General features: G+C 36.8%; 1 long non-coding RNA gene across 2 annotated transcripts; it reads left to right on the top strand.

Annotated features, from left to right (window-relative positions):
* Positions 1-21,009: 21,009 nt before the first annotated feature.
* On the top strand, positions 21,010-64,952 carry LOC126941404 (uncharacterized). 2 transcript variants are annotated; one of them, XR_007721291.1, is made up of 3 exons: positions 21,010-21,163; positions 60,488-60,612; positions 63,983-64,952. It is a non-coding gene; the product is annotated as an uncharacterized LOC126941404 (long non-coding RNA). The 2 variants fall into 2 exon arrangements; XR_007721292.1 differs by lacking the exons at positions 60,488-60,612; positions 63,983-64,952 and adding exons at positions 38,978-39,085; positions 45,490-45,670.
* The last annotated feature ends 7,137 nt before the right edge of the window (positions 64,953-72,089 follow it).

Here is a 72,089-nt window from a genome sequence, read left to right as displayed (position 1 = left end):
TTATATACCAGACATTAGAGATGACTTTACTGGGGTCATGGAGAGAGGGATAACCAATGCATCTCCACGGCACACAAAGACTTTGCTACTTTTTAAAATGGCTTATATTACAGACACCTCCTGACTGCCTCTTGAGTTGTTGATTCTATGGCATTAAGAGAGAAGAGTCCAGAATGTTTCTGGTATATAACGTGAAAAATTAAGTAGTAGTGTGATTACCACTATTGATCACAATAGGAAATTCTCTCCCAAAGGATATACATCTGCCTTAGGGAGTATAATGGGAATTGTGGGATGAAGGATCACCTTTACCAGAGAAGAGCCTTGAGGTGAGGGATTACATTTCAACTGAACACGATATCAAGAGGTTTAGGTCTCCTATGGACGTGCACATGTAGTCCCTCAAACAAGGAATTGTAAGAATGATGAAGATTGTCTCTGTATGTGCCACCTTCCCTTTTGCAATCTTCCCTTAACCCATTTCCTTTGCCCAAGAGATTCCCAGGACCCAGATACGTCTCTCTCTCTCTCTCTCTCTCTCTCTCTCTCTCTCTATCAAAAGCCTGAACAATCTGCCATGCAGACACTTAAACTACATCCTCCCCATTGTCATCATCTTCTGTCTTGGGATTTTTCCATCCTGTTAAATAGTAAACAGGATGGAAAATGTTAAAAACAACCATTGACTAATCAGTTAACTGGCTTTCTAGGTTATAAGTCCTAAGTGGAGAGGGAAAAATGAAGATTCTTAATGCCAAATCTTTATTTTATTCTAATCCTTAAATTTCTCTTCTATTTTCTATCAGTACTAACAGCTTAAGTTTCTTTCGCTCATTTGTTTCGTGTGTCCCACAGTAGCAACCTAGACCTTTTAAAAAATAGATTAGGAATCTATATTTTCCACTAATTTTCTAATGTCATTACCCCTTTCAAACTTATAATCTATTTATTGCTTATCTCTCTTCTCATTTTCATTTATTTTCTAATTAACCACATCCAAGCTCTTCTTATTCAATTGCTGATCCCAAACCACACTTTTCAGTTTCAAATTTTTAAAGATGGTTAAACATCTCCTCTCATTCATTTGTTCACTTAGTAATTCATTCACTTAATATTTTGGGGGCATTGGTGTGCCAGAAACTAGAGTTGGTGCTGGGGATGTCATAACTCTGATCCTATTCTAGTGAGTGAAGGAGTTCATAAAGTGTAGAGTATTAATAATAAAAAAGAGAAAGCAAACATTGACCTGGTTTGAGATTTTTTTTAAAACCAAGAAAGAAGTCATTTTAAACTTAGGAATACATTTTAAACTTAAAAGAGGTGCATGGATATTTGAGCAATTGCAATGTCAGTTAATTCATATTGGTGAATTCCTGTGCAATCTGGCTTACATTCAAAGAGAAAGTTTTGTTCCGTTTTGTTTTGTTTCCCTGGTATAAGTATATAAAGGGAAGAAAGAGAAAGCAGCAACTGTAAATTTCCTGTCTCATTAAAAAAAAAAAAAAAAAAAAAAAAATCCAGTATCCTGCACTAACATCATTAGATTGGTGGACTGAAGTTTAGGATTCCAAACAAAAAATCTCCACCATTGGCAAGGTGTGGTGGCTCACAGCTGTAATCCTAGCACTTTGGGAAGCCGGGGTGGGCGGATCACGAGGTCAGGAGTTCAAGACTGGCCTGGCCAATGTGGTGAAACCCCGTCTCTACTAAAAATGCAAAATTTAGATGGGCATGATGGCGTGTGCCTGTAATCCCAGCTACTCAGGAGGCTGAGGCAGGAGAATTGCTTGAACTCGGACCCGGGAGGCGGAGGTTGCAATAAGCCAAGATCGCGCCACTGCACTCCAGCCTGGGCAAAATAATAATAATCAACATCATCATCACCATCATCATCATCATCATCTCTACCCTTGATACTTTTATGGCTTGGATTGAATTCTGGATGACAGCAAGTTCCCAAGGTCCCAGGCAGCATTTGAAACCTCTCCCTAGAGCCCTAGAGTGTAATACAGGACACCGATCTAAAGTCTTAGCCTGTCTTATGCCTGGTCTCCTGCTGACAGTAACAGCATGCCTCTGGGAGCCACTGAACTACATCTATAGAAGAAACCAGGGAGTCATTCTGAAGGGCAAGGCCAGCAAACTCACAGAAACTATTGAGGAGCCCGGTAGGGAATGATTGCAAGCTGATAGTGAGTGTGCTTTTCCAGGCATGTAGAAAGGTTTTAGTACTGCAGGTGCAATTACCACTTAGCAAAGAATCAGCACCCTCTTACTGAAATTAGAACACAAAATGAGTCAGGCTAGTGGACAAATTGCGGTATATGGCCCCGCTGTGTTAGTGACCTATATTCACTCTCCAAACTTAGTATGAAGCTCTGTTTTCTGGAGGTAGCAATTTAGTGGGAGGTGGCAAGGAAGATAATGCATTCAAGGGAAGAATAGGGAGCATTCAGCTTTATGATATCTCTTCAGATGTCAAAAAGCCATTTTGGGATACAGTACAATCAACTTCCATCTTTTAACTTTATATTATAATTGGGAGAAGTCAAGTGTGCAAGGATGTGAGTGAGGAATTGGAGACCCCATTAAGATTACAGGAAAGGCATGGCAAAGCAACACATTTAGAACTTTAAATGCCATTAAAAATGGGTGTGAAGAGCATCTAAATGTTCAACACAGAAAATGAAAATGTCTAGTATCAAGAATGCATTTTATGAATAATATGATGTTAAGTTTTTAATGGTTACACTTACAAAGCGCTTATAATTCCTGGAAATTTTTACTTTTCTTAGTCCTTATCTGAATTCCCTTATAAATGGAAATAAGCAGAAAAATTGATTACAAGAGAATTATAAAATGAACTGTAGCTAGGAAAAATGATTAAAATTTTTTTGTCAATTGACTTGTTTACTTGTCTAGACCTTACATATATGCTTCTTCTATGTATAACATTTTGATTTTATTCATTTTTATTTTGTGGGGATAGGAGGTCTTATAACTAGTATGAACATAGCTACAAAATAAATGTAAAGAGAAGATAAAGGGTGGGCATGGTTGCTCACGCCTGTAATCCCAGCACTTTAGGAGGTGGAGGCAGACGGATCACCTGAGGTCAGGAGTTCAAGACCAGCCTGGCCTACATGGTGAAACCCCATCTCTACTAAAACTACAAAAATTAGCCGAGTGTGGCAGCAGGTGGCTGTAAGCCCAGTTACTCAGGAGGCTGAGGCAGAATTGCTTGAACCTGGGAGGCAGAGGTTGCAGTGAGTCGAGAGTTCACCATTGTACTTCAGCCTGGGCAACAAGAGTGAGACTCCACCTCAAAAAAAAGAGGAGGTCAAAACACTGAAAAGTAAGGATACTCAAGTTCATGTGTAACTAGAAGTATTTTTGTAAAAGATTTAAAAAAATTTTTAATAATTTTAAAAAAATTATTTACTACTATAGGGAAAAAATAAAGTATAAACTTCACCTCATTAAAAAAAACTGGCAGCCTAAGCACCATAGTGAGACCCCGTTTCTTAAAAAAAAAAAACCAAAAAACAAAAATATATATATCTATCGCCAGGTGCACACCTGGTAGCAGTCCCAGCTACCCAGGCAGCTGAGGTAGGAGAATCACTTGGGCCCAGCAGTTCAAGGCTGCATTGAGCTATGACTAAACTACTGAACTCCATCTTGGGTGACAGAGTGAAACCTTGTCTCTTAAAAATTAATAATAATCATAATTTATATTAACAGACATGATGATTTTTTGAAACTAGTCTATTTTTCAGAGCATGGAATAAGATTAAATTTTACCTGTTAAACTCATTCAATTCAATACAATAAATAGTCACTAAGCACCATTAAAAAACATTTTAAAGGCCCTTTAGAAATATTCTAGTCTTTCTGATACTAAAAATTGAAAAACTCTTTTGGGAACAAGGAAATGGTGAGAAATGTGAGCAAGAGGTGTATTCAAGGGGCTATTACAGCAATTAAAAGGGTTCATTTTTATATCACATCTTTAATAATAATGTGCTCAGTTTTCACTTTAGAAATCTAGTCCTTAGGATGTTCACATCCACCAAGAAGTCCCAGTTTCAAGAAGTAAAACAAGGCAGACACTGTAAAATCCTCCAGGCTTTAAGGAGCAGGGGCACCAAGAACAAATATATGTGTATATATACACACATACAATTTGGCTATGTATGACATATGAGATCAGCTAGAGTTGCAAAATTTGCATCCTAATTTAGGGATCTTAAAGAGGGCAAAATCTGTGAGAAAATTAAAGAAATAACTAGAGTTATCTCTTTTAGGATACAAGTAGTGAGAGCTGGAAGAACTAAAAGAGAACAGAAGCTTGAATGGTATGGTATGGGGTGTGTGTGTGTGTGTGTGTGTGTGAGAGAGAGAGAGAGATGCTCTTTTTGTTGTTTCTTTACATTTGTGGTTGAAGAGTGGGCATGTATATACATAGAGAAGATGGAGACCATGGAGGAGGAGATATTGAAAATAAAAATAAAAATGCAAATAATTAAAGTCATACAATCCTGGAGGACAAAGATGTAATGCTATCAAGACCAGGGGTTGAAACATTCATGTTGTCTTGGGGGTGGAACAGTCTGCAGGCAGAGGTTGATCTTTCCTCAGACTAAGGGAGTCATCCTTCCTGCGCTCCTGGGAAGGGGTGGTAAGTGGGTTAAGGCAGTTTGCAGGATGGGGAGGGGCCTGAAAGGAAATAGGCATAAATACAAGGGAAGATTTGGAGTAGAGAGGAATGAGTTGATGAGGTTCATGTGTGATAATCTAAATTCTCTTTTTTCAAGAAGTCAGGGATGTTGAAACTGCCTCTTATTGTGGACTGTAATAAAGAATCAATTTCCTTTTTTTTCTTTGAGATGGAGTTTCACTCTGTCCCCCAGGCTGGAGTGCAGTGGTATGATATCTCGGTTCACTGCAACTTCTACCTCCCAGGTTCAAGTGATTCTTGTGCCTCAGCCTCCTGAGTATATGGGATTATAGGCACCTGCCACCCTGCTAGGCTAATTTTTTTAATAGAGAGGGTGTTTCACCATGTTGGCCACACTGTTCTCAAACTCCTGTCCTCAAGTGCTCCGCCTACCTTGTCCTCCCAAAATGTTGGCATTACAGGCATGAGCCACCATGACTGATCTAAAGGATCGATTTTGATCTAACTAACTCATTGGCAATATAGGAGACTTAAGCGAGAGAGAGAGAGAGGCTAGTTAAATAAACACTAGATTTGTCTTCATTATTATTTATAACACTACTCTCTTCTTTGGTACATTTCATAAACTACATTGAGTTTCAAAGTCTTCCTCAACCTTCTAATATCTTTCATGTCCCCATAATTTATTTCAGACAATACATCAGTACTTTAAGTGGAAAAAATATATTTGAGTTAATTTTTCAATGAAACATGTTCAAGGTATAAGAGAAAAGAGAAGAAACTAATGTTTATTGCCTTTTTTCAGTAGGAGAGATGAGATTATGGACTAAATTACAATGACAAAATATGATGAGAAAAAACATTAACTTGTTGGAGAATGCTTATTTTTAATAGGATATTTTAATAAATTGAAAAATAATTTCTTAAAGGTATATTGTTCAACTAACCCAAAAGTCACACGAATATATTTTACTCATAAGAACTTGCCTGTCGGCCGGGCACGGTGGCTCACGCCTGTAATCCCAGCACTTTGGGAGGCCGAGGCGGGCGGATCACGAGGTCAGGAGATCAAGACCATCCTGGCTAACACGGAGAAACCCCGTCTCTACTAAAAAATACAAAAAACTAGCCGGGCGAGGTGGCGGGCGCCTGTAATCCCAGCTACTCGGGAGGCTGAGGCAGGAGAATGGCATGAACCCAGGAGGCAGAGCTTGCAGTGAGCCGAGATCCCGCCACTGCACTCCAGCCTGGGCGACAGAGCGAGACTCCGTCTCAAAAAAAAAAAAAAAAAAAAGCTATGCTTTACCTCAAGAGAAGCAGACCCAGTAGTCTTTCAGAGGCCACCAGCTTGTAAGCTGTAACTGGGCCTAAGGCCAATTGACTAGGGGCTTTCATTAGTCCTGTACTGGGAACACCCATGTTTAGACATAGTGGTGTGTAGTCACGAGACCCCTGACTATATACTTGGTCTTAGTTTCCTAGGGGTCTTGTAACAAAGTACCACAAACTGAGTGACTGACAACAACAGAAATGTATTGTCTCATAGTGTTGGAGGCTAAAAGTCTGAGATCAAGGTGCTGGCAGGGTTGCTTCCTTCTGAGGGATCTGGGGGTGAGATCTGTTTTAGGCCTCTGTCCTCGGCTTGTAGATGGCCATTTCTCTACACCTGCTCACATCACCTTTCCTTTGTGCGGGTTCCTGTGTCCAGTTCTCCTTTCTATAAAGTCGCCAGTCACACAGGATTAGAGCCCACCCTAATGACTCCTCTTTAATGTTTTCAACCTCAGTTAAAGACCTTATTTCCAAGTAAGGTTACATTCTAAAGTCAAGGCTTGAACATATTAATTTAGGGTGTGGAAAATGAAATTCAATCCACAGCTTGATATTATAAGAAACACTGGCTTATGTCTATTATTCCAAGTTATCAAAGTGGCTTGAGAGGGGAAACAAAAACGCTGACATATAGAAGAGAAAGTGAGAAAGATTTTGAGATAAATCCATATTTACTGATCTATAATAAGACACTTGAAGCAGAAGATAAATCAGGAAACGGCAACACAGGCACCTTATTTGGAAATGTAAAGATAGCCAAAAGAAGAACTAAACCTGGACGCCATTAAAAGTGGTTTCCTCTGAAGTCTTGGGCCTGAGTTCTTGAGATAAGGGCACATATCAATTATTTTCATTGGAGATCTTGTTGGGTTATTTCACTTTTTAAAAGTATATATATATTATATACATACTTTTATATATATACACACTATATGTAAAAGTATATACATAATATATACTTTTATGTATATTATATATAATATATATACTTTTATATATACTATACATTATACATATATTATGTATTATATACTTTTATATATATACTTAATATAAATATAAATGTATATATAGTAATTTAAAAATTAAACCAAACTTTTAAATCCCTGATGATTTTGAGATCAATTGGCAATATTAAAAAAAATAAGAATAGTCTTGGAAGATCAAGTAAGATGACTTCCCCTGATAAAAACTTCTATGATGTCCCTAGGCAGGTAGTTGGCAATTGATAGTGAAAGATGGGATATCAATAGGACCAGGGAATAAAACTGCCTTTTTTTCACTGACAAAAGTAGTTCCTTGGTAGGTAAGTCTTGTGAGACAGAGTATAAAAATGAAAATATAGTTTCAAGATCAGAGGATAGAGAATGAGGCTGGGAGTATCCTAGATTTTTTTCTCAGATACATTACTCACTTGTTTTGTGATTTTGAACAAAATGCTTAACCTTTACATCTCATTGCAAAAATTTTTCATTGTCTGTATGAGAGAAATACTCCTACCTTCTTTGATGTATAATCTGTTTTCTTCTCAACCATTTTATTTTTAAGTAGTCTATATAATATATATACACACACACATTTATATATATACATATATGTGTGTATATTTTTATATATGTATACACACATATTTTGCTATCAGATGTAATAACATTTTATTGCCATACTAAAATAAATTTTCTTTCCAAAGACTTCTAAAGATCAGAAAAACTCACCCTGCTTCTGACTCGACATGGCAAGGTTCCTGTGTTGTGAGTTGTGAATAAAAGGTGAAAACTCATGGCCCACTAGCAGGAATTAAAGAGCAACCTACTGGTTCTGGATATGAAAGTGTGGCGTAGGAAACAATGTGCAATGACTCTAATTCTAACTGCTAATCAGTTTGAGTGAGTTCCATGTTGATGATGAAGAAAAACAAAACAAACAAATAAACAAATGTGCCCATGCTCAATGAGATTCTACAAAGCCTATTCCTGCAGAGAATTCAGAAATTGAATTTGGAGAAACTCTTTTCAAGTTTTAATGAGCCACCTGCCTCCAGCTATAAAACCCAAAAAGGAAGGAGAGGGAATCTGCTAAACAGGCGATTTGTAGCATTGTATAGCAGGGTCTTTCTGGTGAGGTTATTTATTTATTTTTATAATGTCACTGGCTTTTCAGGGAACAGGAAGTTATGTCTTGAGTCAGTTAATATTTGATCATTGTTTTAAGTGTTATCACTTACTTTTTATTGAGTCTTCAACTTAAATATAAAAAATAGAGTGAAACTTATATTTTTATAAAATAGTCATTAAATATTTACTAAATCTTAGTCACCATGGTAGGTGTTGTAGACACCCCCCTCAAAAAAAAGGCAGTTAAGATACAGTGGAAGGTCTTTTCAGGCAGAGAAAACCATCACTATGAATCATTGAAGAGAAAAAAGAAACACAAGGCTTAAATACATTATCCACTTTATGAACATACGGATTGCAAATTTTGTTTTGTACTGTTTTGTTTTGCTATATGTAGGAGGAGCATTCTGACCAAACTGCCATGGGACCTTTGGAAAGGGAAAAAGAGAAAGCAGGATGTCTATTTCCTCGACGTAAAGAGTGAGCTCGTCTTCCAGGATACAGCTATACTAGTCTTTTGCCATCCTGGTATTATTCAGCTTTCTTAATTCTCTCCATTCTCAGCATAATAGTAAGCCAACCTGTCTCTCATTAATAAGAGAAGGCAACTATCAATGTTAAAAAAAATAGAGAGAAGCCTCATTAATTTGGGGAAAAATTAAAGAAAGCAAGCTAAGGTGACTTTTTATGAATTCAATTTTTAGTGGAGTTTTATGACTTTAAAGTACCTCCCAGTAAAAGTAACTTATTCTTTGCTTTGGCCTACAGCTACCACCGATGCTCCTGATAACCTCTTCTCACCAAATTAGGGAGTAAGTTCATCTCAGGAATTTTTCTTTTTGTTATTGTATTGTTTTTGTTTGTTCTGGACAAAAGAGTGACATGGAAAGATGACTCTGCAAAAGATGAGAAGAAACTGATAGCAGTGAAACTCTCAGGTAATTAGATATTTAGGCAATCTGAGCAAGTTAAGTAATTATAGCCTGATCAAATAGGAGCAAATATAGTACACATCATAGGCGAAAACTCATCAGAACCACGTTTGATTTATCCTGTTGCATTTTCTAAAGCACCTAGAAAATACATGCCCCATAAGTAGAAGTGTTACTAACACAGGCTGGTTGAGTAAATGAATCCACACCCATGAGAAGAAAAATGCTTGCATACATGACTGAAGGCGTCAAAATGTATAGGACATGGCGGAGGAGCAGCAGTGAGACAATGATAAAAACCAGTTTTAAGTCTGGGTGGCTGTCAGTGTTGGAAGAAGTCATACATCAGAGAAACTATACATTCATTATCAAGACCTGTTCTCATCAATTTTACAATTTGTTGATCATCCTAGATAAGATATCCCATTCTGGGCACTCAAGACCATAGTGCATAAAGAGCCTGCTGCATAGATGAGGTACCTGAAGGATGTATGTAGTTAAATTTGGCAATGTATAGGCACAATCATGAGATTTCCTGGGGAAAGAATGAAGACAGAAGACAGGAGTGAAAGGAAGGAAACGGAAGTAAGAGGATGGGAAGAAATGGAAAGGGCAGAAACTTGAAGAACAATGTCTGTGATGGGTAAGAGTTATATGACTAGTGACTATGTTGGATATTGTCAAAAAAACTTCTTCTCTAACACATCTTAATTATTTTTAAAAATCCCAGGACTTTGGGAGCCCAAGGCAGGAGGATCACTTAAGCCCAGGAGTTGGAGACCAGCCTTGACAACACAGGAAGGCCCCATCTCTACAACAACAACAAAAACCTAGCCAGACACAGGTTGTGGTTCCAGCTACTCAGAAGGATTCCATGAGCCTGGTAGATGGAGGCTGCAGTGAGCCTTGATTGCAAAACAGCACTTTAGCCAGGGGGACAGAGCGAGATCTTGACACACACACACACATACACACAGACACACACATTTAATTAATTAATTTTGAGACAGAGTCTCAGTCTGTCGCCCACGCTGGAGTGCAGTGGCACCATTTTGGCTCACTACAACCTCTGCTGCCTGGGTTCAAGCAATTCTCCTGCCTCAGCCTCCTGAGCCGCTGGGATTACAGGTGCCCACCACCGCACCCGGCTAATTTTGTAACTCTAGTAGAGATGGGGTTTCACCATCTTGGCCAGGCTGGTCTGGAACTCCTGACCTCGTGATTCACCCGCCTCAGCCTCCCAAAGTGCCGGAATTACAGGTGTGAGCCACCGTGCCCGGCAATAATAAATATTTTTAAAAATAAAAGACTGTTTCTCCCATGTGAAACTACAAAATTGGAATGCTTTCCTTTCCTTTCTCCTAAGAAACATCTCTCATTCTCTTGCTTTGAATAAATAAAAGGGAAATATTTGAACTAATGAGAAGATGATTGATCATTTTAAAGGAAAATTAATGAAATTTCAATTATCAGGCAGAATGATTTTTTAAAAGTAGCATCGACCAACAATGATCTGTTCCTGAAAATTATTGAGCTGTTATGGCATATGCACTTCTTTTACAACAAGATTTTTAAAAATTATTTTTAACTTTTAAGTTCAAGGGTACATGTGCAGGTTCGTTACATAGGTAAACTTGTGTCATGAGGGTTTGTTGTACACATTATTTTATCGCCCAGGTATTAAGCCTAGTACCCATTAGCTATTGTTCCTGATCCTCTCCCTCCTCCCAATCTCCACCCTCCAAAAGGCTCCAGTGTATGTTGTTACACTCTATGTGTCCATTTGTTCTCATCAGTTAGCTCCCACTTATAAGTGAGAGCATGTACTATGTGCTTTTCTCTTTCTGTGTTAGTTTGCTAAGGATAATGGCATCCAGCTCCATCCATGTCCCTGCAAAAGACATGCTCTTGTTCTTATTTATGGTTATGTAGTATTCTATGCTGTATATGTACCCCATTTTCTTTATCCAGTCTATCATTGATGGGCATTTAGGTTGATTCCATGTCTTTGCTATTGTGAATAGTGCTGCAATGAACATACACATGCATATGTCTTTAAAATAGAATACTTTATATTCCTTTGGGTATATACCCAGTAATGTGATTGCTGGGTCAAATAATATTTCTGTCTTTAGGTCTTTGAGGTATCACCACACTGTCTTGCACAATGGGTAGGCACGGGCAAAGATTTAATGAAGATGCCAAAAGCAATTGCAACAAAAATTGACAAATGGGGCATAATTAAATTAAAGAGCTTCTGTACAGCAGAAGAAACTATCAACAGTGTGAACAGTCAACCTATGGAATAGAAGAAAGGTTTTGCAAACTGTGTATCTGATAAAGGTCTAATATTCAAAGTCTATAAGGAACTTAAATTTACAAGAAATAACCCCATTAAATAGTGGGTAAAGGACATGAACAGATACTTTTCAGAAGAAAACATACATGTGGCCAACAATTATATATATATATAAAAAGCTCAACATCACTGATCATAGAGAAATGCAAATCAAAACCACAATGAGATACCATCTCATACCAGTCAGAATGGTTATTATCAAAAAGTCAGAAAATCACAGATGTTGGCAAGGTTGTGGAGAAAAGGGAACACTTATACACTGTTGGTGGGAGTATAAATTAGTTCATAACTTACTTTCCTATACATTATATTTGAAACCTAAGCTATTATTTGGCAATACAAATCTTAGATCTCTCTAAAAGTCTAAGCCACTTTATTTTTTTAACAGAAGGGTAAAATATTATCAATTTATTTTGGTTTAGGAGATTATTGGAATTAGAGTATTCAAGATTTTATAAATTATTACATAATGAAGAGAGAATATTTTATAAGATACATAATTTTCATATTATTTTCATATATTATGTATATACATAAAGATCAGCAGTTAAAAATATTAAGTAAACAGAATGGGGAGCAAATCTTCAAGGAACTTATATATTAAAAGGTAAAACCATCTGGGAAGTGCTGTGCCCTCGTTAGTAAAGACCAGCCATTATCACATGATAGTGCCCACACACATATGAAATAATAAATACCTGTGGGAGACCAAATCCTAGTTACCACCAAGGTAGATGATAGGAAAGTGCATTCTGTTTTTAAAAGTAGCTCAGGCACTGGCTCTTCTGTCTGATCCCATCTCCCCATAATCCTGAGGTCTGCTTGGTCACTACCGCTCTTCTGCCTTTTAGACTTCCATATCAAAATGTTCATTTTTTATTATAATCAAGGAATTAACTTCACTGATAAGACAGATCTAATCAAGGATTAGATTTTCTACAGAGTGTCTAATCCTGGGACATGCATACTGTGTACATAATTTAAAAGGAAGAAATATAATGTGAAGCTCTAGTGTCTCATTCTTTGAACAAACAAAACAAAGCTAAATAAGGATCTTAGAACATTAGAGGAAAAAATGTGAGAGACTGGATAATGAATACTTACCTCCTCACCTCTGCCAACATATTTTGTAGCTGAGGTCTCAAAAGGCAAAGAGGCTTGCTAAAGCCACCAAGCTAGATAATGGCAAAACCAGCTTGGCATGCTTTGCGGGGGGGTGTGTTTTGGGGGACAGGCATATTTTAAGGCTGGTGAAATATGTAAGGGAAAGGAATCAAGATGTACAAGCTACAGAGCACAACTTTCAAATTATAAAAATAAAGAAAATCCAAATACTTATTTTTTCAATGCTTTAAGTCTTTTGATCTTAAGCTCACTACTATTTCAACTCAATCCTCATACTGTAAAAATATAATCAAAGAAGTATGAATTTCCGTGAGATTTATAGTACTGCTCTGCCATTAGAATCCTAAACTGTGTAGAAAAAAGCATAGTGGAATAGCCCATATTTTTTTTGAAAGAAACAGATCAAAGAAAGGATAAACTCTACACTCTCTTTACTTGCTTCTTATCTCACATGTGTTTTATGCTTTTTTTTTTTTTTTTTTTTTTTCGGTGTGGGAACACTCAGCAGATAGAATCAGTATCCCTGTGACACATTGTTCATTTGCATATTGAGGAAGGAGATTTGGAACTGGAGACAAGCCATAGGGGCAAACAAGCCATTAGAGCACCAGGATTCCATTTTCAGGTAAAGGACCTTGCTAATGAAGAGAACTACATGGGATGCCAACAATAACTTAAACAGAGTCTTCCAAAAATCCACTCTAAATTTAACTTTCTATATAAAGCCTTCTTCAAAATTTTCCATAACCTATTAAAACATCTTAATGAATATCATATTGAGATGGAAGGAGGTCATTACACTGTGTGGAAAATTTGCATTAACAGCGAAAAAGGTATTGGTCTCTTACTCCTTAGTAACTGCGAGTGATTTCTTATAAATTTTTTTCCCAGTTTTAAGGTGACCTTGCTCTTTTTCTTCCTAATTTATAGTCCCAAGAGGAGGATAGTCCAAAAAATGGTTATAAAAAAATGCTGGTTTTATCAATGTGCTTATTGTAGAACTAGGATTCAAAAAGAGACAAACTCCTTTTACTCTGTAGAGTGTTCCAAATGGGGTGATATTGACTTTGGGGGATTATTCTGTTTCAACAAAAACTACAACCATTATGTGTGACATTTGGGGAGTGCTTACAGTGTGCCAGGCTCTGTTCTAAGCGCTGTGCATAAATTAACCCACTTATAACTTGAACAACTCTGTGAGGTCAATGCTAATATTGTCCCCGTGCTACATGTATTGGTCAATTCTCGTGATGCTATGAAGAAATACCTGAGACTGGGTAATTTATAAAGAAGAGAGGTTTAACTGACTCACAGGTCAGCATGGCTGGGGAGGCTTTAGGAAACTACAATCATGGTGGAAGGCACCACATCACACATCACACGGCAGTGGAACAGAGAATGAGCGCCAGCAGGGGAAATGCCAGACGCTTATACAACCATCAGATCTCGTGGGAACTCACTCACTCTCACGAGAACAGCACAGGAGAAACCGTCCCCATGATCCAGTTACCTCCCACTAGGTCCCTCCCATGACATGTAGGAATTATGAAGATTATAATTCAGCATGAGATTTGGGTGAGGACACAGCCAAACCATATCACTACACATGAGGAAACTGGGGCAAAGGGAGATCAAATAACTTGCCCATGGTCACATGACTACTGTCTGGTAAAGCAGGATTAAAACTGAGGCAATTTGACTGTTTTCATAAGAACAAGCTAGAATTTAGCTTCTCTTACTGAACAAAACGTAGGTTCCATTGTCCAAGTTGCCATTTACTCCCAGGTAACCGTGAGACATCTGTGAAGAATTTAGCAGCTCAATGGAGTTTATGAATTCTCAAGTACTGAATATTAGAGTTTAAATGTACTCTAGGAATAAGTTTGAAGACCTCATTTTGTAGCTGAAGATTCTGAGAACAGTTATGAAGTTAGCATATAAAAGAACTAAAAGTAACATGGAGAAGTAGAAGTTGTACTCAGGTCGTCTAAATGCTTTTAGTCATTTTCCTTTGAGCATGCTTTGAAGCTTAGAACACTACAAGAGAAGGCTTGAAGCATTCGTATGTTATCACATGTTTGGAAAACTCACTTTTACTGATACAAATAGTTTCAATAAATGTAAAGCACTGTACACCAGGCAATAGGTTATGTATTTTTATTTACAGTGACTAACTTATTATAATTTTTTAATCATTTTACAGGTGACATAGCTACAACATAAATATTACAGAATGGTTTCTGATCTCGTTTAAATCAGAGACTGGCTTTTCTACTTCTCGGCAACCTGCTGTAATGGACGCTGCACTGTCCACTGAGATCCCCCTTCTGCCTCTAACATTTCCCTCTGAGAGCTGCCTAAGCTAAATGGAGTTTTTTTTTTTTTTTTTGAGACAGAGTCTCGCTCTGTCGCCCAGACTGGAGTGCAGTGGCGCGATCTCAGCTCACTGCAAGCTCCGCCTCCCAGATTCACCCCATTCTCCTGCCTCAGCCTCCGGAGTAGAAGAGACTACAGGCGCCCGCCACCATGCCCGGCTAATTTTTTGTATTTTTAGTAGAGACGGGGTTTCATCATGTTAGCCAGGATGGTCTCAATCTCCTGACCTCGTGATCCACCTGCCTCGGCCTCTCAAAGTGCTGGGATTACAGGCGTGAGCCACCGCGCCCGGCACTAAATGGAGCTTTTACATCCAAGGCCATGTCCCCTTCCCAAGGGCAGCTCCTATTCAATGTATATACGGGCCAATTTTCAAGGGTTATCTCAACCTCAGGTACTCAGTGTGATGGCGGGGTTGGCAAAGGCCAGACAGTGACTACATGACCGTCCAACTTCTTGCTTGCTTATCTTGCTGCTTTTACTTTCCTTCACAGGTGTTAATCCCAGAAGCCTTCCCCAGCCAACATCCTGCAGGCTCACCTCTACCTCAGAGTCTGCTTTCATTGAAACTGGACATGTAACATTTAACTATGTGTTTCTTGGAACTAAGAAATCCTTACCAAGCTCTAAGGACAGATCTATTTATAGGTGCAGTGAACATAACTACAAATGCATATAAAGGTATATTTATAAATACATATCTCTCTCTGCTCATCCATCCCTGGCCCCCATGGACACAGACGCTCATGATCTGAATATCGTTCCTTGGAAGAGATGTACTTGGCAATGGCATTTCATGCTTGTTGTTCTCAGATTGCAATTTGACATTGCTGGCCCCCATGTTTTAATACTTCAGCTGTATTTTGAATTGAAGTTGTGAGGGAGCTAGTTCAGTTTGAAAACATCATGTGCACAATGTTAGTTTCCTGGGGCTGCCATAACAATATATCACACATTGTGTGGCTTAAGACAATGGAAGTGTTCTGGAAACTGGAAGCCTGAAATCAAGGTGTTGAGAGGGGCATGTTCCCTCTGAAGACTCTCAGGAAGAATCCTTCCAGCTTTGGTGGCCCCAGGTGTTCCTAGACTTGTGGCAGCAAAATTCCAATATCTGCCTCCATCTTTGCATTGGCTTCCTTCTATATCTCTGTGTCTTCTTCTCTCCTTAAAAGGATACTAGTCGTTGGATTTAGGGCCCAGGCTAAATCAAGGATGGTTTCAACTCAAGATTGTTAACTAATAATGCCTGTAAAGACCCTACTTCCAAATAAGATCACATTCTGAGGTTCTAAGTAGACATGGATTTCGGGGGACACTACTTAATTCACTACATGAACAAATAAGTTATTCACTACAGCAGCCTCTCACTCTTCTCCAGTAATCCCAGCCTCCCGCACTCCCTAACTGTTCCTGTTGAGAGCATGCTCAGTTTTCCACACAGGCTTCTCCTCCAATACTATCAGAATTTGGGATTTACTTCTCATTAATTTTTGTATCCCTAAAACCCAGTTCACAGAGGTGTATTAGCCAGGGCTCTATGTGAGAACCAAACCAATAGGATGATCAAGTAGGACATAAAGAGATTTATTTCAAGAAATTGGCTTACACAACTGTGGTGGCTGGCAAGTCTGAAATTTGCAGGGCAAGTTGGTAGGCTGGAAACTCCCAGGCAGCAGTTGGCACTGTGGCGCACAGCTGTGAGTTCTTCCTTAGGGAAACCTCAGTTTTGCTCTTAAGACCTTGAACTGATTGGATAGGATTCACCCAGATTATTAATCTTCTTTTTTGTTTAAAAAAAAAAAAAGTCAACTGATTGTAGATTTTAACGACTTGTACAAAATATCTTCATAGCAACATCCAGGTTAGTGTCTGATTAAATGGGTACCATAGTCTGGCCAAGCTGACTCACAAAACTACCTACCACAGGTGGGGTAGTGTGGTATGGTCTTACCTACTCTATCTGACCCAAGGAGGCTTTATTTGGCAATATTAGAAATTGATCACTTTTCCTTCTAGGCTCTCATGGACATAGTATAAAATTACTTTACTCATTGAAATTTTTAAAAAATAAATATTTTTACTGTTCGAACCTTGAAACTGTGATCTTTTATAGAGCAGATTAACATAAGAATATTCTACAGAGGACAATCCTCAAAACATAAGTTGGGATATACGATATCTTTCTTTATGTTAACCAAAGTTAGGCACATACAAAGAAATCAATTCCTCATTCGACAACTTACCTGAGGTCCCAAACTGATGAACAGGAGAGCCTGGATTTGAACTCATGCCTACTTAATGGTAGAGCTAGAGCTTACTTTGATTTAAGTTCACTAAGCCATTAAGTAGACAGGCCAGGGCTGGATTTCAGTGTTCCTGATTGTCCAATGTTACTTCTCATTTATCACACTAAAGGTGTTTATAATTATGAAATGGAGACAAAAGGGCAGAGTGCCTCCTCTGAAAGAGGATAGACATTATAACCTCCAAGTTATGCTCAGCTTAAAAATGCTATTTTAATTTTAAGCCTATGTTCTTCAAATACAGTCTATTTAGGTTTATATAGGCTGGTGTGTCTCATGTGATAAATGATAATAGCAGGACAGAAAAATTATGTTCTATGAGAAAATCTAATTACAAACTTAGTTTAAGTAAACTAAATATCAGTCTTATGATGACTGGTAAATATTTACATGAATAATTCAATAAGATACTCATTCTTCTTTTCTAATAAAGCTCAATTTCAAGATAATTTTCTTAGAAGATTTTTAGGGTTCTCTAAAGAAAAAGAATAAGTAGGGTATGTTTCTATATATATGTAATATAGATATAGATAGATTTAGTATAGATATATAGATACTGACATATGAGAGGGGGATTTATTAAGAGAATTGGCTTCCATGGTTATGGAGACCGGGAAGTCCCATAGTCAGCCATCTTTAAGCTGGAGAACCAGAAAAGTGGGTAGTGTGGCTCAGTCCAAGTCTGAAGCCCTCAGAACCAGGGAAGCTGACTGTGAAACTCTCAGTCCAAGGCCAAAGGCCTGAAAACCTAAGGAGCCACTGGGGCAAGTCCAGGAGTCTGAAGGCTGGAGAACATGGAGTTCTGATATCCAAGAAGATAGAGATAGACTATCGGGAGAAGTCTAGATAGACTAGCGGGAGAAGATAGACTCATCCACAGAGGAAAGAGATCAAGTGAGCCAATTCGCCTTTCCCCTGCCTTTTGGTTCTATGCTGGTGCTAGGCTGATTGGGTGGTTCATGCCCTCTCTGGGTAAGGACAGAACTTCCTTATGTAGTCCACTCATTCACTCTTCCCTGGAAACACCCTCACAGACCTACCCCAAAACAATGGTATACCAGCTATCAGGGTTTCCTTTAACCCAGTCAAGGTGATACCTAAAATTAACCATCACAGAAGTGAAATAAAACTATGTCTTAGAAACTAAAACACCAGAGCACCATCACTCAGGTCCTAAATATTTATACATGTGAACATATTTTTACTTGGCATAAAATTTAAAAACTTGAAATACTTCAGCAGGCTTGAACAAGAAAAACTTATTAACAAATCTCAGGCTACTGTAATGTATCTTTCATGGTCAGGTAGCTTTATGAAGCAAATTGAAGTCAACTCTTATCAGCTTGGACATATTTTCATAATTCTTATTTTGTGCCTAATATTCCTTGTTACTCTCCATACTTCTAAAGTTTGACAGCAGTTACTTGAATAATCGTATTAATTATTATCACAAAAAATATTGCCTACAATTTAGTGTAATTACTCAACTCTCTAGTTCTCTGTGAAGCCAATGGGATTTTATTTTATTTTTTAATTATTTATTTATTTTGAGACAGAGTCTCACTGTGTTCCCCAGGCTAGAGTGCAGTGGCACAATCATGGCTCATTGTAGTCTCAACTTCCCGGGCTCAAGAGATCCTATCACTTCAGCTTTTCACGTAGCTAGGAATACAGGTGGGCACCACCATGCCCAGCTAATTTTGCGTGTATGTGTATTTTTTTTGTAGAGATCAGGTTTCACCATGTTTCCCAGGCTGGTCTTGAACTCCTGGACTCAAGCAATCCACTCCCCTTGGCCTTCCAGTGTGCTGGATTATAGGCAGTAGCCACTGTGACCGGCCCAGCAATGGGAATTTCAAGGATCAGCAGGAACAGATTATATCATTCAGAAGTTCTCCCATTCCTTGTGTTCTTCTCTAGTGTACAAGAACTTAACTAATTTTCGTATTTGAAATTGGTCTCCATTGGTGAACAGTCATGTATGTCTAAGAATATTTAATAGCATTTGCTTTCCTGGCACACTTAAGCATTCCACTGAGTCTTATTTTTTTCCCAGAGGTTAACAGCGCCCCCGCCCCCACCCGCCTGCCTTTACAAAATGCTGATTTCTGCTGTGGCAACATAACAGGATAATTATGAATAGGAATGTATATGCACATTATAACAGGGCGTGACAAATTCAGAGATAAAGCATAGAGCTTATCTGAGAGAAGAGCATCAGCAAGGGTAATGCATATTTTTCTGTAAGTTCATTTGAATAACGAGGGATTTGGTGCACTTGTGGAATGAATCGTGTTCTCCGCAAATTAGTATGTTGAAACCCTAATCCACAATGTGACTGGATTTGGAGATAGGGCCTTTACAAAACTAATTAAGATTAAATGAGGTCAGAAGGGTAGGGCCTTCATCCAATAGGAATGGTGTCCTTATAAGAAGAGGAAGAGACACCAGGGCCATGGTTGTGCACAGAGGAAAGGTCATGTGAGGACATGGCAAGAAGGCAACTCCCTGTGAGCCAAGGAGCAGCGTCGCAGGAGAAATCAACCCTTCCCACACACTGATTTTGGATTTTCAGTCTCCAGAATTATCAAAAATACATCTCTATTGTTTAAGCCACACAGCCTACGATATTTTGCTATGGAAGCCTTGGAAAACAACAGTGTATTGTTATTTCAACAGTTTTACGGGTGCACTCAACTGAGTTTGGGGGTTGGAACTGTGGGTGATCTAATAATATCACTGTACTATACTACTAAATCATAAAACCTAGCACGAGCCTAAGTCACCTCCTCACATGTGTAACACCCATACCTTGGAAAGTGAGCCAAACAGGTATCACACGTTGAAATTCACTTCCAAGAAACAACTGGCTCTTTGTTTCAGTTTTACTTCTGGGAAAGATTTGTTGGTACTCCTTCCTGCATAGCAGTCCAGATGATACCCAAGAGGAAAGAAGTATATGATTACTAAATAGTGACCTAGGTTAAGGAGCACCTGTCTGTCTCGCCAATGCAAAGATACATGATCCAACATAGCTGATTGATGTATGCAAAAGTCAGGGCCATTCCTACAATGGGCAAGTCTGAACACAACTTGCGAGCGTTCCTTGTCACCTCTAGCATTTTTACACAATTGAAATCCAGCTAAATTTGACAAGATTTTTTAAAATGCACTTTTTAAACTTGAGAATACTTTTATATTTACAGAAGCTGCTCTGACCACGTGTGTAGCAGAGTAAGCCCCAGTTGTCCATGTCATAATTTGTTGCATCAGGCACCTTTTATTGGCATCTTTCCATTCTCTATCTCACTTCCTTATGCTCCTCCCAGTATTCCCTGAGATCATCACTTACATAAACTGCTTGTACTCGAATACTTGTCTCACGGTCATCTGAGGGAAACTAGACTGAGAGAATCACTTAGGGGTGCTGTGAGGATTAAATTAAGTACTACATGAAAAGCATCTGCACCAGTGCTTGATGGTTAATAGTAGCAGCTCAATAAATGTTAATGATCATAATATCATCGACCCCAAGCCCTATGGAGCTGATTTAGACTCTTTCTGCTCCTCTAGCCTACATTATATACTAAAATCAGAACTTACACATCTCTTTTTCCCTTGCTCATATCTTAATAATAGCCCTCAAGAATTATCCACTGTAACTGGGCCAAGAGCACATAATGATAAACCAAGGAGCAAAAATGTGTCAAAGGACTCAACGTGTTTCCCCAGAGTTCTGGGACTAAATGCGTGTTTCCCCAGAGTTCTGGGACTAAATGCGCATGAACAGCTCACACTGCGCTCACTCCTCTGATGTGGCTCCAGTTCATGAACTTGACAGGGTTCTCCATCAACTTGTGGGGTTGTTTACCCTCCTGAGGAGTTGAAAAGGCAACGTTGTTGAGCTGGGATTTTCAGCATTATAAACTCCGAAAACGCAAGTAAGAAATTATGATTATTCATAATAATTTAACTGTCTAGTCGATTGGTGTAGAAAGAAAGAGCTAAGAGTCCTAAATTTTAGTCTTGGCTCATATTACTGTGTTTATCTTGGGTAAGTCATTGGATTTCCTTTGAGTCTCAGGTTACTCATGTTAAGATAATAGATAATGAATGCATTTAGCTTTTCTCAAAGCTCTGAAAGCCTATGATTTTTAAAAGACAATAAATGCTGGGAAGCCAAGGTGGGCGTATTGCCTGAGCTCAGGAGTTTGAGACCGGCCTAGGCAACACGGTGAAACCCCACCTCTACTAAAATACTAAAAAAAAAAAAAAAAAAAAAAAAAAAAAAAAAAAATTAGCTGGGCGTGGTGGTGTGCGTCTGTAATCCCAGCTACTCGGGAGGCTGAGGCGTGAGAATTGCTTGAACCGGGAGGCAGAGGTTCCAGTGAGCCGAGATTGTGCCACTGCACTCCAGCCTGGGTGACAGAGCGAGACGCCATCTCAAAAAAGTCAATAAATGAATTTTCATGATACACTAACCTGCATGTGCTGGCCCAGAGTCAAAGCGTGAGACCACTTTGCAAAAACTGAAGTACTAACTTGCAGATATGAAGTTTGGATTTTATGGAACTCCCACAATTAGGAACTTCATAGGATTCAATATAAATAAAATTTTCTAGATCATGGTACTTTTCATTTGAAAGGTAATTTTAAAAAGTCTGGTAGTTCAGTTCAGAGGCATAGACTGAGCCATTGGCCCAAGCAATGAGTCACTTGCACAGAGTCCCGAGAGCTGCAGAAAGAGCTGCTATATGCAATGATACAAAATATAATACGTTGTGTGGGTTATTTGTCCAAAAAATCAATAAATTGCTCTTTTTCATGTTTGTGCATGAAAATACAAAAAGGGAAACTGACTTGAAATAAAAATGAAACACTCGCCTATTTTTGTTGACATAGATAATTAAAGAACAGAATTGACTCAAGCATATAAAATGAGAAGTAAATTGGTTTTTAAAGATTTTTTTCCGGCCGGGCGCAGTGGCTCACGCCTGTAATCCCTGCACTTTGGGAGGCTGAGGCGGGCGGATGACGAGGTCAGTAGATCGAGACCATCCTGGCTAACACGGTGAAACCCCGTCTCTACTAAAATACAAAAAATTAGCCGGGCGCGGTGGCGGGCGCCTGTAGTCCCAGCTACTCGGGAGGCTGAGGCAGGAGAATGGCGCGAACCCGGGAGGCGGAGCTTGCAGTGAGCAGAGATGGTGCCACTGCACTCCAGCCTGGGTGACAGAGTAAAGACTCCGCCTCAAAAAAAAAAAAAAAAAAGATTTTTTTCCAACATTTGAAAACACAACATATGGCTTTTCATATGCCCTCCCCTCAACTGTGCAAAATTACTAGGTGCCTTTTCTGATCACCTAAGCCTGAAGCCTTAGAGCTAGCTATGCCAACTTCAGGGCCTTCAGAGGACATATGCACATAAGACTAAGGAAAGAAGGGGGCTTCTTATCGAAGGGAGAGTGCACACACCCTCCCCCAACACGGCCACCAACAAGCCTGGCACATTTCACCCACATCTGGCATTTTTTGTTCTCTGCCTTAGACATTCTACTTATTTTTTTCAACTTTTCCTTCCAGATCTATTCAGTCACCAAAGCTTGTAGCTTTTTATTTCCTGTCTCTCTCTTTCATGCTTTCCTTTCTGTTTTATAGCAATCACTGTAATTATGCCCATATCCCTCAGATTTCCACAACATTCATGTATATGGAATTTTGTTTTTACTAATTTTTCTCTTTGATCAATCCAAGAATGTGTCATCAAATTAATGTTGAAATAACCCTTCAACCATAAGCTCCTGCTAAAAAAATGTGCTAAATTTTCCCATTTCCAACAGGCTGAGCATAGACTTGTTACTGGAGTATTAAGGTTAGTTGTACCCAGGAAGGAAACTGCCCCCAACCCCTCCTTACACTGTACCTTCCAACCAATTAAACTAGTCTTTCCTTCAGGAACATTAAGCTTCTCATCATTGTGGTTTGGCTTATGTTATTAGGCTTTATTTATAATGCTCTTATAGTTCCTCTATGTCACTTATTGAGCTCTTCCCAGCCTACAAGCTCTCTCATATAAAGTATCTTTTTCCAATAAATTTTCCCTTTCTAACATGGCTCAAACTAAATGTTCTCTTATATGATATTCTGCATCATATAGAACCTTTAACTATCATTAATTATCAACAGTAATAATAATATAAATAGTAAATATCGGCTGCATTTATTTTGTATTGTGAATTATTTTTTGAATATGTCTTATATCCTTGTTTCCACACTTACATTATGGTCTCTGAGACTAGATTCTGTTATATTTTCAGATTAGAGAAAAATTTTAACTCAATTTTTATCAACCTGGCTAATATGTATACTAACTCTCTTTGCTAGCACTATTAGCAGGCACTAGTAGACACAAATTGTTGGAATTTGTGTCCTAGCAGATTGGTTATCTCATAGATATATGTTAGTGAGATACAGATATTTATCAGAAATTTTCAATAAAATATATTCTAAATCACTTTATATATATTTAGAGATTAATAAATTCTACTTATTAAAGGAAATAATATATATACTTACTGAATAATTGCATAGTAAATTTTTGTTATAATAAATAAACCTATTTCCTATTTTGGTAATGGGAATGTTTTAAAATTTACTGTGGTGATGATTGTACAACTCTGTAAATGTACTAAAAATACACACTTAAAACCTGGTGAATTTTATGCATCTAAATTATTCCTCAATAAAACTGTTAAAAATTATATTGTCATGCACACAATTTTGCTTCTTAAAGATATTTGTTTAAATTATTTTTAAAATCCAGCAGCCAATATCAACCATCTGAATTCCAGTTTATCATCACTCCATGAAATGTTTATCTGAATTACAGAATATCATATTCACTGCCAATATTATATTTTCCTTTGCATTTCCACAAGATTAAAGTATGCAAGAAATTTTCTATAGAGTTCACAAATTATCATTTATCATATTCTTTGCCATGGCCATATTGAAAGGAACTGTGAAGAAAATTAGACCAAACTCATGTATATGTTTACACGTACATACATACATGCACGTAATTCAACGTGTAGGTTCCATTTGCTTAACTAGGCTTTCATTTGAATCTGCTGTGAAAACACCATGGCAATTTCAGACAGAGCAAGGACAAATCTAGGCCAAAGCCCTCCTTTAACAAACAGCTGTATTGCATAGCAGGCTCATTCGGAATGCCATCCAATTAACACTGAATATTTCTCTCAGTCAATACATCGTTAACTTAATTCCTTTCAAATTGAACTTCCTCTGTTCCAATATTGGCACATTAGGAGTTATTATCATTCTGCTTCTGCTGAATGGTTCTGGTGCAGGACTGTTCAGAACACCCCACTGGTCACCCTCCTATACCCAAAGTATAGTGTCACTAACAGTGCCTCCTGCACCTTAGCAAATGTCAATGTATTCTAAAATAGCACACCATAACTCTCCATGGTTATTATGATAATATGCTGGAAGTAAACCTTTTAATCTAACTAAATAAAACAAATATACTTGTACACACCGTCTGCTTTCATCAATACTCTACATGAACAGAATCTGACTGCTCTAGTCAAGTAGTTTTCTGGGTCTCAGAGTCCTTTTCTATGCCTTTGGTGCTTACAACTTGCAGTTTTATAATCACATAGTTCATTTAACTCTCCTTTCCCCTTCATAAAATTGTAAGTTTCAGTGCTTGACTGAAGGTGGTGCAATGAAAATGCAAAAGATGAGTTCAAAAGTTGGGTTTTCTTCTCTGATAACACAGACTTGAAACCTCAGGCTCATGACTCTGGATTCTGTTCTCCTCCCCTTTACAATCTGATCAGCAGCCTTTGCTTGCATATTTTCTTCCCAGACTAATTTGACACTGGCTGAGGGTGAATTGGCCTGGAGGGAGTGGTGAAAGAAATAAACAAAGAATAAAATCCAAAAGGAAATGAGGTTTATCTATTCAGTTCCATTTTCACTGATTTTCCTCTCAGTGTTGGACATTTAGATTAGGTCTTCATACCTGGAAGTAGCAGGGGAATAATGATTCTAGCTCAGTTTATGTTTTTTTAATTTTTGATTATTATGGATACATAATAGTAATACATATTTATGGAGTACTTGCGATATTTTGATACAAGCATCCAATCTGCATTGTATTTTGCATTGCATGTGTTTTCAAAATATCACAGTAACAGAGGTATTGGTTACCTCAAACATTTATCGTTTCTTTGTGTTAGGAAAATTCAAATTCTACTTATTTCAGTTATTTTCAAATATACAATAATTATTCTGCTTAACAGGGGTCTGAAGAATCTATTACGGCTTACAGTTAGTGTTTCCCAACATTATACCACCAGAACAGAGGTTGACTTAGGCTTCAAAGAACTTGATTATAAGTGTTTAATTATACCTTAGATAATAAATAATATTTGATGTTTTAAATTCACAGCCATTGTTAATGAAGCGCTGCCAACATTTCAGCAAAAAAAGTGTGTTCGTAGAAAAATAAGCAACATATGTAAGTTACCAATAATATCCATAAGAGCAGCATTATATAATCTAGGTATAGAGAACTTTCAGTATACCACGTATCATTTTCCAAATTACAAGATATAGTAATGAAGCACAACAAAATGATCTTTTGAAATTATTAGATATACTGAAGATTGTCTGTCAAATTAGAAAACATGTAAAAGAAATGGATGCTTCCTTTTCTTCAATAAAGAACAAATATTTTATACTGCTATATTATTTAGCTATGTGACATTGTTTTAAAAGAAAAAACATTCTACAAATTGCAATGGTGTTCACATAAAAAGAATCACGGAAAATTGCATAGTTTGATTACCTAAAGAAATCAAGTATGAATGACAAAATGAATATACTTGTATTTAATTGGGATATTGTAAAGGTTAATGAAATCAAACAACCTTGAAGGGATATAGGTGATGATTAATATACCACACTGAATTTTTGGATTAATATTAAAAGAAAAGAACCTGATTCATTTCTGTTTTCTCCAATATTCAAACCAAGTGCAACTCCGGGGAATTATTAGAGAGACAAATTAAAACAACAGATGGACTCGCAGTTGCCAGCATAAGAATGTCTTCACAAAGCCTCCTGACAATTTCAGAAATTCTAAGGTGGTCTATTTACTTTCAAATCAAGAGTGCTGCATTTTCTCCTCTTACCAGGCTGTCAATCTCTGAGTTCCCCTTCCCACAAAATAATTTCAAAACACCATGAAAGTATTTTATTGGGACAGAAGAAAAATATGTAGGCGATTACTGTCTCCCAGAATGTGAATCTTCACTGTATTACGTAAAAGCAATTATTTTTAAGAAATACAATTTCAACATGGATTTTAAAGAGCGCATAATCAATTTACTACTCTATCCCACATAACTAAAATACTCTGTTCATTTTTTATGTATCACTGAGTTAAATTAGTCAATCGAAGAATAGCTATGTTAACACCTGGTTTTGTATAAGTTTTGTCCCTAGAGTTTCAGGTCTACAGATGGGTAATGTTGTTTTCGATACTATTGAAGATATTTTGGATAAATAAATATTTTGATCACTCACTAGTCTAATCCTTACAAGAAAATTTATTCTTTTTTTGATAGAAGGTTTATGCAGATATCCAAAATATATAATGGGAACACTCGTGGATAAAAATGTCTAATTGTATAGCATTTAATTGCACCGATCATACTGAAAGGTCCATGTAAAGAAGACTATATGTTTATAAAATAAATTATCACATTGGGCTCTAAGGATTTCTGCTTCCAGTAATTGAGGAGGGGCTTTTGCAGATGAACCTTCCTTCTGAGAACAACCAGAAAGGATAGAATTTTAAAAAATGTCTCTGAAAGCATTACAGGGGTAAAAAGAGGCTTAAGGGATAACAATCCCAGAAACAAAACATACACAAAGAACTCAACATTTATTACTACTTTTCCCTTTGAGGTGTTTGCTGATTCTCAAGAGGCGACAGACTTTGAGAAGCTGAGCAGAGCTTTCGGCAATGCTATGTGTCTGGGAGTACACAAAATTTTTAGTATGGCCCACAGAGAAGAAGGGACTCTGAAAAAGGGTCTAGACTCTCAATTAGAACTGATGGAAGATGAGATCTTAAGGCATGGGTAAGCAAATGGATCAGCCTGGACAGAGACTGAAATCCAACTTTAAACCACATCACTTCTTGACTGGATTAAGGAGATGTATTCTTAGCCTAAATAGTTACCAGAAGCAAAACAAAATTCCCTCTAGATAAATCTAACATTATCTCTACATTTTTTTATTAGTTATGTGAGGCACTCAATAAAACTTTTAGTGTATTCCATAAGACATGCTAACAGAATAAATAAAAAAGGAAAAACTCAATAGTAAGAATATAGAAAACATCTTTATATTCATGTTGCCAGATATTAATTTTTAAATAACTATTATTAGTATGCTCAAAATAGAGATGACGTAATAAAAATGTTATCAGAGAACTGGAAACACTAAAAAAATCAAATGGACATTCTACAAGTATAAAATATAACCTAAATGAAAAATTTATATATGGGTTTAACAGCAAATTAGTCAAAAAACCAGAAGAGCGAATTAGTGAACTGGACAATAAGTAAAGAGAAGATAGAAATGAAACACACGGAGAAAAAAACGATGAGATGTAAAGGACACAGTGAAAAGATATAAAATGTGTTTGTTTAGACTCGGGGAAGAGGTGTGAAAGAGAATGGGGAAGATGCAACAGCACAAACTATCTATGATCTTAGAAATCAAGATAAGGATTACTTTGGGAGAATAGGAACTGAAAGAGAGAATGAGAAAGGCTTAGAGTTTGGGCATATTCTTTTTCTTGATCTGGGTGCTTGATCAACGGTGTGAAAATTAATTGTGCTGCATACTAAAGATATATGTGTTTTTCTCTATGTATTTTTCATTTCAATTCGAAGTAAAAAATGTATAGCAACAACAATAATAATAAACTCTACAAATTTCCAAGCATAATGAACGCAATGAAAATACCCTTGTGCACAGCACATTAGAATTCCTGAAAACAAAACTCAGCTATATGATGCTTCAAAGATACACATCTTTAATAAAAGGATGAAGAAAGGTTGATTGTAAAAGGATTGAAAAAAGATAAATCAGGATCACCTTACCAAGAGAATGCTTATATAACTATTCAAATATGTAAAGTAGACATCAAGGCATAAAGCAATACTGGATATAAAGAAGGACATTTCATAATGATAAAAGAACCAATCCACCAGAAAGATGTAACACTTTTACATTTGTATGCAATCCAAAAGGTAGCTTCAACATATGGGAAGAGATATTTTAACAATCCCTCTTTATGGCTGATAAAACAAGCAGACCAAAAAATAAGTTAGACTATAGAAAATCTGCACAGCACAAGTAAATATTCAAACTGAATGTCAATTATGACATGCAAAACAAGACAGAAAACACATATTTGCAAGTACTGACAAAATACTCACCAAAATTGAACCAGTCAAAATGTACCCAGTCATTTTATAAATGAGAAAGTTGAACTAATTATCTCTGAGAGCAAGTGAAATGAAGCAATTGGCTCAAGGTTATAATGAAAGTGAGTGAGCACAGATCTGAACCAGAGCACAGATCTGGATGCAGGTCGACATTGCTGCAGCCACTTCAACTTAAATAAGTGAGACACAGAGCATATTCTAATAAAGACTTTGCAACTTCATGTCTGGTTGCCTATACAAGAGGCTGCTCTGAAGATTGTGCCACAGATATAAAAATAAAACTCTACTGACTGTCACTTTCTATTCTAACTAATGGTAAAATAGTGTCAGAATATGGGCAAATTCAGTGCCATAAATACATTGAGGGAAGCTTTCAATTTCTATTTGACAACATGATTAGGGTGTAATGATCCCAAACACAGGTTATCATAAGTGATTGTAACTTTCTCAATCCTACTCTAGTCCTCTAGAAATTTGATAGTAACAAGGAGGTCTACAGATATTTTTGCTCTGTGCATACTGGAAAAGAGTGTGGCTCTTCCCTAAATTTCTGTAGAAATAGGAACAGGCATAGAAAAAACAGTCTATATTTTTGGTTAGTGCTCTCTATATAAAATATTAATATTAGCAATGGCTGTAAGATTGAACATTCTATGAAATTAGTATATTAGCTAACTTTATTATTATTACTATTTGAGACAAAATCTTGCTCTATCACCCAAGCTAGAGTGCAGTGGCACAATTTTGGCTCACTGTGACTTGTCTTCTGGGTTCAAGCAATTCTCGTGCCTTAGCCTCCCAAGTAGTTGGGATTATAGGCACATGCCACCATGCTCGGATAATTTTTGTATTTTTGGGGTTTCACCATGTTGGACAGGCTGGACTTGAACTCCTGACCTCAGGTGATCTGCCCACCTCAGCCTCCCAAAGTGCTGGGATTACAGGCTTGAGCCACCACGCCCGGCCTTAGCCAACATTTTTTTGGATGCTCACTATGTGTCAGGCACTGTGCTATATAATTTACATATATTACATTTAGCCTTCAAAAGAAAATTTTAAGGAGGGTATCATTCTCCCTTTTTAACTGATGAAAAATCTAGAATTCTGGGGTTAACTTGTCCAAAGTCAACAAACTGAGTTGGTTTCATATAATGCCTATCTATCTCCAATGTCTACTCTCAGTCTATTTCTACACTGAAACCTAATACAGAAAGTAAATATTCCAGGAAACACTACTATAAAAATAGGGAATAGTGTGAAATACAGAAGGGCCACAGCAGATGATATGGAACCAGGGTATTGATAGGAGAAACACTAAACAAAACCAGAGCAAGCGTGAGTCTGAGAGAAACTGACATTCCTTAGATGAACACAACCTGCATTATTCACAGTTTAGAATGAATGTGTATGTGTGGTGGGGGGTAGTTGATATGTATATGTATATGAGAAAGATTATGTATCTTTAAAAATTATCTGTTTAACTGTAACTTATTTCACAGTTTGCTTCTCGTCTTCAATTAATCCTTTTATTATTTAATCCTCCTAGATCAGTGACTCTCAAACTTCAGCATGCATCAAAATCATCCAGCTAGAGGGCTTATTAAACATTAATTCCTGGGTCCCACAATCAGAGATTCACCCATTATATTTGGGTGAGATCCAAAATTTTTCATTTCCAACGAGTTTCCAACTGATGTTGATGATTGTAGTCCAGAGCCATGTTTTGAGAACCATCTCTTGAGATACTGCTACAGAATAGATAGAAAATTCCAACTAGGGATAAACCAGTAAAGCAAGTGGTTAGTAAAAGTAAGACTTAATGTTTACTGAGTCCTTTTTTGGTAAATTTTCAGGCACTTTGTCAATTACTTTCCATTGATGATCTCATTTAACCTTCACAACAATCCCTGAGGCAGATAATATTGGTTCCCATTTTACAGATGAGGAAATGCAAGATGAAAACAGGTAACTTGCCCAGGATCACCCTGTGAGACCCATTTGAACTCAGGTAGCCCCACCCCAAAAGGAGTCCAAATCTATGCTTCCATGATTCGCACATGGTAGTGTGAGATCATACAAAGGGATCATACAAAAAGTTTTATAAACATTCAGATTTCTGGGTTCCACATTCAGAGATTAAGACTCAATATCTTTATAATGAAGCTCAGCAATCTGCATTTCTAACTAGCAATGCATTTTTAGACATTGAATTAAGCTTTAAATTATTCTGGTTACAGAGCAGGCAGTACAGGTAAGTAGCAGAATCCATTTCATCATGTTGTAGAACAAAAGCCTTATTCTTGTATTTGAGTTTTTGTTTTCTGTTTTTTTTTTTTTTTTTTTTTTTTTTTTTTTTTTTTGAGATGGAGTCTGGCTCTGTCGCCCAGGCTGGAGTGCAGTGATGTGATCTTGGCTTAGTGCAAGCTCCGCCTCCCGGGTTCACGCGATTCTTCTGCCTCAGCCTCCTGAGTAGCTGGGACTACAGGTGCCCGCCACCACGCCCGGCTAATTTTTTTGTATTTTTAATAGAGACGTGGTTTCATTGTGGTCTCGATCTCCTGACCTCGTGATCTGCCCGTCTCGGTGTCCCAAAGTGCTGGGATTACAGGCTTGAGCCACCACGCCCGGCCGTATTTGGGTATTATGCAGACTTTATAGAACTTTTTCATCAATTTAGAGCATAAAAAACACTAGATTGTTTAGTTTATTATTTGACCACCAATCTAATAATTCCATAAAATTTTTAAATGCATGGACCATTATCTATGATCTCTGCATCAGTTCACATTGATTACACACATAGTCAATTGCCCATCTCAGCTTAGCAGTGTTTCCTCAACATTGAAGTATGTCAGAACCCCACAAGAGTTCCATTGGTGGGTTTTGTTTGCTTGTTTTAACGAACTTTGAAAGTTCTGATTCGGTAGGACTGGGGTGAGTTTAAATAGCCATGTTTGTCAAGATATTTTAGGTGACATATCATAAGCCAGACATGGAAACCACTGTTCCAGATCATTTTCTGATTCGTTATTTCCATCTGTAAAGATCTGAGCTACCGAGAGTGAATTTGATTCTGTTCACTTGTTTTTGAGTATGTATTCTGCTTCAGTTGTTTCACTGTGATGCCTCAGGGAGTCACAGATGGTGGTCCTGCCAGTCATATCAGCACAGCCAAAAATGAGAGTGGGAGGTGGGGGACATGGAGCTGAGTAGCAGAGGGGATCTCAGTCTTCTGACCTGTGATTCTGATACTCAGTTGGAAAAGTCACAAGTCATTACCTCACTGATTTTCTCAGGCAGTCAAATAATTTCACCTAGAAAATCTGTCCAACTGGTTTGTATAAGTAGCAGAAGGAAGAGTGTGAAGACAGTTGATAGAGCTGAGAAAAGACCAACCATTCATTCACCTAATATGTGCTGCACATCTACTCAGTGCTAGACACTGTTCCCAGCACTGATGACCTGCAGGAAACCAGAAGACAAAGCCCCTGCTCTCATGGTTTCAACTAATTAGGGGGTGTTAGAAATAAACAAGTAAGGAAATGAGCGCACATGACTGTAATAGTGATAAGCATCAGACAGAAAATAAATCAGAGTAACCTGAAAGTGAATGACTGGGGCCACGATGAGGCTACTTAAGTAAAGTGGTGACAGAAAAACACTTTCATAAGGTATCATTTGAGCAAAATTTTAAATGATAAAAAGTCATTAGCCATGTGAAGAAAAAGGATTACAGATAAAGGAGAGAGCATCTGTAACTTTCTGAGACTGGAACAGCCTGGAGTGCAACAGGAAAGAACGATGAATAGGTCGAAGAGGAAGGCGGGTCGGATGCTGAGAGCTTTGGCAACTGACATGAGGTCATAGACAAAAATGAAGACTTAAATAAAATAAAGGGAAATCATATTCCAAGACAGAACAAACATCATACAGATGAAAACTTTCTTCCAAGAAGTACAAAGACATGTTTTGTAACTTGGCAAAATAATTCTAAAATTGATAGGGAAAATAAAAGGCAACAAATAAAAAAGAAGATCCATGGTAGGAAACTTGCCCCTCGCTGGACACAGTGGCTTGTGTCTGTAATCCCTGCACTTTGGGAGGTCAAGGAGGGAGCATTGCTTGAGCCCTGGAGCTTGAGACCAACCTGGGCAACATGGTGAAAGCCTGACACCACAAAACGTGCAAAAATGAGCCAGGCATGGTGGCGCTTACCTGTAGTCCCGGCTACTTGGGAGGCTGAGGTGGGAGGATTACCTGAGCCCAGGATGTTCAGAATGTCCAGGCTGCAGTGAGCTATGATTATGCCACTGTACTTCAGCCTGGGCCGCAGAGTGAGACCCTGTCAAAATGCTGCTGCTGCTGCTGCTGCTGCTGCTGCTGCTGCTGCTACTACTACTACTACTACTACTGAGAATAATAATAATAATAAAAGAGAGAGAAAGAGAAGAGAAAGAAAACTTGCCCTTCTATATTTTAAAATATAAAGCCTCAATAATTTTAAAAGTATGGTACTGAAACATGAATTATTTGTCATCCATCATATTGAGCTATCAGCAGAGCAGAATAAGTCAAAATTAAAGGCAAATAGATACAGAACTTTAGAATTTGATAAAGATGGCTTTTCAAATCAGTAGGGGACAGATATATATCAATAAATTCTGATGGGACAACTGGAAAACCATCTGGAACACAAAAGTTGGACTCGTATCTCGTCCATAGGCTGGAGCAAATTAATTTCAAATACAAAATGTGTGTATGTTGTATGTTAATATGGAAATGCAAAATGGTACAGCTATTTTAGAAAGCCACTTGGCAGTCTCTTACGAAGATAAACATATACTTACCATGTGACCCAGATATTACATTTCTATTCTCTAGAGAAATGAAAACATATGTCCATACAAAAAACATGAATTTCTATATTGGCTTTATTTATATTCACCAAAAACTGGAAGCAACCAAAATGGTGAGTGGATAAACAAACCGTAATGTGGCCATACTATGAAACACTATACAAAAACAAAGAGACCAATTACTGCTACATGTTTTAATATGGATAAATCTCAAATGCATTATGCTAAGTGAAAAAGGTTCACAAGTCTCCTTATTATATGATTCATTTTCTATGACATCCTGGAAAAGGCAAAACTATTGAGCATAGAAAACAGATCAGGGATTGCCCAGGGATGGAGGTGGGTAGAAGAAATTCATTACGATTTTTTGTTTGCCAAAAATTATTCATAAATTGCACGTGCAAATAGGGAGAATTTAACTGTATGTAAATTATACCCCAATAAATATGACTTAAAATGTAATATGGTTATTAAGTCACAAAAATATTAGAAGAAAACTTGGAAGAATTGTTTCATGACTTCTGAGTGAAAATACCTTTTTAATAATCATATAAAACTTAAGAGTTCTAAGAGAAGACACTGGTATACTTTACTACCTAAAAAAAATGCAAGGGAAAAATATTGTTTAAAGGTCAAAAGACAAATAACACATGTGAAAAAAATATATATATATTTGAGATGGAGTCTCGCTCTGTCGCCCAGGCTGGAGCGCAGTGGTGCTGTCTCGGCTCACTGCAAGCTCCGCCTCCTGGGTTCACGCCATTCTCCCGCCTCAGCCTCCCGAGTAAATGGGACTACAGGTGCCCGCCACCTCGCCCGGCTAATTTTGTTTTTGAATTTTTAGTAGAGATGGGGTTTGACCGTGTTAGCCAGGATGGTCTCGATCTCCTGACCTCATAATCCGCCTGCCTCGACCTCCCAAAGTGCTGGGATTACAGGCGTGAGCCACTGAGCCCAGCCGAAAAGAAATTTTTAACTCCTATCACAGAAAAAAATGTTATTCTTCCTAACACAGAACAAAGTCTACAAATTGTTTTAAAAGCAGTCCAATAGAAAAGTTGATAAATAATATACACAGATATTTCACAAAAATATGAATTAAAATTATACAATTGAAAAGATAACCTCAGGAAAAATAAGGAGAATGGAAATTAAAACTTCATTCTGATTGAAATTTTCACTTACAGAAATTGACAAAAAATACAAAATACAGCCTGTGAGTAAGGTTCTGAAGAACTATGAACGCACACATTTCATGTAGGAGAGACAACTAGTACAACGCTATGGAGAGTAATTTTTAATATGTCAGAATTGCAAATCAATCCTAATATACATGTGACTAGGCAATCTAACTTACCTTCTAGGAATTTTTAAAACAAATATACATTTGTGAGATGAAGTATATATAAGGCATTGAGACAATGTTTGTAATGACAGCAACTAGTATTTATTTAGTAATTATAATATAGTCCCATGTTAAGTATGACAGCTTTAACTCATTAAGTTCTTGTAACTTCTCTATTGGGTAGGTGCTATTATTGCATTTTACAAATGAGGAAACAGAAAAGTTAATTAACTTGTCCTAGACTTACTTAGTAAATGATTGGTTGGAATTAACAACCACGTGCTCCAGCTCCCCCAGGTCCCTTATCTTAACACCTACACTTCATTGCACAGCAATTGAAAACCACATACATTTCCATCAGTAAAAGGCTAGTTAATATAGTACATACATACAGTGAAATAGTATACGACTGTAAGAAAGGATGAGGAACACTTTATGTACAAGTATAGAAAGACATTTAAAATATACCTGACAGTGAAAAATGAAAGCGCATAACCATTGGACATATTATGTTACTATCTGCAGAAAAGGAAACAGAGAGAAGGCTGTATCTGCATTTTTTAACATGCATTAAAATATTCCTCAAGGGAATATAATAAACTTATAACAATTGTTACCTTTAGGGAGGAGGTGGAGGGAAGTTGTATAAACAGGCAGGCTTCTGCTGCCTGGGTTATACGGCAGGAAACTTTTCATTATATACCTTTGCATGTTTTTTAGATTGAGTTAAATAATGTAAATGGTGTGACTATTGTACAACTGAATAAAAGAAATATAAAAAATTAAGATCTATGTATCAAAAGACATTATGAAATTGAATGAAAATTACAACAGAAGATGCATCTCTTATAATCAACAATGGATTACTTTCCAGAATAAAGACATAATTTTTTTTAATTCTAGGAGAAAAAGATCAAATAACATGATGGAAATATGACGAGGCATTTCATAGAAGAAACATAAAGTAATGAAACATTGGAAAAGTGCCTCAGTTTTCCTGGCAATTAGGGAAATGCGACTAAAACTAAAATGGCATGCCCTTCTGGTTGCATACATTTTAAAAGAAACTAAAATAGCAGTCAAAAATGTCAGCGAGAATGTAGAGAAACAGGGAATAACACACCCTGTTAGTAGGAATCTAAATCGATACTTAGAAGAGAGATTCCCAAATATCTAGTAAGGTTGAAGATGCACTTCCCATGTTGCATATATACCTAGGAATACTCTTACAAACTAAACAAGGAAACGTCCAAGAATGGACAGAGTAGGATTGTTTACAACCACAAAAAAATCTAAATGTCCATCAATAGGGGTGAGAATAAACTGATATATACATATCCAATAGAAGATTATATGATTGTGAAAATAACTGATAGCTACAAGTATCGACCTCATGTCACCCATATAATATTCAGCAAAAAAGTTAATTGCAGCAGGATACAAGGAGTATATGATATCTACAAATATTCAGTTGTAGATATATACATATATGTAGATATCTAAAGAGATGTATGGGCCCGATAAACTTCTAGTTCAGGTTTGTGACCATCTCTGATGTGAAAGGAAAAGAACGGAATTAGGGTAGTGTGTCTGGGAGCTACAACTCTATTAGTAATATTTTTTTAAGTTCGGAAAAACGGACATGGTTTTTTATATTACCCTTTATATAGTTTTGCGTGTCTGAAACAATGTAAAAATAAGATAAAAAATAAAAAATAATTTGTGTTATCCTTCAGAGGGATTGTTGCTTCAAGATGTAAGTTAATTTAATAATCATACCTGCAGTAGGGGTGAACAGTGAGAGTTAAATTCACTAATAAAAAAATCTTAAAGTGAAACTCAGTACATTCTAAATATACAAAGTATACTAGCATTATAAATGCTCAATAAATATTGTCATTTTTATCATTATTAATGTATTCAGAATATTATTACCAAAATAGGGTAAACATAAATAAAAAGTCTGATTTTAGCAAATGGATTGCTCTAAGAGCTGAGGATAAAGCAGTTCTGTGTCTTTTAGGAAACTTTAGTTCTTTAAATGTTTCCAATTAAGCATGTGATTTAAGAAAATAATAATGTGCTACAGCAACTATTTGTATTTGTTCTGGCTGGTAATCCAAAACCCTTTGCTCTGTGGAGAGAATTGGTCCCCTGTGATGTGAATCTTGGCTGAGTCTTGTCTCCTTGGAAGCCAAAAATCATCAGAAACTTTCTCTTTCTTCACCTTGGCACTTGTAATGGACACATGATCCAAGTTCAGTCCATTGGAACCTTCCACTCAGGACTCCTAAACTTGGAGTATAGGCACAGTGGCTCACACCTGTAATCCTAGCATTTTGGGAGGCTAAGGCAGGCAGCTCACCTGAGGCCAGGTCAGGCTGGCCAACATGGTGAAACCCCATCTCTACTAAAAATACAAATGTTAGCCAGGCATGGTGACAGGCGCCTGTAATCCCAGCTATTCAGGAGGCCAAGGTAGGAGAATTGCTTGAACCCAGGAGGCGGAGGTTGCAGTGAACTGAGATCGTGCGCCACTGCACTCCAGCCTGGGTGATGGAGTGAGACTTTGTTGCAATTAAAATTAAAAAAATATATATATATGCAATAAAATTCATAAAAAGGTAACATATTTTACACCAATTTCAAACCAATACCCTATAACTACTATTGTCTATTGGTGGATTCATTGACTTAACTATGTAAATATTAGGAAGCCAAAGATTAATTACATACTTGTCCTACCATGAAGGAATTAAAAGTCTAATCAGGAATAAGGACATATAAATACAAATAGAGCAATGGTGGCAGCAGTAACCCCCACCACGATTATAGCCCAGTGTAAGAAGGGCTCTAATAGAGGCATATATCGGAGTTGTACAGAAGCATAAAGAAGAAATCAAGTCCGTCTGGCTGCAAGGGAGAGGAAGGAGGCAGAGAAACCTCCAGGAGAGCACTGGACATTGGGTAGGAATTTACTACACAGTCAAAACAAGAAAGTCATTTAGGAAGAGGAATACTAGAAGCAGGCAGCCATGAAAATGTAGCACATTTAAGAAAATATGAGTAGTTTTCCCAGCAGTCAGCACAGTGCTTTTACATGGAAGGTATTCAAATGTTAGGTTGACACAGGACCCAGTGAATAGATGCATTAATACAGCTAAGCTTTAGGCAAATTTTTGGTAATAGTGTAAGTCAATAATTTACCACATGATTTGTTAGTCTATGAGGTTGAATCAGTCTAATTCACTTACCAGCTTAGTTTTTGAGACAATTCATAACTCATTTGTTTTCAGTTGTCTAAGGAATCTATTAATAACACTCTTACTTATGAATGTTTTATTGCCAATTAAAATATAAGTCTATAATCTTAAGTTTAAAACATACTTCTCTTGAAATTAATAGAAAATAAGTAGTTAAAATACCATAAATATTAGATTATTTGGCACAATCATTGTAAAAGGTGAGTAATTATGAATTTAATAAGTATCATGATATTATATTAAGAGGTAATTAACACTGAAAAACAAAGTAATTATTTTTGGAGAGACTAATGAGAAATAAGATTAGATAAAGTTTTTAATATTTCTTTGACAAATTTGGATAGAAATAAACATGGGAAATGCCTAAACAATTTTTAAATGCTCTCAATGGTTTATCCTTTGTTTTGTTTATAAAAGTCTTTTAAAATTAAACACACATAAATTTTATAAAGTAACAAAATTAAAATATGGCTTACATTTTTTTCTAATGTGTCTTAAATGAATAATCAGTTGACTCACTGAATATTTTTATATAGCCAGTTCTTGTAGCACTTCAACTCTGTGGAAACTGCTAAAGTAAACTTTTAAATTCATTAGATTGATCCTTAAATTTAAGCCCAATTACTAAAGTATTTATAGTTTCTTATTTTTCTACTATCGGATTATTGCTACACCTTAGTGAGCATGTATGTGTCCCTATTTTGTTTATAATTTAACATTAGTCTTCTATTTCCAGAATCAAGAAGATCCAATGATGTCTCGTGAGTAAACATAGTATAATATGCGGCAAAATAGTTACTCAACATATTCAAGTGCATTTATGTGGTCATCATAATGCAATGAGGTAAACCTTGTCAAACTTTCCACCTATTATCCTCATATCTGAATTTTCACACTTCCCCTTACAATTGAAGTCTTTCTTTCAGTTTAAGACACACTCTTTCTCATCACTTTACTTCTTCAATTTCTTAATGTTTTTAATTAGATTTTAAATCCCATCCCTTCTTATGTTTTTGCAAATATGCAACTTCAGGCATCAACTGGATTTCAGTGGCAGTCTGCTGTAATGAGACTTGCACTGTTTCATGATGTGGCTTGTGGACTTGGAGGTTGCTCTAATTCACAGGATTGAAAAGAAGTGTTGAGCTCTCTCTCTCTCTCTGCTCCAATAGTAGCTACGGTTTATGGGCATGTGTGATTTTATTTGCTCTATAATACTTATGAGCAAACACACTTCCCTACTGATAAAATTCATTTTTCTTTACTACTATGACTTTGTATCTTCCTTACCCTAGTCTTATTTTTCAATACATCTGCCCTTGTTATGCCAAGGGTACTTCTTTTATGTGGTATTTTCAACATACTGATTGAACACTCTCCTGCTTGAGTGAGATTAAAGGTATCACCAAATAATATTTTCATCTTGATAATGGGGCCTTAGGAGCAGTGGCAGCATAGGGTGGGAGTGCATCGACTTTCAGGCCACCTTGCCTGCTACAGAAACTCACCTGCAGAAGTTGCAATAGAAATTACAGTTGTCAAATACCACTGTTCTACTTTTCTCCTATTTTACACTTTACAACAGTTCACACCATGTCTCCTGCCTCTACATCTTTGCTCTTTGGAATGCCTTTCCCACCTTTCTTGGTTTGGCCACCTCTTATTCATCTTTCTTAAACAGCTCCAGTTTGGCCTAAGTGGGTCTTTTTTTATTTTACTTTATTTTATTTTTATTTATTTATTTTTTTTTGAGACGGAGTCTCGCTCTGTCGCCCAGGCTGGAGTGCAGTGGCCGGATCTCAGCTCACTGCAAGCTCCGCCTCCCAGGTTTACGCCATTCTCCTGCCTCAGCCTCCCTAGTAGCTGGGACTACACGCGCCCACCACCTCGCCCGGCTAGTTTTTTGTATTTTTTAGTAGAGACGGGGTTTCACCGTGTTAGCCAGGATGGTCTCGATCTTTTCTTTTACTCTCTACAACTATGTTTCTTAACCTTTACCAACGATCTATTTTTATCTGTCTCACAAGACAGTAAGCTGGTTGAGAGTAAGATATAGGTCTCCTGTCTTCCATGATTATTTTAGGACTTGATACCTAGTAGATGCTCAATAAATGTTTGAAAATAATTTGTTTGCTTAGTTTAACTATCTTTATTTCACTTTGTTTGTCTACAGCACTTGACATTGACCACTATGCCTTTTGTTTTAGCAAGAGTCTTTCTCCTGTGGCCTCTTGAATACTCATCTTTGTTTATCCCATTTCTATCTGCCTAAAAACACCTCTGTGATTTCTTAACATCCATCTAATGATCCTCTTTATTTTCTCGCTTTTCCCCTTACTCTCCTCCTTTTCTCCCCTTTGGCCCACTTTCCTTCCCTTCCTCTTTACCTTCCTCTCACAGTAAGTTTTATTCACTGAGCACTTCAACTTTATCTTGTAGGATGTTTGACTCCTTGTCTTTACATCTGCAAATTGAGTTCTGTGCTTCCTTCTCATTGCAAGACATTCTCACACGCAGAGTCCTCAAGATCAGCAAGACTAAAATGACTCGTTAAAACATCTGTAGCAGTTTTTTAGCTGGGCGCTATTGAATAATAGAATCTCTGTCCATTCACATGCTCAATTTACGTATCTAAGATTCATCTTTGGGTGGGGAATTTAAGACAAGCCTACCAGTCGAGTTGATTCTGTCTCACAGATGTCACTCAAACTCATTTACTCAATTTCTATGGCCTCTACCTTAGTTCAGGCTTCCACTTGCTTTTGCCCAGATTATGGTAGCAGCTGCTACCTAATCTCTCTGCCTCTAGAATCCTGTTCCATCCCACCTTCTCACATGAAAACTAGAATTGTCTCTGCTAAGGAATGTTTGATCAATATTTTATGTTCTTTTTAATTAAAGTTATCTGATATCTACTCTGGTGCTATTACCACACTCAACTATTGAAAATTCCTTAGAATTGTGACATAACCTCATGTCACTGTATCTTAGCTCTATCTGCAATATCCTTCCAATATACATGTAAAATATATGTAAACAGTGCCTAGCCCACAGTATTCATTCAGACAGTGTTTAGGATGATGATGGTAATAATAATCATATATTTCCCGCAACTATCTCTGACTTCCTAAAGAAGTAATTGCCATTCCTCTACATTTCTATAGTGTTTTTAAATAACTGTGTTATAGTTGTGAAAGGAAAATAAAAACTGGGGACCACAATTCATTCTGCAAAAAGGAAAAAAAAATAAGCTGAAAGCTGAAACATGCAAGAAGCTGCCTTTTATTTTATTCCTAAGCAGATAGCTACAGATGAAAGGTTAAATATCTTCACAGGTAGCTACTCTATGTTCACCTTATCTTATGTAAAGTGCTGATTAAGGAGTGAAAGAAAACATAACTCTACCTTCCCTTTTTCTCTTGCAACATGTGGATTCAGTAATGTGACCACACCCTCCCTTTTTCCCTTTAAATATTAAAGATTTCAAAGTCATCTTTGGAGAAGGGCACAGACCACAGGCTTTTTCTGTGATTCCATTTTTGTTTTTGTTTTTTCTCCCAGGCATTGTCTTTAACCTTGGCAAAATAAACATCTAAATTGATTAAGACCCGATGCAGACACTTTTTGGTTTACATAGCAGTTACTGCATTATTTTACATTCAATTGTTTTATTTCTTACTTAAATTGTAATATTTCTAGAGAGTTGTTAAATTGTTGGGGATTTTCTGTCTTTTCTGAGCTTGAAGAAATACTTATTAATAAATACTTAAATAATTAATAAATGAATCGGTTAACTAACTCAATTTGATAAACAAACAAACAAACAAACAAGAAAGCAGCTTTAAATTTGTAGTTTCTTCCCAAGGTTGAACAAAAATAGTTGAGTGAAGAACTAAACTGAAGCTCTAAATCTAAGGCTAATATTCAATGTTTAAGCTATTAATAAGTGTATTATGGTAATCTCCTCAGAAAACAATACAATGTATGATTCCTAGTAGCCATTTAAAAATTATGAAGGTGGATTATTTTCAGGTTTATACCTTTCATCACATTTCAGTTTTATACCTTATATACCTTTCATAATTTATTTGTGCAACCTAAACCAGGTTAGTGAGGACCATAGCAAACATTTGTGTTATACACACAATGTGCCAGGTAGTTCTAAGTGTTTCACCTACATGAATTCATTTACCCCCACATTTCCTGAAATTGTTATTATCTTCTGGCTTCTACAGTTGCCTTGGAGAAGACTGTTCTCAGTTTACGTTGTCTTTCTATCGTAGATAATCTGGCATATCTGTCTTGTTTTCTAGATCTTCTCTTTGTCTTTGGTGTTCTGCATTTCACCATAATGTGATTAGATACAGGTTTATTTGTATTATGTTAGGGATGTTATAATAGCTAAAAGGAAGAATTTACATGTTTCATTAAATCTCTATGTTTTGATCATCACGTCTTTGGGTGTTAGCCTCCCTGAATTATTTTTTTTCTCTGAAATTTCTTTTGGATATAAATTGAACCTTCTTTTTTTTTCTCATTCCTCTTAATATATTTCCTAACATTTTATTCTTTATGCTGAATTCTAATTATATAACATCAGTGTTTTGATTCACCATTTCTCTCATCAAATGTGTATATGTTGATGTTCAGTCTGTTCACTAGGTTTTTAGTTTCAGTTTTTATATTTTTAATTTTTAGAGGTTCCATTGTGTCCTTTAAAATTGACTTTTATCATTGTGTTTTTCTCACGTTTTCAACACATTCTTTCAGATTATTAATATAAAACATACTTATTTTATTTTCTAGCTCAACAGTTCATAAACAGTGGTGGCTCTTCTCCTCAGAGGCTGTTTAGAACTGTGCAGGGGCACTTTTGATTGTCCCAGGATCTGGGGGTGAGGGTGGGGTGGGTTGTTATTGGCCTTTAGTGCCAGAGTAGAGCAGGAACACTAAACACTCTGCAACACAAAAGTTAATCCTGCACAACAAAATAAATTCTCCTGCTCCAAATGGAAAGAGTGTTATTAAGAAAAACAGATTTAGTCAGAAATTATAGTTCTTTTATCTGTAGGTCCTCTTGGGTCTCTTAACCCTTGGACATGGTGAGTCGTTTCTTTATTTTGACATTTTAATTGTGAGCTCATCTTCAAAAATTGACGCTGTCTCTCCAGACTGATTTCATCTTTATTTATGTTAGGTGTCCCAGGAGTATTAATAGATTAGGACCATATTTTATATTAATTTGTAAGCCCATGTCACACATGGATCACATGGATTTGAATACAACCCTGTGTGATGGTGGGAAGGTCTGTGGCTATGAGATCTTAAGGGAGAGGTTTTTGTTACCCGCTCAGAACAGAAACAAGGATATTTCCTATTTCTCCACATCCTCTCCAGCACCTGTTGTTTCCTGACTTTTTAATGATTGCCATTCTAACTGGTGTGAGATGGTATCTCATTGTGGTTTTGATTTGCAGCACACCAACATGGCACAAGTATGCATATGTAACAAACACGTTATGCACATGTACCCTAGAAATTAAAGTATAATAATAATAATATTAATAAATAATAATAATAAAAAGAAACAAGGATATTTCAATGTCCTTTCTCTTGGGTAGGAAAAATTTTGACTGGCCCATCTTTTTACTGATGGTAGCCTTTTGAGGGTCCTGATTTTATGTCTGCAGATATCAATTACAACTTACCGCCCTGAATGGAACAGAGACCCTATCTGTGCTATTCATATGGGCATGAAGCCCACCCTCCTCAATTATCAAGACTGGCAATCCCTCTCTGCCCCCAAGGGCAGCCACAGTAAACCGTTGTTATAACCCTGAGTTTCAGATGTTCCCTATGTTTTTTACTCCAAATTCAGCAAAGTATTAAGAAAGGAAGATGGTGATATTTTATCCAGCACTTTAAGTTTTTGTTTTCAGTTTTTCCAAAAGGTAACATCAGGTTAACTAGTTTTCCATATTGCCCTGTTCTCCACATTCTGAAACATGATCTTTTTCTGTTCTTACATTAGAGCAAAACACACACACACACACACACACGCACACACAGAAATGCCGCATATAGTAGTTACGGCATATGCTAGCCATTTCAACATTAAATATTTAAACTTTAATAAAGCTTTGAAGTTCAGATGACATAGCCTAAAGTTGGCTTCATTTACAACAACACTTAATATTTATGGCCATTTTTAATCTAATGGTTAAAACTGTGTTACAGTAGATTTCTCAGAGCTTGATAGTAGTACAGCTAATTGAAGTTACAGAGCTAATGCACTGACCCATTCACAAGATGATTACCCAAGATTTATGGCTGTCCATAGAGCAGCAAAAACATGCTGATTTACTTAAGAAATTTGTAACACATGGAAATGCGAAATGGTTCAATAGGAAACCATTACTGCTGTCTTCATTTCTTGCCTCTTTGCATGGTAATACACAAAACTGATCAATGCACATTTCCTCATCTACTTTTAAAAAATAACAGCTTTTCAAATTCTTGTTAACAACGCACTCTCCTTTGCCTTTTCAATTTCTGAATATGCCAAAGAACCATAGAATTTCAGAGGCAAACTGTTATTTATTTTCCAAGTTTGATTTTTTGTCCTACACAGAACAGTCACACTCAAGAGAGAGGAAAATAAGCAGAAATTGCGGTTTAATTCATTGAGTCTAACATAAGCAGAAGTTACAAGGAGAGAACATCAAGCTGCAAATTAGGACACAGTTTTGGTAATGAATTGTAAACCCACAGTTGAAATGTAAAGCCATTCCTTGATTGTCAACTAAGTTCCACTTTCTCATAAAGCTCTGATAAATATAAGTGCCACAGCATGTGTGAAATTCTGTGGATCATTACAGAAAAAGTGACTAAATGATGACACTTTTAGTTGTTGCTGACTATTAAACATATTAACAATGCAAAGTGTACAACAGGCTCTTCCATAGCCATGGTTTTGCTTTCCAAGGTTTCGGTTACCTGTAGTCAACCAGGATCAGAAAATAGGTGACTATAGTACAGTAAGAATAAAACAGGTGAAAATTGATGACTACAGTACAGTAAGAATAAAATAGGTGAAAAACAGTGAATAAAGTACAATAAGATGTTTTGAGAGAGCCCACATTCACATAGCCTTCATTATAATATATTGGTCTAATTGTTATATTTTATTCTTAGTTGCTGTTGCTGATCTCTTACTATGCCTAATTTACAAATTAAATTTTATCACAGGTATGCATATATAGGAAAACACATAGTATATATGGGGTTCGAGACTATCTGAGGATTCAGGCATCCACTGAGGGGCTTGACACATAACTTCCACTAATAAGGGGGAACTACTGTATATAAGTCGTGTAAGTATATCTTTATTTATTTATTTATTTATTTATTTATTTATTTAAGACAGAGTCTTGCTGTGTCCCCCAGGCTGGAATACAGTGGCAAGATCTCGGCTCACTGTAACCCCCACCTCTCATGTTCAAGGGATTCTTGTGCCTCAGCCTCCCAAGTAGCTGGGATTACAGGTGTGTGCCTCCATGCTTGGCTAATTTTTTTTTTTTTTGTCTTTTTTAGTAGACAGTGAGTTTCACTGTGTTCACCAACTGGTCTCAAACTCCTGACCTCAGGTGATCTGCCTGCTTCAGCCTCCCAAAGTGCTGGGGTTACCACCGTGAGCCACTGCACCCACCAGATTAAGATGATTGATCGATAGATAGATAGATAGATAGATAGATAGATAGAAAGATAGATAGATAGATAAGCAGACTATATACACATATATACATATACATATTTAAATAAGTTTAAAATAAACTTATTTATTTTATAAGTGTAAATAAGTTTAAATAAATGTTTATATATGTTTATATATATATGACTTAATCCGATAACATATACTTACACAAATACATATTTGCCACATAATAACCATATTAATGGAGATTAGTAATATAAGGTAATCTCATAAGAAGAAATCGAGTTGGTGCTGCTGAAGAACCAGGGGTTTCTGGGTTCCTATCCTGGTCCAGTGGCCGAAAGTACAAGAAACACAAAAGATTCACAGAAGCTGAGAGAATGGCAGCATCTCCCCCTGGCATGGCACAGGCAGTTCTATGACCTGTTGAATACAAAGGTGACTCCAAGGACCCAACTTAACTCCCTGAATGTCTAATCAGCATCGGCCAACGCAAGCAAAAATCTAGTGATGGAAATGCAGTTCTTTTATTTCTTTAAAGTAAAGACCAAAATTGCATTGCTAAATAAAGCCAAGGAAACCTGTTTTCCAATGCTATATACGTTAAGAATTCTCTGGTTGCTGCCTTTGTAATGAAGTTGGCTTTCATATCAATTACCAATGCTTGGGCTATCAGGTTCAAATATAATTAAAGTTAAAATCAAACTTTGATCCTCCAGCATTTAGTGCAGTTTCCAAGACCTGAATTTCAGGCATTAGTGTGAAACTGAAGTGTAGTGTTAATTACTTGTATATTTCATGGTTAAAAGGGATCAGTGTTGAGTTCCACTTTAATCACTGAGGGCCTATTTGACACTCAGATAAAAGAGAGTTGAGAATTTCCCATGGTGAATTTAAAACTGATTTTATAACCCCACCTGTTTGAATACTTAGTCCACAAGTACTTTCTACTTGGTTGGGTTTTGTGGTCTACTCTCAGTGTCAATTTTCATAAAGAATTGCATGTTGTAATGTTTCAGTTGCTCCAGTTTTTATTGACATCCGCTGAAATAAAAATGATTCCTTTGTTGCAATATCATAAAACTCAAGAATTATAACTATAATTTTTGTAAAATTTGTGTTTTGAATAATAGTGAGTTCTATGTGGAAGAATTATATAAAACATGCATGCAATTCTGTAAAGCAGTCCTTAGGGTAGAATTTCAGATCTGTTTGACTGGGATATGGAAAGAAAATGCACTGACCCATCACCAAGCAAAGGACATAGCAAATGTGTGTGTGTGTGCACACTCCTGGTGTATGTACGTATATGTCATCGTGTGAAAATAAGCTATTTATTTTTGAAATAATAATCCAAGGCAATATGGGGCCATTTCAATTAGATGCACTTATGGCTCTAAATTAGATTGATTAGGGGCATTACTGCAAAGAAGGAGGAATACTTTTGCATCGGTGAGTGTATCTAACCAAAGAACTGTCAGAGAAGGTAGTGACCATCTCGAGTGAATAATTAATTAGATTTAATTCAGAAACATGCACTTTAAAAAGAAAGTAGCAACTCTGCATTATTAATATTATAAATATACTCTAAAAGCTATATGATCCATTTTATTTTAATCTTATTTTTATGTGTTTGGTAAAGAAATAAGTCAACTTCTAACTGATTAATAATAAGGCTCCAGAATCTTTCACCATTATCAATTTGTTCAATTTGCCATGCGGCTTACTCTTTTCTGCCTAATCACAGGGACCTTCTATTAACAGAAAGCTGCAAATCCTGAGTGCCAACCTGAATTTATTACGCTACAATTTTAAACATTGCTTCATGGTCATAAAATTGACATTTAAGTATTACTCTTAGGCATCTTCAGTTGCTTATATTTATCATTATCATTAGACTTTCCAGTTATTTAGACCTTAATAATTTTGCAAAAAAGAATTTTAAAAACTACATAAATATATATATTCTCTCTTCCATATTTGAGGGACTGACAACATTTGGATAAATTCTTAATATGATTCACAATTCCCTGGACCCTACTGGTCCAATCCTCGTAGTACCAATCTTCTTCGAATGTAATAAGTGTTCAGTAAATATCAGTGAATGACTGATTGACTGCAAGGTATATTAAAAAGAGAATAGTGTCAAATAGACCTAGTCTTACATATTTTAGCTATATGACTTCAGGCCAATTATTTAACCTCTCTGGGCTTCCAATCCACCCTCTATTAATAATACTTACCTGACAGCACTGCTGTGAAAATAAAATAAGACAACATAAATAAAGCAAATAGAGCATTGCTCAGATATAGTAAGGGTTCAATAAATATTAATTTCTTTCATCAGATAGTTTTGCAGTGTTGCACATGCTGATAAGTGAGCAGCTGCATCTCAGTCAGAATGGTATTTCTAGAACGGTTTAGCCTCACCTCATTAATAAATATGTGTGTTATAAAAATAACTATTGTGTGTAACATCACAATAAAAATAGTAGGTTGGTATGTAATGAAAAAATGCATTGAACCATCACTAATATGACTTGCTTGATACCAAATTGAAATGAAAAAAAAGAATGTCTTAGACTTGGATTGTTAGTAATTTTTGCATAAATATTTTGTCTAAAATAGGGTGACAGCAATTGGTTACAAACAACAGAACTGATATAAGCTGGCTAAAACAAACAAAAAAGACTATGATTACAACACTCTTTTAGGAAACATGTGAGCCACTAGAGGCCCTGGATCTTTTAGGAAACAAGCCATTCAAGCCTCCTCTTAGTCTCCTTCAGCCTCCTCTCCCCTCTATATTCCTTCTCATACTTCACATCCTAGCTTTTCCCCTTTGACTAACTCATTCCTTAGGCATGCCTGCTCCAGTCCCAACTGTCTATAACTTCCATTTTCATATATCCAACAGTGGTTGCCTAGAAAGGCTGTCAATTACAGATTTTGCAGGGAGCAATTTTCCTGGTTCACTGGACACAAACAGGGCTCCCTCTGCAGCATCTGATCATTCAGGCTTCTAAAAGGATGGCTCTCAGAAAGTTGAAAAGCATAGATTCAAATCAAAGCCGAGGCGGAACATGGCAGACACGTTTAAAAGTTATACCTTGAGTCAGTCTAAAGACATTGATTGTATTGAAACCATAGAGTCTGTATTCTAGATACTATTCTAGAGTATCTAGTGTCTAGTGGTCATTGAATTTTCTCAGTTATGCTGTGAGGAAACTCGTGTTTGAAACCTTTGTTTCAGATGATGGAATGGAAGCAATGAAAGATTAAGCAATGTCCCAAGACCACACAGTCGGGAAGTGGCAGGGCTGGACTCTAACGCTAGTCGTCTAGTTGCAGATCCATGCTTTGAACACCATGCTATTCTGCACCTCCATGAAATGGCTTTTACCTCTCAAACAATTTTGATTTTAGTGCTCTGGTCACTACCATAAAACACAAATTTTCTAGGATTTTCTGGCTTAGAAGGAATGCAAGGACAGAACTGTGTTTTCCTGACAGCCCAGATCCCTGTGAGAAACAACTGCTAACTCAAAGACAGCTAGTTGGAGTCAAAGAATAATTGCCTGTTCCATGGGTTATCAACAGAAATGAGGTCCAATCTGTGCATTGCCAATGGTTAGGTGTGAAAATGTAGAAGGAATGAATCCTTTTACTCATTCATTCACCAATAAATTTACCTTTAAGAAGGTCATTTTCTCTATGAATCATACATGGAAGAAGCCAGTTTTTTTCCCTGCAAAGCTGTAATACAGCCCACAGATTTCCACTCTTCAGAAAGGTGAAAGGAACATTACCTATCAATCTCATGAAAATTATGCGTCAATTACCTAATATTAGCATGAGAATGCAGAGGTATCATGCTGTTGGACATAATTTGTCTAGCCAAGGTTTATCTAGTAATGAAGACAAAGTCCTGGTGTGAAGCATGTAGTTCTCTTGCCTACTTTATTCAAAATGTATTTATCCGTGATACGACTTAAAATAGTACTTTTAAATAAGAAAAGACCTTCAGAATATAGCAAACATCAAATCAATTTTAGCATAAAGTTAAAATATAATTTTCAGTGTTTCAGATAATTAAATTGATAGGATATTATTAGAATAAGTCTACTGTGTAAAACAAAGGGGATGTTTATATCTGCTAATGGCTTCTCCATAAGTCATGTGTAACACAATTCAAAATGTATTTGAGCAATCTTTGAGAGGTATATAACAAAACTCCCATCTAACAGATGTGCCTGTGACAGTAAAAGAAAAATAAATGTCCAAATATTCATGGGCATGTTTGCCCGTCTTCCAAACCCACTGTGCAATTGCTGTATGCTAGAAAATCAAGCACCTGCAAAGTGGAATAATTGATTGACTGTGACTAAGGGCTGTGCCAAAGTTTCTGAAGCCTTCTTGAGGCTCCATAACAAAACACATATAACAATGGTTGGTCACAAAGCTAACGCTGACAATTAAGTTTCATGAACTAACTGAGATTTGCAACCTTCTGGTTTCAATTTTACAGTTCAGTTCTGCCAGATGGAGTAGGGAGAAAATAACATACATAATTAAAATCAATGAAGTTACACCAACCCCAAACACCAAAAAATAAAATAAAAGGAAGAAAGCAAGAAAAAAGTATACCAATCATATGTTTTCCCACATCTGTAAGCAAAGTTAAAAATCAGAGTTAAAAATCTCCAAGTCAGAGCCGGGCGCGGTGGCTCAAGCCTGTAATCCCAGCACTTTGGGAGGCTGAGACGGGCGGATCACAAGGTCAGGAGATCGAGACCATCCTGGCTAACACGGTGAAACCCCATCTCTACTAAAAAATACAAAAAAATAGCCGGGCAAGGTGGCGGGCGCCTGTGGTCCCAGTTACTCGGGAGGCTGAGGCAGGAGAATGGCGTAAACCCGGGAGGCGGAGCTTGCAGTGAGCTGAGATCCGGCCACTGCACTCCAGCCTGGGCGACAGAGCCAGACTCAGTCTCAAAAAAAAAAAAAAAAAAAAAAAAAAAAAAAAAAATCTCCAAGTCAGGACTTGGAAGCCTTTAAGAATAAATCTAAATTGTGATGCAAAAAGCTTCAAATAAAACACTCAGAACAGAATAATACATAAGAATATATGTATAAATCTCTACTGAGGAAAGAGTCATATATAATATGGATGAAGAAAAAAATGCAGTAGTAATGTGGCTGTTTAAAATAATTAATAATAAGTAAGAGTGTGCTACGAGAGCAAGAATAGACATACTGGCCAGTAGAAAGAAGAGAAAATGAGTAGCACAGTAGTGGCATATAGTGAGCCTTTAATAATTTTTAGTTATTTGTTGGATTTATTGATGCCATAAAAGACCCTACTTGGCATGAGCATTTAATCCTTGATAAGGCATCACAAATGAGTAGTTAACAGACAACTAGATAGCTACTGGGGACTAGGGAAAATCAGGTTATCACAATATTTTCTGACATATGTAAGATAATAAATTAAGCTGAGGGTGAGAGAAATAAACATATAAATGAATACATCTTACCACTACATGGAATATGACATTATTATTTTTTTCTGTTTTAAAGTTAAAAAGGGGAATATACATCTTATTCAGCTTGCTGATTGCACATGCAGTGTTTTTGTCTCCCCCTGACACTCCACTGAAATTACAAAATAATTATATATGTAAAACTCTAACAATCAGGCAAGTATCCATGCTTGATGGCAATTTTAAGGAATTTAGGGAAAATATGGAAGTAAAAAAACAGGTGACATATCAACAACAGAGCTAAGGGAATCACAAACTGACATCCAAAACAAATGATTATGAAAACAGAGACCCAGGAACAATCCCAAGATAAGAGGGCATATGCTACTTTTGTTTGTAAACACTGCAGAAACCAAACATTGAGAAAAAGATGACACTAGGAGAGAAATTTACAAGCTAAAAAAAGAACAAGTGGAATGAAACTAACAAAACAAAACTGAGATGTGAAGCAAATGAAAACGTGTAACATTAGATAATTAATACCTTCGGTAAGAGTCAAGAAACCACACACACACACATTATGTGTATATATTGTATACATAACCAACCTATATATACCTATCAATATATACTTTTAAAACTATTAGCATTTTAAAAATTAGAAACACTTAAAGAAATAATTTGAAAAGTCTTAATTCCTATTTAGAAAACCCAAAACATTTAAGTCTAGTGAAATAAAAATTCTGCCAAACTATTCTTTTAGAACACATTCCCAAAAATATAGATATAGAAATGTCTGTAAGACTTCCAGAAGGAAAGAATAGTAAGGGACAGAACATTCATGGAAATAACAGAAACCTAAATTTCTGGGCAGATGGAAAGTATGTCTTCAGACATGCAATACCCATTTATTAAGGAAGATAAACAAACAAAAAAAAAAAAAAAAAGAAAAGAAAATTTAGACCTAGACACAATGACACGCTTTCTCTCTCTCAAACAAACACACATGCATGTAGGTTCAATTTCACAATTCAAAGGAAGAGAAAAATCGTTACAACCTCAAGATGGTAGAATAACAAGGGGTTACTTACAAAGCTGTAGGATTCAGATTGGTTTGATGCTTCAGCAATTTCAAAGGTAAATGTCAATTGATAGATATCAATAAGGTTAGGCTAGGTTGTGTAGCATGAACAAGGGTAAAATAAATTAGTAGCTTAACAGTTTGCTTTTGCTCATACTACATGTGCAAAAGAGGCCGGTGCTTGGGGATGGTGTTCCAACACTATGGAACTCGGTGGCTCAGGCTAACAGCCACTGCACCTTGGTGCATGCATGAACATTCACTTGCAGAAGTTGCAAGACAATGTAGCAGGAAAAACTGATGCTTTCAGCTTCCACCTGAAAATGACGTACATCACCTTTGCTCACATTTGCTGGCCAAAGCAAATCACACTGCCATATCTAGCTTTAAAGAGGGTGGGAAGGTGCAGTCTTACCATGCGTCTACAGTGCAGAAAGCTGAATATATTTGATTAGCTGAGCATCTGGTGAACACATGTTTTTGTCAGTTTCACTCTAGCACCTTCTCACTAAGGAAGACAACCAAAAAGTCACATCCTGTCAAAGTATCAAGCCAAAGTCTAGAATCTCTAGGTAACATCTAGTATATTCTTCAGTGAGAATGATAATAATTTCCATGTCTATTGGCATACCTAATGTATTTAACACACGGTAGATCTTTAAAAGACAACCAAAAAGTCACATCCTGTCAAAGTATCATGCCAAAGTCTAGAATCTCTAGGTAACACCTAGTAGATTCTTCAGTGAGAATGATAATAATTTCCATGTCTATTGGCATACCTAATGTATTTAACACACGGTAGATCTTTAAAAACAAACAAACAAAAAAACAAAACAAAACAAAAAAACTCCCAGCCGGGTGCAGTAGCTCACGCCTGTAATCCCAGAACTTTGGGAGGCCAAGGCCGGCGGATCATGAGGTCAGGAGATTGAGACCATCCTGGCTAAAAGTTGAAACAACATCTCTATTAAAACTACAACAAACTATCACAAGAACAGAAAACCAAACACCGCATGTTCCCACCCATAAGTGGGAACTGAACACTTGGACTCGGGAAGGGGAACATCACACAGCGGGGCCTATCATGGGGAGGGGGGAGGGTGGAGGGGGACGGGGGAGGGGGGAGGGGGGAGGGGTTGCATTGGGAGTTATACCTGATGTAAATGACGAGTTGATGGGTGCTGACGAGTTGATGGGTGCAGCACACCAACATGGCACAAGTATACATATGTAACAAACCTGCACGTTATGCACATGTACCCTAGAACTTAAAGTATAATAATAATAAAAAAACAAAAACAAAAAACAAAAAACAAACAAAAAAAAACTACAACGAAAAATTAGCAGAGCGTGGTGGCGGCGCCTGTACTCCCAGCTACTCAGGAGGCTGGGGCAGGAGAATGGCGCGAACCCGGGAGGCAGAGCTTGCAGTGAGCCGAGATCCCACTGTTGCACTCCAGCCTGGGTGACAGAGTGAAACTGCGTCTCAAAAAATGAAAGCGGGGTGGGGGTATGGGGGGGCGCGCCCAAGATGGCCAAATAGGAACAGCTCCAGCCTCCAGCTCCCAGTGTGAGTGACACAGAAGACGGGTGATTTCTGCATTTTCAACTGAGTTAGTACCGGGTTCATCTCACTGGCGCATGTCAGTCAGTGCTGGTCAGTGGGTGCAGCCCAAACAGCAAGAGCTGAAGCAGGGTGAGGTATAGCCTCACCTGGGAAGTGCAAGGGGGAAGGGAATTCCTTTTCCTAGCCAAGGGAAACTGAGACACACAACACCTGGAAATTCTGGTAACTCCCACCCTAATACTGTGTTGGAAGTTCTGGCTAGGGCAATCAGGCAAGAGAAAGAAATCAAGGGTATTCAGTTAGGAAAAGAAGAAGTCAAATTATCCCTGTTTGCAGATGACATGATTGTATATTTAGAAAATCCCATTGTCTCAGCCCAAAATCTCCTTAAGCTGATAAGCAACTTCAGCAAAGTCTCAGGATACAAAATCAATGTGCAAAAATCACAAGCATTCTTATACACCAGTAACAGACAAACAGAGCCAAATCATGAATGAACTCCCATTCACAAGAGCTTCAAAGAGAATAAAATACCTAGGAATCCAACTTACAAGGGATGTCAAGGACCTCTTCAAGGAGAACTACAAACCACTGCTCAGTGAAATCAAAGAGGACACCAACAAATGGAAGAACATACCATGCTCATGGATAGGAAGAATCAATATCGTGAAAATGGCCATACTGCCCAAGGTAATTTATAGATTCAATGCCATCCCCATTAAGCTACCAATGACTTTCTTCACAGAATTGGAAAAAACTGCTTTAAAGTTCATATGGAACCAAAAAAGAGCCCGCATTGCCAAGACAATCCTAAGCCAAAAGAACAAAGCTGGAGGCATCACACTCCCTGACTTCAAACTATACTACAAGGCTACAGTAACCAAAACAGCATGGTACTGGTACCAAAACAGAGATACAGACCAATGGAACAGAACAGAGCCCTTAGAAATAATACCATACATCTACAACCATCTGATCTTTGACAAACCTGACAAAAACAAGAAATGGTTAAAAAATCAGGAAACAACAGGTGCTGGAAAGGATGTGGAGAAATAAGAACACTTTTACACTGTTGGTGGGATTGTAAACTAGTTCAATCATTGTGGAAAACAGTGTGGCGATTCCTCAAGGATCTAGAACTAGAAATACGATTTGACTCAGCCATTCCATTACTGGGGATATACCCGAAGGATTATAAGTCATGCTGTTATAAAGACACATGCACACGTATGTTTATTGCAGCACTATTCATAATAGCAAAGACTTGGAATCAACCCAAATGTCCATCAGTGACAGACTGGATTAAGAAAATGTGGCACATATACAACATGGAATACTATGCAACCATAAAAAAGGATGAGTTCGTGTCCTTTGTAGGGACATGGAGGCAGGTGGAAACCATCATTCTCAGCAAACTATCGCAAGAAAAGAAAACCAAATACCGCATGTTCTTACTCATAGGTGGGAATTGAACAATGAGATCACTTGGACACAGGAAGGGGAGCATCACACACCGGGTCCTATTGTGGAGAGGGGGGAGGGGGGAGGGTTATCATTAGGAGATATACCTAATGTAAATGATGAGTTGATGGGTGCAGCACACCAGCAAGGCACATGTATACATATGTAACAGACCTGCACATTGTGCACATGTACCCTAGAACTTAAAGTATAATAAAAAAAAAAAATAAATAAATAAATAAATAAATAATAGAACTCCAAGTGGTCACACAGTGTGACAGAATTAAAGTAAAGCCACAGTGTTTCATCCCTATAATCACTATTCTGTGAGTTTATCTTGCATCTACTGTTGAAATGCAGGATAGTGTAGTACCACAGACGGTAGAAACAGAAATTGCACCCAAGATAGCATGAAGAAATCCAAACTGTTACAAACTCATTCTTCAAAGAGATCCAAGCAGGAGAGTTCATGTATATAGGGGCAAACTAGTACATCCAGGGAATTTTCCCACTTGACTTACATGTAGAATACAATGTCTACTAAAGAATAAGCAACAAAATTGTGCTAATTTGAAGCTTACAAATATACTAAAACTCAACAGTAATTGTTGTAATTGTTTAGAAATAAGATCAACACAATACTTTTGGTGAGAAGAGTATTTTATCACTGACATTGTCATCAGCTCATAGTGGTAATTTTAAAAAAGTTTTATGAGCAGAGTGTATAAGAAATGGTATAACAAGATTTGCATTTTTTTAAATGATCTTTTTGTCTACATACTGGTGTACAGCAAGGGAGAATGAGGCAGACAGACCAATGGAACAGAAAACTCAGAAATAAAACCACAAACCTTCAACCATCTGCTCTCCAACAAGACCAATGAAAACAAGCAATGAGGAAAGGACTCCCTATTCAATAAACGGTGCTGGGATAACTGGCCATTCATATGCAGAAGAATGATACTGACCCCTACATTTTGCCATATACAAAAATTAACTCAAGATGGATTAAAGATTTAAATGTAAGACCTCAAACTATAAAAATTCGAAAAGAAAACCTAGGAAACCTGGGAAATTTGACATCAGTCTTGGCAAATAATATTTGAGTAAGTCCCCAAAAACAATTGCAACAAAAACAATACTTGACAAGTGGTGTCTAGTTAAACTAAAAAGCTTCTACAGAGCAAAAGAAACTATGAACAATCCGAAAACCACAGAATGGGAGAAAACATTCACAAATTATGCATCTGACAAAGGTCTAATATCCAGAATCCATAAAGAACTTAAACAAATCAACAAGCTAAAATCAAATAACTCCACTGGAAAAAAAAAAAAAAAATGGGCAAAGGACAGACATAAACAGACAATTCTCAAAAGAAAAGACATGAAGGCTGGCAACACACATGAAAAATGCACATCATCACTAATCATCAGAGAAATGCAAATCAAAACCACAATGAGACACAATCTCATATCAGTCAGAATGGCCATGATTGAAATGTCAAAAAAACAACAGATGCTGACAAGTCTTGGGAGAGAAGAAGATGCTTATACACTGTTGGTGGGAATGTAAATTAGTTTAGCCACGTGGAAAGCAGTTTTGAGATTTCTCAAAAACACAGCTACCATTCGACCCAGGAATCCCAATCCTTGGCATATAACCAAAGGAAAACAGATAATTATAACAAAAATGCACTTGTATCTTCATCGCCACACTATTCACAATAGCAAACACATAGAAGTGGACTAGATAAAGAAAATGTGGCACATATACACCATGAAACAGTATGCAGCCATAAAAAAGAATGAAATCATATCCTTTGCAGTGAAATAAATAAAGCTGGAGGCCATAATCCTAAGCAAATTAACAGAGGAACAGACAACCAAATACTGCATATTCTCACTTTTAAGTAGGAGCTAATCATTGAGCACACATGGACACAAACCTAAACTACTTTATTTAATTGTCTTTCCCTCAGGTGCGAAAAACTATTTAAAAGCTGAGAAAAATATTTAAATGACTCAGGTGTGTAAAAATAATTGCCATGAGAAGGCAAGAAAAATAATAATTTGAAACATTAAAAAATTGCAGAAGCCTCCTTTTTTAAAGGAAATTGGACAAAGATTCAAATTATAAACTAAGTAAAAATTCAAATAAATTTTAGAGAACTTTCAAACAGTATTTTGGAATAGACCAAGAGCTAAAATAAAGGGACACTAACTCTTTATAAATGGGCCCAAATTTGAATTAAGAGACAGTTAAAAATTGAAATATACAATTATCAATTAGAAAATATCTGATAGGTGGTAGATGTTTCCTGAGAGCCTTAAAAAGTTAACGGACTAGAAATCAATACAAACTAAGTCCTTTTTGATCAAAGAACCAAAAGCTTCCCTCCATAAAGTACCTGTGTACATATTGCAAACAGAAGAGCCAGGGGAAGAATCAAAGTTCAATTTGGGGTAAAATGTAAAAGGACAACCTGACAAAGTCTGCCAAAGTTGTCACCAGGAGGAAGGCGTTAGTATTCCAATACATCCTATTCTTTCTTTACTCCCAATAATAAAGTATAAATGGACAACATTACAGATTTATTAACTGCATGACTGAAAATATCTACCATTAAGCCCACTAGGACTGCCCATCAGAGCAAAGTTTTAAAGATACTTGAAAAATAAGAAGGAAGACTAATTGACTTGTAATTAAAGCATAAAAAGAGAGAGAAGATGAAAGAGAGAAACTGTGTCCTGAAGTAAAAATGACTGGCTGTGGCACATTGTGTGTGTGTGTGTGTGTGGGCTGGAGGGGGGCGGGAACTAAGAAAAAGTGGATCTTGATGGTAAATTATCAACTTTAAAAAGCTTGAGGTCAAATGGACTTTATTTGCTTTATTTGCTAAAGCTACTCAAGTAATAGAAATTTCTACCAATTGTTAAGTTCTTTCCCAAATCTCAATCTGTAACTTTTTTCAGGATCCTTTTTAGACAAATACTTATTTCTCTACCATGACATAATTTCTATAGATTTAATAGATAGAAGCTACATTACAAATGGAACTTTCAGATAAAGCATATTGCAGAGAGATTATTTTAGAAGTTCTTATAAATTTTCTCACATATATCTAAAGTAAAACTAGACTTCTAAATGCCTACACCATTTGTGAATCAAGAAATTATCAAAGAATGAGCTATGGTCCCAGTATCTCTATGGACAAAAGAATTTGTAAACATAGGTAGTTTAATTATAGCAGGGTCATTGATAGTTCATGGTGGCCATTATTGTAGTGTCCCTCCAAAATTCATATCCACCCAGAACTTCAGGATGTCACCTTATTTGGAAATAGCGTCATTGCATATGTAATTAGTTAAGTTGAGGTTATACTGGATTTGGGTCCACCCTAAATCTGATAATTGACTCCTTATAAAAAGAGGAGAGGATATGCAGTGATGCAGAGAGGGGAACGCCATGTGCAAATGAAGGAGGAGATTGCAGTGATGCAGCTATAAGCCAAGGCATGCCAAGGACTGAAAGCAACCACCGAAAGCCAGGTAACAGGTGTGGAATACTCGGTCAGAACCACTGGAAAGAACCAGCTTGGCTAACACGATTTTGGACTTCTAGACCCTAGAACCATGAGAGAATAAATGTCTTTGTCTTAAGCCTCTGTTTGTGGTAGTTTGTTGCCACAGCCCTAGGAAACTAATACAATCATACATCTTTCTTTCCGTATGTGTATAAACATTTAGGCTACGTTCAACAGCAGGCCAAGGCTGAGACTCAGCCTCAGAGCAATTATAGATCTCAAATAAATTAGTCACACCACCTTCAGATCTTGTATAAGGATCATTAAATCTCATGTTACTACATAGAGTGAATATCTATTGCTAAAGGAAAACACCAACAGTTTTCTACTAGTTGATTAACTTCTTATGAATTGGTGTTGTATTCTTCTTAAGACCATCCAGTTGTATAACACCCTTAAAGGAGCAACTTTATAACATTTTTCCAGTATAGAATACTGGTTTTTAGTTCATGCGTGTTCTGGGAATGGCAATGAACTGTTTTTTGGAATGCTCTTACACCATATCCTGCCTGGACGTTTTTTGTTCATGGTTCTAAGCTTAAAAATAAAAAAGATACGAGGATGGTATGCAGTATCTAGTCTCTTGTAAGTTCCAAAAACAAAAACAAAAACAAAAACAAAAACGGAAGCCAAAAACGTTCAAATGGCAAATGTGGTCCATTCTAGGGCATGTCAGATTACTAACAGGGTAAATATATATAGTAACGACAGTACATTTTTAGAATAATGCATTATTTGAGATAGCATAGAAATAAAGAGGTCTTTTAACCTTCACAGACACTCTTTAAAAATGAAAAACAAATGTGAAGTATTTTTTTCTATCTTCAGTAATTGCTGTTGTTAAATTAAGACTCACAATAAAAGGTACAATACAAGGTAGCATACTGCAGAGCAGATACTATGAAAATATCATTAAAATACATTATGTATACCTTAGAAAGACTATAGAAATGTTACAGTAGTTTGCTCCACTAAACAGTCTGCTTTGACTTTTTACAGACCAATAATAACAAAAAATTTATCAACATTTCCATGGAGAAATTAACATCTTCTGTTTTGGGCACAAAAATGTGGCTTTGTGAATTCTTAGGAAAAGCCCTGGAATAATTGAGCTATAAGATCCATGAAGACAAGACTTGGCACCAACCATAATGGTTATTAGGTAGCACCAGAAAAAAACAAACGAAAAACCTCTCAAATTTACTAGCCAAAATCCTCCATGAAGGAAACCATCACAGTAGTGGTAAATTGGCTGTAATATTAAATAAACATGGGTGGGAAAACATTTTTTGAATAGCAGAGGATGGGTAATTCTTGCCTTCTCTGTAGCTAATATAATTTTTTTTTTTTTGAAAGGAAGTTTTGCTCTGTCGCCCAGGCTGGAGTGGAGTGCAGCGGTGTGATCTCTGCTCACTGCAACCTGCGCCTCCCGGGTTCAAGCAATTCTCCTGGCTCAGCCTCCTGAGCAGCTGGGATTACAGGTGCGCACCACCACGCCCAGCTAATTTATGTGCTTTTAGTGAAGGCAGGTTTTTACCATATTGGCCAGGCTGGTCTTGAAATACTGACCTCAAATGATGCACCCACCTCGGCCTCCCAAAGTGCTGGGATTACAGGTGAGAGCCACAGCGCCCAGCCCTGTAAATAATACACTTATGGGAAAATAATAAAAGTGAGATGAACAGGAACCCTGCCCTTAAGGAATCTCTGAGCATCTATCTACAAATAGATTTCATACAATTGGTTCTTTTTGTGGACTATAAATATGTACTAAAAATAGTATGCATACTTTGTGGATGGTTTGAATCATTTTCCTTTCAAAAAAGTCACAGCATCCACAGAGCTATAAATAAATACATACACACACACACACACACACACACACACACATACACACACATACATGAAGTTTGTCTTTCCTGTCTGGGACATTGCAACTTTTCTATCCAGTCAAATGGGAACATAGTTAACTGGAATAGTTATTATTATTATTATTTTGAGACGAAGTCTCACTCTTATCCCCCAGGCTAGAGTGCAATGGCACGATCTCGGCTCACTGCAACCTCTGCCTCCCAGGTTCAAGCTATTCTTCTGCCTCAGCCTCCCGAGTAGCTGGGATTACAGGCACCTGCCACCACACCCAGCTAATTTTTGTATTTTTAGTAGAGATGGGGTTTCACCATGTTGGCCAGGCTGGTCTTGAACTCCTGACCTCAGGTGATCTGCCTGCCTTGGCACCCCAAAGTGCTGGGATTATAGGCGTGAGCCATTGCTCCCGGCCGGAATAGTTATTCTTGAATTATTCTAGGGTTTGCTGTTCTTCAGAAACTTCACTCACCTAGTCACTTCGAACTTTTGAACAAATAGAAGGAATCTTAGCGGAACTAGAAAGCTCTATTTTAACAAAGATCTTTAACTGAAGTTGTACAGGTAAGATGATCTAGTAAATCTGCCAGGAAATGCCAAGATCTTCAAACAGGCCAGTGGCAGTACGAAGTAGATAACTTCTGCTCAAAACCTTTGGAATAAGAGTATCTGTGAGTTTCATGCTAGTGTGTATGACCTTTTTACCAGACTTTTCCTCTTTATTGATTAAGCATTTGCACTTCTGACTTAGCCTACTAATCCAATGACTTGAGTTTTCTCAGAGACAATCATCACCTTAACTCTATACTTCAGTTCTCCCAGCAGGTTTAGTGCAACCAATTAAAAGAATTAATATAAAATATGGCACATCTATCTCATCAATGATGAGACACTTTTAGACAATACACAAATGAAAGAATAATGACACAATTTTAGACAATACATAAATGAAAGAAAGATTTTTGTTTTCCCTTGCACTGGAAAAAATACAAACTGTAAAAATAACTATCACAATATACCTGAAGTGCCCGAGGTTTCTTCCCTTCCCTTATGTGGGCTCATGCTTTTCAGTGCCAAGCCAGATGGAAGGCTAATTATTCTACAGGGCGACTGGTTAGATTTTCCTACAACTTAAGACCCTCTAATGCCCTCAGTGAATATCGTCTTCATTCAAAATGTCCAAAGGAATAAAACCCTTGAGGAGTTAAACAAACAAACAAACAAACGAACGAAAACCCTCATATCTGATGAAACAAGACTCGTAGGGAAATCAATCCCAGTAATAAATTTGAAGAAATGGAGGTGGTCTTCAAAAACTGTGACACTGAATTGTGATGGTGTGGTTAATAATACAGCACAAGCCCCATGGGCACAATAAACTAGTTAAATATTCTTAGTTCAAGAAGTATGGGTAATAGAAAAGTATTGCATTATCTTTGGGCCAATGAGTATGTACTTCATCATTTCTAAACTTTATGTTAATCTGTATTAACATCAAAAAGGGGATAAAATGGTGTTTGTGTTTGTGAGGCAGGAGTATACTCAGTGGAAACTACAAAGCTTAAGAGACATTGGCTAGAAATTAACAAAGATTAAAAAACGAATACATTTAGAGAACAACACAAGAAGCCAGAACCAGAACCAAAAAATATATTAAGAAAATAAAAACAAAAGGAAAATTCAATAAAATGTGCCTTCACTTATTTTTTCTATATACTTTGTATAACAATAAGAGTGATGGATTCAAGTACCTAATTAAAATTGGTTTCATTTATATCAATTTCTATCAAATACTTTTGCTCACTGAATTGTTTTAATTTCTACATGAGTTCTTTTGTGTGGTTGAGATCAAACTTTATTAGATTTTGAACAAGAATTAAAGGGAGCAGATAAACAAGAAGCATATTAAAGAAGACAAATGACATAACACTATAAAAATAAGATCACACATACAGTTTTTTGATGCTTTGTTGATTCTTAATGCCTATGGTCCTGGAGGTAAGTTTTGCTTTTAGGAGAGCATTACTCCAAAAGTTGGTTCAAATAAGAGAAGCTGACATGTAACTAACCTTAGAGCTACAGGGGAGAACAACAACGCCTAACTGCAGCATGAGATTTAAAATCCTAGTTGTTCTTGGAGTATTTAGACAATTGAATCCTCAGAATATATTTCACCAAGATAAGATGATGCTGCATTTAAAAATCACTTTAAATGACATGAAAATTTTACCTGATTTTAAACTGGTGAGATAAGCATTTAAAAAGTGAACAATCTCTTAGGAAAATATGCTTTGTTATTAAACTCTCCCCAGATTTATCTGTAGGCTACTTACATCATCTGTTGATGCCAAATACTCTGGGTCTTATCAACTTCCTCAGAAACCCATGCCCTAAAATTTAACCCACAGTCCTAGAAACGGTTGAATCCTAATTCTACCTTGGAAAATAAACATATGCATAAAATTTAATTCATTTGTTTTTTCTCTCTCTCTTTTTGGAGTATTTGAAACTATCTATGCCATTCAGGGTGTTTAGAAGACAATGCCCCATGCTGGTCATGGTCAATATTCAAAATGTCCCTTTTGCTCTCAGAAAAGCTATGGAGGGAAACCAAGGGTCTTTCAAAGTCTAATGTTCTCTTGTAGGGTTTATCACCCACAAAGCAGACTATAAAGTAACAACTTGCTAATGGGAAGATAAATTTTAGCTGAAGGAGAAATTGAAGTGCAGAACAAAGGACCCAAATCTATCACAGGGAAACATATTAGGGACATGAAGAAAACCTTGGACAACTTGTTTTGGAAAATGTTCAGGGAATGTCATTAGAAAACATTTTCAACAAACTAAGGTTAGAAAGGATGGCGGAGAGCCATTACTTCAACTCACTTGGCAAACTAATGACTTTGGAAAAGACAGTTCTTTAATTTTGAAACAACTGCAATAAAGAACTCGATCCAAATTGACATATTGATCAATCTATTCCAGAACTGATGCTTCAGGAAGATGCCCTGAATGTCACTGGTGTGAATCACAATGAGGTATTTAAAACACAGCAGTTCATTGGGATTTATTTTACAAAAATAACATTGAAGATGAGTAAGAATTACTGTTTCAATTTGAAGAATAAACCCCTGTCAACCAAAGCATGGCAACAGTATGTTTTTTTCAAAAAAAATCCATCTTGACTATGTAATTTTCCACCCAAAATATGACAGATGGCTTTACTTAAATAAATGACTGCACTATGTAAGATCATAGTTGGAATGCTATTTCTCCTGGTGCAACTACACAGTTCTGCAGCTCTACATATCAAAGGATTTCACCTTCAGAGGGACATGAGAATGAATTGACTAACAGTCGTTATGTTTTCAAGATATACACAATACTGCTGAGGACTTTATACGGATGAATAAAACCATTAAGGCGAAGGTTTACGGTAGTCACAGACAGAGGCATTTCTAAGTCAGGCTCAAATTTCCATTGTCGAACCTTACCATGTTCAGGGTGAAGCTGCAAGAAATAAGATACACATAGAGAAAAAAGGCCAAGTCAGAGATTTTAGTCTATTCCTTTCTCTCTCTCTCTCTCCCCCTCACTCGCTCTCTTTTTTTTTTTTCCTTTGAGTTTGGTTCCTTATCAGCTTGTGAAAAGCTGCTGGAAAGCAGGAGATTCTGCTGCCATGTCTGAACTGCAGGGGTGGAATTGGCAGCAGTAAAACCAAAAAGATTGAGCAAATAAAAGATAATATAGATTGTTTCCTGTTGTGTCTGTTTTCAAATTACTGTGTTTAAATGAACTTCTTTTTTAGCAAACTGTTTTTAGTCTCTCTCTTTCTGGCCTCCGGTGACCTTTTACTGCTTCTTTTCCTCTTGTGTCTGAAAGCCTCTGAAACTTTGGTCTTTGTCTCAAAGAATTCATGAGAATAAATATAACATCAACAGTTTGGATAAGCAGTTTGATCAGGATTTATGAAATATTTGGCCAACAAAAGTTAATCTTATATTTTGCACCGATTTAATGCGTTTATAAACATTTTTTATATGTTTGAAAGGCAAACTGTAAATCTAGTGCACTTCATCTATAAAGAGATTTGATAGCCGGGCGCGGTGGCTCAAGCCTGTAATCCCAGCACTTTGGGAGGCCAAGACGGGTGGATCACGAGGTCAGGAGATCGAGACCATCCTGGCTAACATGATGAAACCCCGTCTCTACTAAAAAATACAAAAAACTAGCCGGGCGAGGTGGCAGGCGCCTGTAGTCCCAGCTACTCGGGAGGCTGAGGCAGGAGAATGGTGTGAACCTGGGAGGCGGAGCTTGCAGTGAGCTGAGATCCGGCCACTGCACTCCAGCCTGGGCGACAGAACGAGACTCCATCTCAAAAAAAAAAAAAAAAAAAAAAAAAAAAAGAGATTTGATAATACTAGAACAAGCTTGGATTTTCATGTTGTCCATAATATAAATTTCAGCTTCTTAGAGTCACTTTTAAGTTTAATAGGACTTCCCCCCACATTTGTTTGATACAGAACAATGTGCTTTCAAATGAAGAGGAAACCAGCTCTCAGGAAGGAGGAAACACTCAACCACGGCAATCCTTCTACTAAGTCAGACAGTGTGGACGGCCAATTATTTTATCATTTTCATAAACTAAGAATGGTAATTTCAACCTAATAGGTGCCTATGAGATAAGAGGCAGACAAACGTAACAAATCTATTACACAACCTGACTTTGGTAGGTGCTATTTTCTAACTTTGATTCAGTCTGCTCTTTACCTGGATTGTCAATAAAAAAGACCAATAAATCATAAAGTATTGCAGTTGAATAATTACGATAACATTTGTTCTCTCACATTGCTATAAAGAAATACCTGAGACTGGGTAATTTATGTAGAAAAGAGGTTGACTTGGCTCACGTTTCTGCAGGCTGTTAAGGAAGCATAGCAGCTTCTGCTTCTGGGGAGGACTCAGGAGACTTATACCCATGGTAGAAGGTGAAAGGGAAGCAGGCGCATCTTATGTGGCTGGAGCAGGAGGAAGAGGCAGGAGACGGTGCTACACACTTTTAAACAACCAGATCTTGTGATAACTCACTCACTCACTATAAGAACAGGACTGAGGGGATGGTGCCAAGCCATTCATGAAGGATACGTCTCCATGATCCAATCATCTCTCACCAGGCCCTACCTCCAACACTGGAGATTACCACCTGAGATTTGGGTGGGGACACGAATCCAAACTATGTCAAGGCCCCTGTAAGAAACTTTTGTTTAGGCCTATATTCCCTATTTCATAAACAATTCTGTGTATGCAACACTTCAGAGAAAATGGAGACCACCATTATTCAATAATTAATGCCAATAATTTGTCACTTTTTATCTGATTTTAAGATATTAAAATATTACAAATATATTTGAAACCTTCTTCATATATCTTTCACCACTCTCCTTTCTTACCTTCATTCTAAGCAGTAAACACTAATATAAGTTGATTTACATTTTTTCCTACCATTATCTTATAATGTTATGCATTTATATACTATTTTGTTTTTTAATATTACAGGCAAATGGTATCCTGAATGTACCATACTATGATTAACTGATGATTTTAAGAAATGTTCATGTTGAAATGAGACTGTGTAACTCTTCTGCTCTCAATGCAATCACTGCAGAAACCAGAGTCCCTCCAGAACATGCAAGGCCCCAGGGTGATTTTTTTAACCAATTCTTCAGTCCCCTTCCCCTCCATTTTCCCTCATCCTTACTGAGCTTTAGCCATGCTAGCCTATTGGTATTTTTTGCCTTCCTGAAATTCATTTCTTTTAAAATAAATTTTAACATATGCTTTTAAGGTATCAAACATGACATCATGGTATACGTAAGAGAAAGTAAAAGGTTTGATACAGTGAAGCAAATGAACATACCTATTATCCCATAATTACCATATTTTTTTGGTGGAAAGAGCAGCTAAAATCTACCAGAATGCTTTTTAAACAGATTCATAACACTTCTCAGTACCTGTCATACGTTTGCTTGATTGATTGCATCCTCAAAAGGATATAAATCTCAAGAAAATGGAACATTTTGGGGGAAAGTGGAAGCACTCTTCTATATATGTTTATAGCAATAACTGGCTCAATAAGATTAAGTAAATAAATTAATTTTATCAGTATTGGATAGTTTTGTTGGATATAAAGTTTGGGGTTAATTATTTTTGCTTTCAGCATTTGAGAATGTCATTCCATTGCCTTCTGCCATTCGTTTTTTCAAAAGCAAAGTCATCAAAATTTTATAAATTCATTAAACATACACAATAAAATTTAACAAAATGTAATGTACTCTTCTATCTCATGAGTCAAGTTTCTCTTGTTGCTTTCAAGATTATCTGTTTGTCTCTGGCTTTCATGGGTTTGGTTATGATGTACCTAGGTGAACATCTTTTGTGTTTATTAAAGTTTGTTGAGCTCCTAGATCTTCAGATTAACTTTCTTTCTATCAATTTCAGGAAAGTCTTGATCATTATTTATTCCATTTTCTTCTCCCTTTGTCTCCCTTATGTCCTTTTGGGACCATGATTACACATAAATTGGTATGCCTGGCATTGTGCCACAAGTCCCTGAAGCTCAGCTAACTTTAATTTTGTTTCTTGTATATTCTTCAAATTGCATAATTGCTATTACTTATCTTCAAATTAACCAATTAATTTTTCTGCAATCTCAAATCTGCTGTCAGGCACATCTAGTGAATTTTTCATTGTGATTGTTCTTTTGAATTATAGTTCCTTTTGATTTTTTTTCTTTATAGTTTCCATTTCTCTGTTGGGAGTTAGTATTTGGCAAACCATTGACATCTTTCTCTCCCTTGCATATAGTTTTTAAAAATTTCTTGAAGATATTTAAAACAGATATTTATGTACAAGCCCAATATTAGAAAAACACCTTAAACTAATGAAGTAGTAATGGTGACTCAATGCAATAGATGAAGAGTAAACAAAAATCTCACCTCTTACTGTGCCAATTTGATTGGTCGGACCTAACAACAAGTGTAGAACCTTGCGTAGGAAAAGGTTTGCAATCTCTCCTTTTCATTGTCATTTATATGTATTTAATTCAATGTGTGTGTTTAAATATACATAAGGACATTACTTCACTGTGCTTTTTCTACCTACTTAAATCTGCAGAAAATCAGAGTCATAAGTAAATTAAAAACGAATGCTTCATGAGGAAAAATTCATACTAAATCAGGAGAAAAGAACACAAAGCTGCTAGATCCCGTGGCTTCATTGGTAATTACTAAATATGAATATAAACTTCCCAATAGATTCCGGGGTTTAGCCAAAATGGACAGATAAATAGAGCCATACTATCTGCTAGCCACTGTGTTATTCATATGATCAGAAGTGTAGAGAATGAAACTAATTTTCTGCTTTGATAAAACTTGGTCTACCAAAAGTACTGGAAATATAGAACAGTGGACTTGTCAATTATTGTTACATTATCTAACATCATTTTGTGTAGTAAATGTAATCTTTTGGCTAATATTTCAGCCATCTTCATTTTTAGAAAGAATTAAACAAATAACATTTAGAAATAATTATAAGTTCTGTAAAGAAGTTAAAAAGCCAGAGATCACATATTTATTCCTGCTGTTTTGTATTTTTCTTTTCTACTTGATAGAAAAGATCTTAATACTTCAAGGTTATGTGATATATAAATAGTAAATAATAACATAATAATGTACACTCAATATTAAGTATAAATACATGCACAAATGGGGCCGGGCACGAGGGCTCATACCTGTAATCCCAGCACTTTGGGAGACCGAGGCAGATGGAACACTTGAGGTCAGGAGTTTGAGACCAGCCTGGCCAATGTGGTGAAACCCCTTCTCGACTAAAAATAGAAAAATAGCTGGGCGTGCTAGCGCACGCCTGTAATCCCAGCTACTCAGGAGGCTGAGGCACAGGAATCACTTGAACCCAGGAGGCAGAGGCTGCAGTGAGCTGAGATCGCACCAGTGCACTCCAGCCTGGGCGACAGAGCAAGACTCTGTCTCAAATATAAATAAATGAATAAGCAAACAAACAAATAAATAAAAATACTTGCACAATTACCTGTTACTCGAACACAAAATCATTCAACAGGAAGGAGAGAGAGAGAAAATTTATATAAATATGTGTTTCTTAATCCAGGGTATGAATTCTATCAGTAATATGCTGAACTAAACATTTATGCTTACTTTTGGAACTCTTTGCAAACCACTCTTGCTCTAGTGAACTGTCACTCTCAGGATTTTTCTTAAGTACCTATTGAGACAACAACTAAGAAATTAGGCAATGTGCATCTTTAGACTTGCCAGTCATGTTGCAGGGGAAATGCTTTACTCACCTTTAATATACAAGATGAAAAGCATTCAGAACAAGAGTGGCAGACAGGCTTACACATCAGGAGAGAAGAAAGAGATGATTTGGCCAAAGTTCAGTCCCTTGGCTCATCTCTGGACTCGAAGCATCATAAAGGGAGCCCACTGCATCCCTAATGTGTTGCTTCTGTACATCCAGCCCCGCACTAATTGACACTGACGCGGAACACCTGTTCCTGATGATGAAAATTACACTGTCGCTTTGCAGCTATCTTTCTCTCCAATTTTGCATTGGATAAAAAAGCTGCAGTGTGAGTTCCAATGTCACTTTGGTGTTAGGCTGAGTTGTTGATTAATAGGCTTGCCCCAAAGTTTACATCTTTAAGTAATTTTTATCTCTCCTAAGAAAACCAGATACATTTTCTTTTTTAACAGCCTTATTGAGTAGAAATGAGTAAAAACCCTGCACATATTTAATGTATACATTTTGACAGGTTTGGACATATGTATACACCCAAGAGTCCATAATCATAATTAAGGTCATAGACATATCCAACACCTCCAGAAGTTTACTTGTGTCCCTTTTGTGTGTGCGCGTGGTAAGGACACCTAACAAGAGCTCTACATTTTGAACAAATGTATAAGTGCAAATGATGGTATTGTTACACATAAGGTACTGTGCTGTTCAGTAGACCTCATCTTATATAACTGAAACTGTCCCAGTTGAGCAACATCCCATTTTCCCCTCTCCTCAGACACTGGCAACCACTGTTCTATTCAAACCAGAGGTAGGTTCAATTGCTGCTGTTGCAAACTGTGACAAAGTTGAAAATTATAAAACCATGTTGGATTCCAAGACATTTGAGGACCATCTATAACATACTGTGCTGATACAGAAATAGATGAAGTATAGTCCATTGTGCCAGACACACACCACACTCCATACTTGTTAGCTGCTATTCTTACCACCAATAAACCATTTTTAGGCTTTAAAGTTTCTTCAAGTACTGCCCACAGTACATCTTGTACTTCTAAACAAAAAGGTATTATTGTGCTCTGACTGCTCCACATCGCTGATCTCTAATAGAATGTTTTCAGGTAAACACTGTGGGTGCTGCCTCACACAGAATGCACAGTAAAGAAACTATGTTCCTTTATTCATGTCCACAGCAGTTACTGTGAGCTTGAGACTACCATTACTTTTCAGCCTTTTTTTTTTAACTACAGCACAACTGACATAAAATTTTCTTAAATACTGAAATTAGTTTGTAAGTTATGTGCAATTAGTAGCATGAGTTGTTTCTCTCATTTGCATTTACTTTTTTAAAATTATTCATCAGTAAAATCTTGACTTATCAGGATAATGTCGTAATTACTTGGAGTGTATTCACCAAATGTGTGTTTATACATATATAATGTGATAGGTATATAATTTAATAAATAACATATGAGGTAGATATGGAAATTTGGGCTTTTCCAGCTTTTACTGAATATAATAACATTAATTATGTGCTTTGAATATAGAGAATGAGTTTTGTTATTTTTATTTTCATTTTTTATCTTGGAGAAAGTAGCGGAGTACTTGCACAAAGCATATTCCCCCAGAAATACTGGTTCACAGAATAATGAATTAGTACATGAATATATACATATTCACTACTGATAAAGATGTAAAGTAGATTTTACCATGAGCTTAGACATTTGAAAACACATATTTTAATTTAGAAAAGAATTCAAAGCTAACAACACACACACACGTATGTGTGTGTGTGTGTGTGTATATATATATATATATATATATTTTTTTTTTTTTTCTTTTTTAAGTCTAGGTGACAGGTCAGACACAGTGGCTCACACCTGTAATCCTAGCACTTTGGGAGACTGAGGTGGGTGGATCACCTGAGGTCAGGAGTTCAAAACCAGCCTGGCCAAAATGGTGAAACCCTGCCTCTACTAAGAACACAAAAGTTAGCCAGGCATGGTGGTGCATGCCTGTAATCCCTGCTATTCAGGAGGCTGAGGCAGGGGATCACTTGAATTCAGGAGACGGAGTTTGCAGTGACCCAAGATTGCCCCATCTTAAAAAAAAAAAAAAAAAAAGAAAAAAGAAAAAAAAGTCTAGGTGACAGCAGAAATACCTGATGAAATTATTCAAAACAATCCACTATCATGTACTCAAATTTACTTTGAAATTATCCTTAGGTAAGTAACAGATTATTTCATCTTTATTCATGGATTAGATAAAAATGTTATAGAATCAGTGAGCTAAAAACAGAAATAGATTTTCTTTGATACCTGTCTTGATGTAAAAGATTTTTGACCAGGTTAAAAAAGTAGCTTGCCAATATCCCTTAGCTACAGGTAGAGCTAGAGACCCTCCACAGGGCATGAAATTAATTCTTATCATGTCAATACTCTAATAAGAGGGTTAGCATAACCACTTATTGCTCTTCCTTCCCTCTTTCATCCACTGAATCTTTAATTTCTTCCCTTAGACATTCGTTTAATAATTAATTTATTTAACAAATATTTATCAGGTATTTATCATAGGCACTAAAGATTCAGAAGGGAATAAGATAGAGTTCCTGCCCTCAAGAGGCCTATAGTGAGGAGAAATATATATATAAACATCAGTTACAACTCAAAATAGAAATGCAACTATAATATACATAACATATTTTCAAAGCCAAAAAGAAAATGAAACTAGCTTTGGGGAAAGTGTAAGAGACGAGAATGGG

This window comes from Macaca thibetana, chromosome 18, assembly GCF_024542745.1.
Source record: "Macaca thibetana thibetana isolate TM-01 chromosome 18, ASM2454274v1, whole genome shotgun sequence".
Taxonomy (NCBI): domain Eukaryota; kingdom Metazoa; phylum Chordata; class Mammalia; order Primates; family Cercopithecidae; genus Macaca; species Macaca thibetana.
This window is presented reverse-complemented; position numbering and strand designations above follow the sequence as displayed.